Here is a 65,130-nt window from a genome sequence, read left to right as displayed (position 1 = left end):
GTATACTTAATCACCAAATGGATTAAACTAATCACTGAATGAAATCAAATTAGTTGTTATAGGGCTAAATATGTTTTTAATATAGGAATTGTCATTGCCTAATTTTAATTTAAAAGTAGACGGTCTTTTACAAGACTAACTCTACTTAAAATATACTCCCTCCGTTTCCTAAAGATCTTCCCTCTTTCCGTTTAAGGGTGTTTCCAAAAGATCTTCCCTCTTTTGCTTTAGTCCTTATTTGGCAAAACAAATTTCCATATTTACCCTCTCATGTCACTATCATATGGTCCACCATTACATTATTAATTCAATTTTACTCCATTTCTCTCTCCTACTTTAACCCCTTTTTATTTGTTTATTTATCTTAACCCCTTTCTCTCTCCTACCTTACTCACACCATGCCCCACACAACTTGATTTTTCTTGATATCTGTAGGAACAGTAAGTGGGAAGATCTTTAGGAAACGGAGGGAGTAACAACTAGATTAAAGAGTAATTTTTTATTTGTTGAAAAGTCTTGTTTCATGATTCATGTTATGATTAAATAATGTTTAAGGAATTTTCAAAAAAAAAAAATGTTTAAGGAAAAGGACAAAGTATCAATTTTGTCATTGTCGTAAATTTGTACTAATGTATAAGATGACATAATACTCCATAATAGTAATGACAAATTGATAGTATAATGGTTCCTAGTATTTCTTCCATGACTTTAATGTGGTTGATTGACAACGCTTTTCCTAAATACTAGTACTAATGTAGTAGTAATGTAATACTACCTCTGTTTTTATTTAATTGCAACAATTTCTACTTGTAGGTGTTTTTTATTAGTTGCAACATTTCCCTTTTTAGGAAAGTTTTGGGATAATTTGACTATATTACCCTTACTTCACCTACTTTTCCCATTTAATTACAATACTAGTAGCAGGGGCAAGTGGGTCAATTATACTCTCTTTTCTCATTTTTTAAAGTTTGTGCAAAAAGGTGAATGTTGCAACTAAATAAAAACAGAGGTAGTATAAATGTATAATGCGTTAAAATTTGTGAGATGCAATTAACGGAATAAAAATTAATGAATAAATAGATACAATTTGTTTATTGTATCTCTATAGGTAAAAATTAATGTATTAGATATGTTTATAGATAGAGGAAAAATGGGTGAATACTCTTAGTACATCTGGGTGTACCATGCTCATGGTACACCCAAGGCTATTTTCTCCAAATGAGCAAAATGAGCAAATGAGCAAAATAAACAAAATGAGCAATTGAGCAAAATAAACAAATGAGCAAGCATTTCTACTCATCTAAGAAAATGAGCAAACTTTGAATAAGCACAAATTACTCATTTGAGAAAATGAACAAACTTGAATAAGCACAAATTAGGTAAATAAGCACTGCTCCACACTACCACCACCACCATGAACAAACTACTTTCTCTCTCCTCCTCCACATCTCAACCACTCCGGCGACCGTATAACAAAAAAAACAATCATTAGCTTGCATAAACTGTAAAAATCAGAAACAAAAGATTTGAAAGTAAGGTAAACAAACCATAATCCTGGACTAATCTCTCTCCTTAACCCAGAAAAATCAAAATGGTGTGTTGAACTCCAATGTTGAAGCAAGGAATCAGAAGAAATGAAGTTGAAATTCACAGAACAAACACTTGAATTGAGAATCTTCTTCATCGTTTTCCTTCTTTTTATCTGCGTTTCAATCATCCCAACCTTCATCAGCTTCGAATTTTTGGTCATCTTCATCAATGGCAAAATCTGAATCTTCGAGATCTGAAAATGAAGACCAAAACCTCCAAAACGTTACGCCGAAGAAGACGACGAAGACGATGAAAACGACGGTATCGTCGGAAATGAGCAACAGCAAAAGCAGCGGCAGCATCGCCGGAAAAAATGGCAGTGAAAGCACGCGGAAGAGGAGAACACGCGGAAGAGGAAGAGGAGAGAGAGTGCGCGAAATTACGAACGTGCCTCTGAAGTTCCAATTAATCACGAAAATGCCCCTGGGTGTACCGGGTGTACCATGAGTGGACTCGAAAAATGATTATGTTAGGTTTAGGAGAGATAAGGATGACAGGAGAGAGGAAGAAAATTAATTATAAGGTTTATGTATAGACCTAATACTAGATTAATTGTAGCGTCAAATAATTAATTCAACAAAATAAAACTTCAATATTGCATTAGTTGCTAAATTGTTTTCCTACATAATATAAATATATAACTAGCTTTTAGCCCCGATTTATTTTCCCGGGTAATTATAATAATCATTTATTAACATTTTTCTTTATAAATATAACATCAAACGTTACTTGGTCATGTAGTTAATACTTTATTAGCGTATAAACTTGAGATCATGGGATTAAATCTTATAAAATTTATTTTCTATTTATTTTTTTATTGTATGCGTGTTTATATAAAATAAACACTCCAAGGGATAGCGCCACGTGGCGTAGTTGCTTATTTGATGAGCGTTATGATTTTTTATTTGCATCGCTAGTGTAGAGAGTAATGTTTTACATAAAGGACTAAGTCAGGGTAGGATATATTATCGTGTATTTGAAAAAATATTCAACAACTCTCCTTTTAGGCAATAATCTATGTTTGTAAGTTTTGTGTTTAGTAATTGCTATATAGTTGATTTTGTACTCGTACATAGGAAATGACAAAAGATTTGGATTGTACTGAACTAACATTTCAAACACGGTAAACGAAATTTGTTTATATGTTTCCCTGTTTTCTTATCTTTTTCACTTGAAATTTTGACACTATTTATATTTAGAAAGAATCTTCTCAAATTTTCTCCATTTATAAGACAAAATAATCATGTAGGATTTTATTTGACTCATATTAATTAGTACTTTATTAATACTCAATAATTATAATTTTTATTAATATATAATGAAAGACGTTTAAGTTCAAAGACGTGAATTGGGAGACAATTGAGAATGATAAAAAAAACACAGAGGGAGTAAGTCTTTATATTTATGGACACTCATAGGACATTTGTAGGACACTTTTTCGACATTTGCTCACTTATTTTTATATTTTTATATCTATAATCTTTGCATGGAATTATCTTTTAACAAAAATTTAAGTAATTGAAAGAAGTAGAGAATTGAAAGCCATAAATAGTGTTCTATACTCATAAACTTATAGGAATACAATAGAAATTTAGATTCAATTTGGAATTCGAGTATAAAAAAAAGTGAAATAGAATTTGAAATCCAATTTTAAGAGTGGAAATTATTTGACTCGGTATATCATTTTTATAGTGCAAATCTACAAATTTTATTGTATATTCGGGATGTGTTGGAACATTTATAGGGTAATGGGTTTGAAACTCATATGGGTATGTACTAGAAAAGGAGGAGGTCTAGTATGCAAAAGGCTAGAGTGCATCAAGTGGCAAAACGCATTGATAAACCAAGGGAGACAGAAGACTGGCCGCGAGTCGCGACAACCGTCGCGAGTCGCGACCAGTGGCCCGTTGCGGGTCGCGACCAGCGCCTCGCGACTCGCGAGCTTCTTCGCGAGTCGCGACGTGTCTTTTGCCTTGGAATGCGAAAAGATGCCTTGATGGTTTTATATCCGTTGTGATGTTTTGTTGATCATTTTAATGACTTTTAAGGTCCTTGAATCAGTAGATTAAAGGCCTTTGATGAGTGATTAAGATGGGGGTTATGTGATTAACCACCCTAGTCAATGAAAGGTTGATGATGCCTATATAACCTTGGGATTCCTATGAGTGAGGGGTTAGAAGAAAATCAGAATTTTCTATACTCTCTCAAAAGTCTTCTTGCTTTGCTTAAGAGAAACCTTGCAATCTTCTCTTGAGTGTTCTTCACAAATACAAAAACACAAGTTCTTGTTGATTCACTTAGAAGATCATCTAAGTGGATTGTTTCTCTCCATTGTATCTCATTAGTTATTTCGTGATAACCCGGTGATCCTAGAGGGGCGAAATTAAACTAATAGGAAAGTGTAGTTTCCGTGCCTTGGAGTGGGATATCTGGTTCTCTCATTGATCACAAGCCTAACAATCTATTAGTTTAACTTTCTCATTTCTTTTCGGATATGGCTCAAACACTCAAGGACATGACTATGAACTTCCAAAAGTTGGATAAGTTTGAGGGGGTGGGCTATCGTAGGTGGCAAAAGAAGATGCACTTCTTGTTGACCGCTTGAATGTGGTATATGTTTTATCAACCCTATGCCACACCTCCCGGAAGATGGAGAGGAAGAGCCTCTTGAGACTACTAGGAAGAGGATAAAGTGGGAGAATGATGACTACATTTGTCGTGGTCATATTCTCAACTCTCTCACCGACCCGTTGTTTGATCTCTACCAAAATGTGGAGAGTGCAAAGGAACTTTGGGATGCTCTTGAGGCCAAGTACATTTCGGAAGATGCTTCAAGTAAGAAATTCCTTGTTAGTAATTTTAATTCTTTTAAAATGACTAATGATCGGCCTATTATGGAGCAATTCCATGAGGTTCATCATATTTTGAACCAAATAAGATCACATGGTATGGTGATGGATGAGGCAATTGCGGTTGCCTCAATCATTGACAAATTACCAAATTCTTGGAAAGATACAAAACATCTTTTAAAACATAAAAAGGAAGACATGTCCATGGAGCAATTAGGAACTCATCTTCGTATTGAAGAGGGGATCCGGGCTCAAGATGGGGTTAAGGATACTACTCCTAGTATTCCTAAATCTACCGTTAATTTGGTAGAGGTTGGTGGGTCTAGTAAGACCAAGAAATCCACACAACAACAACAACAAAATAACAAAACAATGTTGCAAACAAGAAGAGGAAGACCCTCTCTTGTTGGATATGCAATGGTCCTCATCTTAAGAGGGATTGTCCTTCTAACAACAAGAAGAAGACAAAGAACACACAACCTAGTGTTGTTCAAAACCAAGGTAACAATGCACATGTTAATGTAATTGAAGAAATGCATTTTGTTGCTATGATTTCTGAAATTATGTGTGTGCAGGTTGATGATTCTTGGTGGATAGATTCGGGAGCCTCTAGACATGTGTGCAATAACAAGGATTTCTTCAAGTCTTTGAAAGATTTGGATGATGGTCCAATCTTGTATATGGGGAATGATTCTACGGTAAAGGCTAGAGGCATAGGCCAAGTAGAATTGTTGTTAACCTCGGGAAAGACTTTAACTCTCCGGGATGTTGTGTATGTACCGGAAGTTAGGAAGAATCTTGTGTCAGGAGGTCTCTTGAATAAGTATGGTTTTAAAGTTGTTTTTGAGTCGGATAAATTTGTACTTTCCAAGGGTGGTATTTTTGTTGGACAAGGTTTCTTTTGTAATGGAATGTTTAAATTTAGTATTGATAATAAAATTGGTACTAGTTCTATTTACATGCTTGATGTTTCTTCTCTATGGCACAATCGTTTATGTCATGTGAATTATCGTAGATTATATGACATGTCTAAAATGGGGTTGATACCTCCTTTCGATTTAAAGTTAGAGAAGTGTCACACTTGCGTGCTAAATAAAATTACAAAAAATCCTTATCCTAGTGTGACTAGACAAACGGTATTGCTTGAATTGGTGCATAGTGACTTGTGTGACTTTCATAGTTCACCTTCTTTGGGGAATAAAAAATATATTGTAACTTTTATTGATGATTTTTCAAGGTTTTGTTACATATATTTATTATTTACTAAAGATGAAGCACTAGAAAAGTTTAAGACCTTTAAAATCGAAGTGGAACTCCAACTTAATCAAAAGATTAAAAGACTTCGAACGGATAGGGGTGGTGAATATTATAATCCAAGTTATTTTAGTTCCATTGGTGTAATTCATGAAACAACCGCCCCATCTCACCTCAAAGTAATGGTATAGCGGAAAGGAAAAATAGGGTCCTAAAAGAAATGGTTAACACTATGCTTTCTAATTCGGGTCTTAATGACGGTTTTTGGGGTGATGCAATTTTAACTGCATGTTACATTTTAAATCGAGTTCCTAATAAAAGGAATAAGACTACCCCTTATGAACTTTGGTGTAATAAAAAGCCTAATCTCAATTACCTTAAGGTATGGGGTTGTAGGGCAATTGTCAAATTGACGGAACCTAAAAGGAAAACTTTAGGTGAAAAAGGAATTGATTGCATTTTTATAGGCTATGCGGTACATAGCAAAGCCTATAGGTTTTATGTCATTGAGCCCAATGACTTTGTCTCTATTCACTCCGTGATAGAGTCAAGGGATGCAATATTTGATGAGACTAGATTCTCATCGATTCCAAGACCAAAGGACATGATACCTAGTACTAGTTCCAATGTTGTAGATGACATTTCAATTGATCATGATACTACAACACCGGAAATTAGGAAAAGTAAAGAATTAGAAAAGAGAAATATTTTGGACCGGATTTTCAACTATATTTAGTTGAAGGGTCAAGGGAGTCAATTTTGACTCAAGTTTCATATTGTTACAATATGGAGGAGGATCCTAGGCCTTTGATGAGGCTATGAAGTCTCATGATTCTGCTTTCTGGAAAGAGGCAGTGAATGATGAAATGGATTCTATAATGGGTAATCACACTTGGATTTTAGCTAATTTACCTCCCGGTTGCAAACCCCTAGGTTGTAAATGGATTTTGTTAAGGAAAAAGAAAATCGATGGAACCATACTAAAACATAAGGCCCGGTTAGTGGTCCAAGGTTTTAGGCAAAGATATGGTATCGATTACTTTGATACTTATGCTCCAGTAGCTAGAATAGCTACTATTAGACTATTGATAGCATTAGCTGCGATTCATGGTCTAGTAATTCACCAAATGGATGTAAAAACTGCTTTTCTTAATGGTGAATTGGAGGAGGAAGTGTACATGAATCAACCTGAAGGGTTTGTGGTTAAAGGTCAAGAAACTAAAGTTTGCAAATTAGTTAGATCTTTGTATGGTCTTAAACAAGCACCTAAGCAATGGCATCAAAAATTTGATGAAGTTGTGTTGTCTAGTGGGTTCAAAATAAATCAGTCCGATAAGTGTGTATATAGCAAATTTGATAATAACGGTAAAGGAGTTATAATTTGCTTATATGTTGATGATATGCTTATTTTTGGGACTGATTTGGAACAAGTGGAAAAGACCAAAGTCTTCCTTTCCTCTAGCTTCTCCATGAAAGATTTGGGTGAAGCGGATGTTATTCTAGGTATTAGAATAATAAGAGGGAAAGGGTCGTTTTCTTTATCACAATCTCATTATATTGAGAAAGTGGTCAAGAGGTATAATGAGTCAAATTCGACTCATTTTGCTACTCCTATGGATCCTAGTATTCACTTGGTTCCGAGTAGTGGTACTCCAATTTCACAATTGGAGTATGCAAGCTTAATTGGAAGCTTGATGTATGCTATGACTAGCACTCGGCCGGATATAGCCTTTGCTATTGGCAAGCTCAGTAGGTATACTAGTAATCCTAGTATGTTGCATTGGCAAGCATTGAGAAGAGTGTTAAGGTACTTGAATAAGACCTTGGATTATGTCATAACATACAAAAGAGAACCTTCTATCTTAGAAGGTTACTCGGATGCTAGTTGGATTTCGAATAAGGAAGATTATTCATCCACTAGTGGTTGGGTGTTTCTTCTTGGAGGAGGTGCCATTTCATGGGCATCCAAGAAGCAAACATGTATAACGGATTCCACTATGGCATCGGAATTCATTGCTTTGGCTTCTTGTTGCCAAGAAGCGGAATGGCTAAGGAATGTGTTGAGTGAGGTGGACTTATGGGTGAAAACTGTCACCTCTTGCTATCCATTGTGATAGTGCATCAACCATAGCTAAAGCATATAGTGAAGTCTACAATGGCAAGTCAAGGCACATTGGAGTTAGACATAGCTATGTGCGGGAAATGATAAGGAATAGTTGTATAACTATTAATTTTGTTCGGTCTAGTTTGAACTTGGCGGATACGTTTACAAAACCGTTGTCAAGGGAACTAGTGAACAAAATGAACAAAGGGATGGGTCTTAAGCCTATTGATCAACCTATGGTGAAGGAAAACTCTATTTGATGTCTAATACAACGTTAGATCTCAAATTCAAGAAGGATAGTACTTCTCTAGAGGTTGGGAGCACTTGTTTAATACATCCCAGGTTAGTGCTTGTTGCTACAATGATAAAGAGGTTGAATTTTATTCTTAATAAATCTTTGATAAATGCTCAATTGTAGGAGCATGTTTGGAAAGATTTACCTATGTAAGCTAGAAGTTTGGCCGCTTCATCAAGTCTTAGGCTTGACTTGGAATGCTTATGAATGGATATGGACACCAAGGCTTCATAGGTGTCGGAGGTTTAAGAACCTAGTTTATGTTTGTGTGTATTAGTAACTTCAATAATTTGTAATGGTTATATGATTCAAAGCTTTGTCTATCATTATGATCTAAATTATTGTAAAGATTACTTTTACTAAATGGAAATTCAATCGCTAGATATTTCCATGATGCATGAACATGAGTGTTTGCGATTTATAACAAGTTGGAAAACTTTTCAACATTACCCTATAAATGGGAGGAGGATTTTGTTAGGCTTGTGATCAATGAGAGAACCGGATATCCCACTCCAAGGCACGGAAACTACACTTTCCTATTAGTTTAATTTCGCCCCTCTAGGATCACCGGATTATCACGAAATAACTAATGAGATACAATGGAGAGAAACAATCCACTTAGATGATCTTCTAAGTGAATCAACAAGAACTTGTGTTTTTGTGTTTGTGAAGAACACTCAAGAGAAGATTGCAAGGTTTCTCTTAAGCAAAGCAAGAAGACTTTTGAGAGAGTATAGAAAATTCTGATTTTCTTCTAACCCCTCACTCATAGGAATCCCAAGGTTATATAGGCATCATCAACCTTTCATGGACTAGGGTGGTTAATCACATAACCCCCATCTTAATCACTCATCAAAGGCCTTTAATCTACTGATTTAAGGACCTTAAAAGTCATTAAAATGATCAACAAAACATCACAACGGATATAAAACCGGCAAGGCATCTTTTCGCATTCCAAGGCAGAAGACACGTCGCGACTCGCGAAGAAGCTCACGAGTCGCGAGGCGCTGGTCGCGACCCGCGACGCCTGTCGCGACTCGCGACGGGCCACTGGTCGCGACTCGCGACGGTTGTCGCAACTCGCGGCCAGTCTTCTGTCTCCCTTGGTTTATCAATGCGTTTTGCCACTTGATGCACTCTAGTCTTTTGCATACTAGACCTCCTCCTCTTCTAATACATACACATATGAGTTTCAAAACCCATTACCCTATAAATGTTCCAACAAGATGTACACTATATTGTGAGCAAATTACATCCCAAGTTTTTTTTTTCTTACTCATTTGACCTCCTCCAGATTAGTAAATTATATACTCAAAGTTCCAAATAAGCAAAAAAATAATATTAAGTGTATCATGCATATAATATACTCGTATGTATGATAAATATACTTTTGGTTATCTCAATTCAAGTAATATGGGAATGGGGTAGATATTGGTTTGGGATCTAAAATAGTACAGTTTTGTTTAAAGGATTAGAGAGTACCTAGTAGTACTAAATTACGTGGTGTAGAAAAAACTAGATGTTACTCAATCCTCCTGTTCGAAGATAAAAAGAGAGAGATCAGAGCAGCACTCGAATAGGAATATTCACTGCTAGAAAGAATAACAAAGACTCTTCTTAGAAGTTACAAAAGTTATAAAAGTTGACCGGAATAAGGAAAAAAGAAAACGGATCAAAGTTGTTAACTGAAAATTATAAGAACCTAGACTTTCATGGTTCATGATTAAAAAAAAGTGAGGGAGAAAGAGATAAGATAAGACAGCTACCAACTTGGATGACAATTGACAAGGCTTAAGCTATGTTTAGTTCATCTTATTTTTGCTTATTTCAGATCAGATCAGATAAAAAAAAAATGAGTTCAGATCAGATCAGATCAGATCAGATCAGTTCAGATCATACTTATATTTAAAAATCATTATTACTATTATCTTTCATTACATATTAGTAAAAATTATAATAATTGAATATTAATAAAGTACTCATTAAGATGAATCAAACAAGACCTCACATGACTATATTATTTCTTATATATTGAGAAAAATCTAAAAGATAAGATCTTGTAAATCAGATTAGTTCAGATAAGATCTTGTAAATCAGATTAGTTCAGATAAGATCTTGTAAATCAAATTAGTTCAGATCAGATCAGTTCAGATCATATCAGATCAGTTCAGATCAGATCAGATCAGATCCGAAAAAATAAGTTCAGATCAAATAAGTTCAGATTAGAAAATTTCAGGTGAACTAAACATAGCCTTAGTATGGCCTATGGGTTCCTATATATGTTTACTGGAAGGTAGCAAAATTAAGGCAAACGCTTCATCTAAGTAGGTAGTTTATCGGTTTATCCACTTTAAATATGTTTTAACTAGATTTTTTTTGCATGCGATGCGTGCTTGAATTTTTTTTCGAAACAGAAACTCGATTTTCTTCGGCATAAGAGTCAAAATTTGAACATTAGACATACGAAATATAATTGTTTTTAGTTGCAAAATTTGATTGGTTTAGATTTAGTCACTTAAATCTCTCACCATTCTTTTTGTTTTTTTTTTAAACTTTTCAAAGTTAAATTCTATGAACAAAATATAAATTTTATTGAATTTATTTACGATTTCTAATATTCTAATTTTTTAGTTGATTTTTGAATTAAGTACAGTACTTCATAAATTGTAAAGAAAGTGGACACTTTGATTTCAAGTCAATTTTTTCATAGGTTGTAGTTTGTAAGTGTTTTTTTTAAGTTTTTGCAAAGTTTTCTCATTTTAGTGATTTGCATAACGTAAATTATACAATTTTATGATTTTAATTGACTTGTGAGTGATTGTTATAATTATAGTTTTGGTATTTTTGTTTGAAGCCCCCTTTGATTTATAAGTGAATGTATGGGAAATGGGTAACATAGTCTCTTCATTCGGGGCCACCATAACTTCCCCCTTTCCCTTATATAATAGAGATATATTGTACTTTAATTCTTGAATGATATTTTACATAAACCTTTTTACCTTGATAATTAATCGCTATTATATAATAGAAAAAGATAGGTCCAAATAATGTAAAAGTTTCATTATATATAGGAAACACTATAAAAAAAGTAAATAATTTTTATCCTTGTCTAACTTCTGAATTCTGATTTCACTACAAATACACCTCTATTTTTTGTCATGACCCACCATTAATTGTGAATGGTTCTTGAGAATAGTGATGTGTAAGTAAATTTTTGTAAATGTTTTTGTATGTATTGACGTTATAGGTTATTAGTTTTAGTTTGTATGTTAATTTTAAGTTTTAATAAAGTTTCCTGATTATTTGAGTGATTTGCATGATTTTTATAAAGTGATTTTCTCGATTGTACGTATGAGTGATTTCTAAAGTTTGTTCTTTTAAGTGATTTGTGAGTGAGTGTTGTAAATTAATTTTGGGTAGTTTTCTTTGAGTGTCGATTTTGACTTTGACATTCCTTTTGTAATTTAGAAAGGGAAGGGGTCAAAATAGGCATTTCAAAAGAGGACACAGTTGCTCCCCCTTCCCTTATATAATAGAGATATGTTGTACTTTAATTCTTGAATGATATTTTACGTAAACCTTTTTACCTTGATAATTAATCGCTATTATATAATAGAAAAAGATAGGTCCAAATAATGTAAAAATTTCATTATATGTAGGAAACACTATAAAAAAGTAAATAATTTTTTTCCTTGTCTAAATTCTGAATTCTACATTCACTACAAATACACCTCTATTTTTTATCATGACCCACCATTAATTGTGAATGGTTCTTGAGAATAGTGATGTGTAAATAAATTTTTGTAAATGTTTTTGTATGTATTGACGTTCTAGGTTATTAGTTTTAGTTTGTATGTTAATTTTAAGTTTTAATAAAGTTTCCTGATTATTTGAGTGATTTGCGTGATTTTTATAACGTGATTTTCTCAATTGTATGTATGAGTGATTTCTAAAGTTTCTTCTTTTAAGTGATTTGTGAGTGAGTGTTGTAAATTAATTTTGGGTAGTTTTCTTTGAGTGTCGATTTTGATTTTGACATTCCTTTTGTAATTTAGAAAGGGAAGGGGGGTAAAATAGGTATTTCAAAAGAGAACACCATTGTTCCCCCTTTCTTTTATATAATAGAGATAGATAAGAATTCATTCTTGTTAAAATCCCGATCGATCCGAATCTTACGATCCTATGATTCTATAATCTGGAAGGATCTTACAGATCCCAATCCTACGTAGGATATTAATTTTGTAGTATGATCCTACGACTTTACGGTCCGCTCCTATCGTCAAAAAATCACAAAGTAATTTTACATATTATATTTCTCGTATTAATTAGATTTTGGTTGCATGTTACTTCAATCTTATAGTATTGAAAAACTATCACATTGTTAATGAAAAAAGTCGTTGTTAATATGTGTAAATTTTAAATATGAGGTTCTCACCATATTCTAGCATAATTATCTCTATTTTACCGAATTGTAGGGTTTTACGATCCGACAATCAGATCCGATCAATTCGATCCTACCAGCACCTACGATCCAAAGTAGGATCTCGATCCTGATAACATTATCATAAGATATCGAATTTAATAATACTAGAAAAACATATCTCTATTATATAAGCCAAGGGGAGCTATGGTGTCCCCTTTGAAAATACTTTTTAACCCTTCATTTCAATAAAAATATTGTCTATTAATATTTCGAGATTTTCCTCAATCATAACCCTTCCTAATTTAAAATATGTATACCAAAGGAAGTTCAAATAAACTTTCATAAAAATATGTGTAGTGAAAGAAAAAGTTTATGATTGAAGAACAAATTAACATAACTAAAGCAGTTTTCAAATCAATTACAAAATCAAAGACATAAAATTTTAATTTACGTAGCTTTCAAAAGCAATAACAATACCAATATCCATTAACAAGTAATAAAAATACCCAGAAAACAACTCCTTCATCAAGTAATTTTTACATTTTGTATTTACACCACATGATATTTAATTAGAACTAATGATGATTGTAAATTACATCCTTCAAAATTACATTTAGAAATTTAATAATAATTACCAAAATAATTCACGCACGCATCGCGTGCAAAAAAGACTAGTTTCAAATAAAGTAGGATAATTCATATTGTATGTGTGTTTTGGGGGTAAATTATGTACTATAGGTATGTATGAGGTTGTTTTAATAGATAACAATATCAAATTTAATAATACTAGAAAAACATATTTCAAATAGTTGGGAAATTCATACTGTATGTGTGTAGAGCCAAAACACACATAATGTATATATCCTAGCAATTGATATTGTTATCTATTAAAACACACTTACTTTGATATATTTGGGAAAACATATATCTCCATTATATCCTAGCAATTGATAAATTATTTCAGCTATATGTAGAGCCAAAGAAAGGTGGTAGTGGAGGAATGGACCAGGAGCTTGTTGAAAAGGATTGATATTAGCGATTTGGAAAGACTAGAGAGGTGCACAATAAATGAAGCCCAAAGTTTTTATCAGTTACTGTCACTATAGAGCTTGTCTAACGTTTAATTGGTGACATCGGGAAATCGTACATTAATTAAAAGAGGAAGTACGTTCTGATGTTAATACAATTACATCTAAGACAACCAAACGAACTTAAAAAAGCTTTAAGAGCTCTTACAATTGGTAAAGTCTCAAGGACAAGTGGATAATTTTAAGGACTAGACAAAAAAAAATTGATATAAAACAGAGTCAAGTTTGTATCAAGTTGAAACTCGAAATCAAAATTTTAAATTAATATCAAGTTATATTTTGGTACACAAATAGAGTCATGTTTGCTATATTGGTAATAAATTATAACTACCAACTTAGCTATATTTAAGTATCGATCAACAATTTTGTACCAAATAAAGTTAAAACTGGTATCATAATTATAACTTGGTATCGATTTAAAATGTATTTGATAACATCTTATTTGTATTTTGATACCAATTTAATTTCCCAGTTCGTGACATTACCAAGTACTCTTAGAGTCTTGAGCAGTAGGTAATAGCCTAGTAGTGTTGGCATCACTTTCAATTCCAGAAATTCTGGGATTGAGTCTCACCTCATGCAGTGCCTCGGCATAGGGCTTCGAGAGAATGAGTGAAAGAAAACCTATGTGCCACGTCTCACTCTCCTTAAATATCTAATGCAAATGTTTATATCTATGTGTACTCCTCATTTAAAAAATGATGTGTAAGTGCAAGGTATCGAACACGTGACTTTTGAAAGGAAAAGTAAGAGCTTAACCATCAATACACTTTTAGTTTGTTGTCTAATATTTCAATTAAATATAATGAAGTCTTGTAATAATTATATATAATTAAAAAGACTTAAACAAGTATATACGTCTCTAACACTCTTATTATGTAACTTACAAGAGAATAGTGATGTCATATTCTCTTACCATAATTTCTTTTTTAATGTATTGTTTTCAAACTCAAAGCTTTCAAATTTTTTATTTATCATGTCGTGACATGAATTTTTCAATTTCATAACGGACAAAAAATATGAAAAGCAGCAACATAAATTATGAAATTTAAAAATAATAACATATTTGTTCATTGTAACTGATCCGAGGCATCGCCCGGGCAAAAAAACTAGTTAATATATTAAAAGATGTTCCTAAGCAAGGAACTTATGTGACGTGGTGCTAACATGCATATAATAAAAAAAAAAGAAAATGCATCTTATAAAACTTGATCCATGACCTCAAGCTTATACATTAAAGCTTTAACAAGCAAGCCAAATAATATTTGATGTTACATTTATGAAGTAAAATGTTAATAAATGAAAATTATAATTACTTGGGGCATAGTCCAGACCTAAAAACTAGTTATTATTAAATAGTAGTTGATGTCCCCATTTAATGATAGTTATATAGGCTCCGTAACGATTGGGACGACCCTGGTTGTTAGCAACACTTCCCCATCATTGTAGACCTTCATCTATACCAAAGATACCTCAAATCTTTGTACATTGCTAAACTACACACAAGCTACAACATAATAGTGCTATTCATATATTGAAGACCTCGACTACCCACTTTGAAATGTCAAAACTTTGGACCATTAACTTTAGTACTGGCAGATAATGACATCATTCATGCGACCAATCATAGGTTTGCAATAGATCTGTACACTCTGCCCACAATCACAAGTATAACAAAACAAGAGTTGGGTGGTCCAAACACTTATAGTCTAGCTCATGTTATAAAGAAAAACACTCATTCTTTTTTGTAGGAATTTAAAATTAGTTGTAATAGTATTCTACTTCTGATTGTTTTGCGCTTCTCTTATCATATTCATGACATACATCACCTAGTTCATTTATCTCTAGGATAAGAAGTCTTTTCATAATGAAAACATTTAGAGCAAGACATAAATTTTCTTCACTACTTTCTCTCATTCATTCATTTAAATGTGATGCTGTAAACAACTTACAACTTAGTCTTTCATAGACTAGAGAAAACTACAAGAAGTTTCCTAGGAAAGTGCTGAAATAACGGCACAATTGCCAGCAACACAAAAGGACAAAAAACTAATGATTGGCACTGACGCCAGAGAGAAAAATCCTCCTTGGGATTACAGCATACTAGGTAGTGCTCACACACTGCTGCTGTAGTATCAGTACTGATGTACTATGAAGTAGTATTGCCTACTTTAACACTCCCCCTCAAGCTGAGAGTGGAGATGATTGTAAAACTCCCAGCTTGAATAGGAGAGATTGATGTTGTTCAGTTGTCAAGATTTTAGTGAGTACATCAGCTAATTGTTGTGCACTAGGTATATATGTAGGAAGAACATATCCTGAACCAACTTGATCCCTGATGAAATGACAATCAATCCTTACATGCTTGGTCTTCTCATGGTGCACTGGGTTAGAAGCTATAGCCAATGCTGCCTGATTGTCACAGAAAATAGGTGTAGTGTCCAAATTTTTCAAGCCAAGATCTTTAAGTAGCTGTTTGATCCAAATGACTTCACACACCGTCATGGCAAAAGCCCTACACTCTGCTTCTGCTGTAGATCTAGCCACCACAGATTGTTTCTTAGATTTCCATGTGAGAGGAGAGTTTCCAAGCATGATACAAAACCCAGTGGTAGATCTTCTTGTATTAGGACAACCTCCCCATTCACTATCACAGTATGCTTGAAGCTTTGCTGTAGATTGACTGGCTAGAAGAATTCCTTGTTCCCTTGAACCAGCTAGGTACCTGAGTACCCTTTTTGCAGCTTGATAGTGCACTGTAGTGGGAGCATGCATGAATTGACTTAAGACATGCACAGTGTATGCAATGTCTGGTCTTGTGATGGTTAGATAGATGAGCTTCCCTATCAGCCTTTGATACAGCTCGGGTTTAGGCAGTAAGTCTCCTGAACTTGTAAGCAGCTTCACATGAGTGTCCATGGGCAATTTTAGGGGTCTGCATTCCATTAGCCCATAATCTTCAAGTAGGTCTGTAATATATTTTCTTTGAGACAAGAAAATACCTTGATCATTTCTATCAACTTCAATACCTAGGAAATATTTCAACTCACCTAGGTCTTTCATTTTGAATTCAGTGCTCAGAAACTGTTTTGCTTGAATGATACTTCTCATGTTGTTTCCAGTGAGTATAAGATCATCTACATAAGCTAGGATAGCTGTAAATGTAGATCCTTCTTGCTTCACAAACAGAGAGTAATCAACATTAGATTGAGTGAATCCATTACTTCTCAATATTGAGCTTAGCTTAGTAAACCACTGTCTGGGTGCTTGTTTAAGCCCATACAGTGATTTTAATAGCTTACATACCTTGAGCTTATTTTCAGTTTTAGTCACAGCTTCCCTTGGCTTATCAACATTAAATCTGAAGCCTTGCTTTGTGTATCCTGGTGGCAACTTCATATACACAGTTTCTTCAAGTTCTCCATGCAAAAAAGCATTTTTCACATCCATTTGATGTGTATGCCAGCCTTGAATAGCTGCAACAGCTAGGATTGACCTTACAGTAGTCAATTTTGCAACAGGTGCAAATGTTTCACCATAGTCCAGGCCATATTGTTGTCTATTCCCCAGAGCAACAAGTCTAGACTTGTATCTCAGGTCTTGCCTTTGTGGATCAATTTTAGTTGTGTAGATCCATTTGCAACCAATATCATGCTTCCCTGTGGGTAACTCTGTAATTTACCATGTGTTGTTGCTTTCTAGAGCCTCCAATTCTTCATTCATAGCTTCCAGCCACTGCTTGTGTTTCACTACTTCTTTAAAGAACTTAGGATCAGGTGCTCTCTCTATTGTACTCAGGAGGGATGTGTACTGCTTAGTGACTTGAATGTCAGTCACTTTTTGAACAAGCTTTGCTCTTACTTCATAGTCACTATGCCAAGTTGGAGCTTTGTGTTCTCTTCTAGATCTCCTTGGAGACACTGGAACATCAGCTGCCACATCCACCATACCATCTATTTCTGCATCACCATCACCCCTCTCAGTATTCTCTTGGTGTGTTTCTTCATTATTCACTTCACTCCATACAATGTTTTATTTAGGAGGCTCACAAATGTCTACCTTCTTATGAGATGTAGTATGAAAGATGTGATAAGGATATATATTTTCATGAAATTTTACATCCCTACTCACAAATGATATTCCACTAACAAGATTATGAAGCTTGTACCCCTTCTGAGTATTAGAGTATCCAATGAAGATACAAGGTATACCTCTTGCACCAAACTTATCTTTTCTTCTATCAGGATTATATGCCATAGCTAAGCAACCAAAACATTTCATCATGCTGTAATTTGGTTTCTTTCCATAGCTCATTTCATAAGGGCTCTTTCCCTGATGAACTGAACTGGGCAACCTGTTAGTAATGTAGGTTGCTGTCATCACACAGTCACCCCAGAAATGAAGTGGAAGACCACTCTGAAATCTTATGGCCCTTGCCATTTCAAGAACATTTCTGTGTCTCCTCTCTACTCTGCCATTTTGATGTGGCCTATCAGGACATGATGTTTGGTGAATTATCCCAAGCTTCTCAAAGTATGGCCTACACTTACTATCATCAAATTCTAAAGCATTATCTGATCTTATGACCTTTATGCTCTTTCCAAACTGTGTCCTTGCCATATTGACAAAGTTTTCCAAGGCACCAAAGGCATCAGACTTTAATTTTAGTAGATGCACCCATGTTAGTCTTGAATAGTCATCTACCAAAGTGAGAAAATACCTATATTTTCCCTTATAGTTCACCTTGTAAGACCCCCAAGTAGAGGTGTCAAAAACTGGGCCGACCCACGGGTGAACCCGCATGCGACCCAGACCCAACCTGTTCCGAGCCGAGAGTGGTCGGTTGGAAAGCCGACCCATTCCGACCCAGCGTTCACCCGTGCCCAGTTTAACCCGTGGAATTAGTAACCCAACCTGAGTTGGGCCGACCCAGTTTTACCCGTACCCAGTTGCACCCGTGAATAACGACCCAGACCCAACCAGTTTCCGACCCAAAATAACCCGCACCCAACTTCACCTGCCAATGACCCAGTTAAACCCACCCAGTTATCACCCAACCCAGTTACCACCCAACCCAGCTGTGACCCAACCCAGCTATCCCCAACCCAGTCGTGACCCAATCCAGTTATCACCGACCCAGTTGTGACCCAACCCAGCTATCACCGACCCAGTTGTGACCCAATCCAGCTATCACCGACCTAGTTCTGACCCAACCCAGTTATGACCCAACCCAATTTCGACCCAACCTTGTTAGCACCCGACCCAACTAAACCCGACCCAACACCATTCCGACTCAAGTAAACCCGATCCAACACCATTTATTTGTTTTTGGGGTGCAAGACCGAAGACGTATAAGTTCAACTGCTAGTCGAACGCTTATTCCTTACGACAAAAAAAAAAAAAAAAAATCAGTGACATCCCCTTTAATTTAAGAGATGCTACTAAAAATTCCATATAAATTTGAACCACACATTCAACAAATTTAAGGGACAAAATAAGATGAACTGAAGCATAGATTAACAGATCTCAAATCAAACAAACAACCTAATATTCGAACTTTGCAAAAGAGCATGGGTAGATCTTGGTAATTAAAATTCCTTACTAATTATTACATTCGCTCGTTATAAAAAAAAATACACTAGATCTAAAAGTAAAAAATAAAATCAGTAAAAAAATTCTTAGAATAGATCTCAAACTAACACAAAATAAATTAATTGGTCTTTTTTTCATCACCATCTTCAAAGTTGCCAAACTTCATCTACTACACTTTGTTTATGAGGCCCTTGCTTGAATTTATATAATCGGATATCTACCTGAACATTGAGTGATGATCACATGAGATCATACTAAAAGAAGAAAGAGAAGAGCAAAAAAGAAGAAATAAAGAAAATTAACTGAAGAAGGAAAGATCTAAAATTAAAAAAAGAAGAAATTAAATTTTGGACTTTCAAACCAAAAAACTAATTTCATCACTTTCCAATTCACTCCTGTCTTAAAACCCCTATATATTTTTTTTATATAAAAAAAAAGCGAGCTTGAAACAGATCCAACCAAAAAAGCATGAAAACCCATGAGAAGTTACGATTGGAGAGAAAACCCATGAGAAGTTACGACGGAACAAAACATAAATAATTAAATTATTATTATAACATTAGAGAATAATTTCAGAGAACAAAAAAAAAATTATGCATATAGATTATACTTGGTAACTGACTTTGGATTCATCTTTGCATATAAACCGTTCTCTAGATTCATCTATCATAATGAGGAAAAGATTAAGACCATCTGAGAGATTTCATTTTGGGAAGAATGATAAAGAGATCGGATGAACACTTCTAATCCTTGTTTGGATGCTTTGTATTTAGATTGTCCAATGCTTCCCTTTCACGGAATATAATTCTTGTTTGGATGCCATGCATTTTCTTTGCTGGTTTTTTTTGGATGCTTTGTATTTATTGAAACTTGTTTTGGCATAGGAGGGCAACTGAAGAAGGGAATTCATGAAAGAGAAACTGATATTTGATCAGGGTTTAACTTTTGTGGCGGCTCCAAACTGAGATTGTCCAATGTTAGGGATTTTTAGGGTGTTTTTATCCGTTGGATGAAAAGATTGAAGGGTTGAGATTTTCTCTTATGAATTTAGGGTGAATTTCTTTTTTATTTTCAGAAAATTAAATCATAAATGAAGGGCTTAGATTTGGTCTTTCTCTAATAAAGGGCTGAGATTTGCTCATTCAAGAGGGATCCATGACTAACTCTATTGACCAATGAGCATTGAGTTACACCAAGCACATGGATTGTTGTATTTTGATCAATGGTTGGGTTTTGTTCATGTTGATCTTCTCACAAATCAATGACCTTAATTTTGTCATTTTGATTAATTTGATACTATTTTGATTTGAGAATTTTAAATTAATCATTCTATTATTAATGGTTTAGTTAACTTTAAAAATTAGTATTATTGACTTATTGTTAAAAATTAATATACAATAAAAAGTTTAAAAATTCAATTAGTTATTAATGACACACAATCAATCTAATCTAATCTAATCTCTTGCACTAATAAGATATTAATTACATTATAATACAACCTATCTTCTTGAAGACAAGCATGAAGGATGATTCTAAAGATGATCATGAATAGTGTGAAACTGTTAAGGCAAAGTTGTAAAAATGTTAAGACAAACTACCAATTAACAACTAACAAAGTAACAAGTAAGTGAATAGTGATTAACAAAGTAACAAATTAGAAGTTCAATGAATAATGATGTATTGATGTGAATTTGTGAAACAATGAAAGTATAAATTGTTAATTGTTAAGTATGAAATACATGAATGTTTGATTATTTAAGTAATGAAATAGACGAATTTCTAGTATGCTTTGAATTTTGATTATTGTTAAAACCGTGTAATAACATCGATGATTAACGTTGATCATTGCTACTTTATTACTTGTTGAGTTGTTCAACGAACGATGAAAGTCTAACTCTTTTTGTTGCTGTATAGTGACTGATTCAGAGACTTGAGAGTGAGTAAGTCACTAACTAACAAAATGTTTAAGTTTAATAGTCTATTGACTCTAATACTATAAGTTTATAATCAATAATTCTTATGGTTGTTAGTTGTTAGTTGTTAATTGTTAACAAGTAATAAGAATAACTAAATAAGTGAATAACTAATAGACGATACTTAGGCAATAGGCCAATTTTATGATAATTTGATTTATGTCAACCTTAACTTAACGAAAATCGATCAATGTTTCATCCTCTACTGATACGATGACATGATTATTTCATACTGATTATTGACTATGATCTACTTTCGTAGCTTCAATATTTCATCTTCATCCTTAGTGATATAGTGTATGATTATGTATCATCTTCATATGACATATTCGATTAAGTGATTAACATTGATCATTGTTACTTGTTGAGTTGTTCCATGAACGATGAAAAGTCGAACAATTTTATAATTACGAATTAAGATGCTTTCATTAATGATTTAATGTCAACCTAATTCTTTAATTCTAACTCTTTTTGTTGCTATATAATAACTGATTCAGACTTAAGAGTGAGTAAGTCACTAACTAACAAAATGTTTAAGTTTAATAGTCTATTAACCCTAACACTATAAGTCTATAATCAATAATCCTTATGGTTGTTAGTTGTTAGTTGTTACTTGTTACTTGTTAGATGTTAGTTTGTTACTTGAATACATATGCAATCATGAATAAGAATAACTAAATAAGTGAATAACTAATGTGCGATACTTAGTAACTTAGGCAATAGGCCAATTACCACTATAAGTATAAAGTATAATGACTATAATAGTATAATCTATACCACAATATCACAATATCACATGTTATAAGTTTATAACAATCTCGACCCAAATCAATACGCCACGGAGCCGTCGGTTCGATATTTAGTCGTTCCAAGAACCAAGTCCTACCGAGATCCGATTTATGCCGACCCAAGTCGAAATCCGATTTATTCTGACCCAAGTCCAAAGTCATTCCGATAGTCGATTTCTTGAACACTCAATTAATTCTGAAGGTCGATTTATTCTGACCCAATTCATTCCGATATCGATTTCTTCCGACCCAAGTAATTTTGAAAGCCGCATTATTCCGACCCAAGTTATTCCGATATCGATTTCTTTCGACCCAAGTAACCCGAATGCCTATTTCTTCCGACCCAAGTAATTCCGAAAGCCGAATTATTCCGACCCAAGTTATTACGATATCGATTTCTTCCAACCCAAGTAACCCGAAAGCCGATTTCTTTCGACCCAAGCAATTCCGAAAGCCGAATTATTCCGACCCAAGTTATTTCGATATCGATTTCTTCCGACCCAAGTAACCCGAAAACCGATTTCTTCCGACCCAAGTAATTCCGAAAGCCGAATTGTTCCGACCCAAGTTATTCCGATATCGATTTCTTCCGACCCAAGTCATTCCGAAACCCGATTTCTTCCGACCTAAGTCATTCCGAAAGTCGATTTCTTCCGACCCAAGTTATTCCGAAAGCCGATTTCTTCCGACCCAAGTCATTCCGAAAGCCGATTTAGACCGACTTCACCTTATTCCATTCCGACCCAAATTCACCCAACCCAGATACGGCCGACCCAGTCTCACCCGACCCAATTTCGACCCAGTTCCGAGATCCCCTCACCCAGTTTCACCCGACCCAAGTTCACCCGACCCACCCAGTTCCGACCCATGACACAGTGTCACCCAGATTATTCCGACCCAAATCATTCCGACCCAGCTTGGGTCAACCCAAACCCAGCCAGTGACCCAGATTGACACCTCTACCCCCAAGTATCCATGTGCACCATTTCTAACAGTTCTCCTGCCTTTGACTCACTCCTTTTAAAAGGCAACTTTGTGAATTTTGCCAAAGGACATGTGATAAAACATTCTGACATCCACCCTTCACATCAATAGAATCTATCATAGCAAGTTTCTTCATTGGAGCATGCCCCAATCTATGATGCCACAATGTTTCTTTGTTCAACTTTGGTACATCCCTGATTACACTAGGAAATTCAGTGTAATTTTGTGCATTCATAGCCACCCTTTTCTTGTCTCTTTGAATTACACTACTGGTCTCTTCTTTAATTCTATAAAGAGTTTTCTCAACTGGTTCATTTATCAGATAGTAAAGACCATTGGCACTTTTTCCTACACCTTTTATTTCTTCATTCACACAGTCAATGATCAGACAATATTCATCAAGAAATGTTGCCTTACATTTTAGATCTTCACATAACTTCTTCACAGACCAAAGGTTATGTTTAAAGGCAGGAATATACAGAACATTTCTCAGCTTTATGTTGCTTTCTAATATCACAGTACCAGTATGAGTGACTTTAGAAGTCTGACCAGTAGGCAAATTAATCAAGGAGTTATCTTTGCATGACACAACGTGTTTTAATACAGAGAAATTCCCAGTCATATGATCTGAGGCACCAGAATCCATGTATCCATATTCACAGAATCAGCAAAGTAACATGATACCATACCTGAGTAATGTATGTCCATCTCATCTTCAGTGTCTTCACCTTTAGATGGAGTAGGTAAGAGTCTGAGAAGTTGTTCAAGTTGTTGAGCAGTAATGGTGGTGTTGTTGCTTGAAATTGACATGTTGTCATTCTGATTTTGAGCATTTGCTGCTACTTTCACACCAGATGGCTTCCCTTTACTCCATTTTTGCTGATCATAATTATTCTTTCCCTTCTCTTTGTTGTATGGAAGTCCCTAAGTTCTGGCTTTGTTCTTGGGAAACCCTACTACAAACCAGCAACTTTCCTTTGTGTGTCCAGTTTTGCTACACACAGTGCATTGAGTAGTAGGAGGTGTGCTAGTTGAGGCTCCCCCTGTCCCTTTACTGAACATAGCCAAAGTTTCTGTTTCTTCTTTCACTTGACTCAAGAGCCCTCTCTGAGCTTCTTCTTGTTCTAAGAAGCTACAGGCAGTTTCCACTGTAGGAAGTGGAGACATCATGAGAATGTTGCTTCTCTGAGTTCCATAGACTTCATCAAGTCCATTTAAAAACTGGAACAACTTATGTTCATCTTGCTGTTGAGTGAGGGCTTCAACGAAGCTTGTTATCTCTGCTGTTACAGTGGTAATAGGAGGTAGAGTATTCAGAGAGTCCAGTTCCTCCCAAAGACATTTCATCATAGTGTAATACTCACTCACTTGTTTACCTTGCTGTTTTGCTTCATATAATTCTTTATTCAGTTTATATTTTCTTGATCCATTTGTGAGAGAGAATCTTTTCTCTAATTGCATCCATATCTGGTGTACATTGCTCACAAACATTACAGACCTCTTAATGATTCATTTACAGAACCCAGAATCCAAGAGATAATCATATTGTTACATGTATCCCATGCTTCTCCTTTAACAGCATCTTTCTCATCTCTTCTTACCACTCCTGTCACAAAACCCAGTTTCCTTTTTGATGCCAGACCAATCTCCATTGATCTCTTCCAAGATTTGTAATTAGTAGACCCTTGTAGTTTTTCTATTATCAAAAAATTATTTCCATCTGATGGATGGAGATAAAGAGGACTAGTTACCTCTATAGTGGTATTAGTCATGGCAGATTTTTTCTTTTAGCTATTTTGAAAGTAGATTGAAAGGTTAGGTGTGTTTAGGGAAGATTTTAGCAGAAAAACATGAGAGATGTAGTTAATTCTCGAGCCTAAGCTCTGATACCATGAAAACATTTAGAGCAAGACATAAATTTTCTTCACTACTTTCTCTCATTCATTCATTTAAATGTGATGCTGTAAACAGCTTACAACTTAGTCTTTTATAGACTAGAGAAAACTACAAGAAGTTTCCTAGGAAAGTGCTGAGATAAAGGCACAATTGCCAGCAACACAAAAGGACAAAAAACTAATGATTGGTACTGACGCCAGAGAGAAAAATCCTCCTTGGGATTGCAGCATACTAGGTAATGCTCACACACTGCTGCTGTAGTATCAGTACTGATGTACTATGAAGTAGTAGTGCCTACTTTAACACATAAATATGAAATCCAATATGTAACTCTAGTGTACAATGACGAAGCTATAATAGGTCACATGACCCCTCAAATTTTTAAAAAAAAAATTAAATTAGGAAGCACTTTTTTAATTTATTCACTTCACTTTGGGAGAAAACTAAGGAAGAAGTAAAAAAGTATGAGACAGAAACTTAAGAGGTGGAAAGAGAAACTGAAAAGTGAGAGAGATAAACAAAAAAAATGGGTTAAAATATTAAAAAGTGAATGACATGAGTGGAAAAAGAGGGGAAAGTAGATGTGATATGTTACAAAAATACTAGCATTTTGTGCACGCGATGCATGCGACGATACATCCAAATGAATCATGATGGGTTGGTTTGGGTTAATTTTATTTTGAGTTTGAAACTTGTGCACTGCCTGTCTGATTTAATTTAGGAGGATTTTTTTTAAAAGAAAATATTACTTGTTAACCAGGAACAGTTGGTCCATATACTTATTTGCCACTTAAATCGGTGAAGAGTAATATTTATCATTTTCTAAATGTTCACACTTTGAGTTTCAATTATATTTGAAATGAAATTTTAAATTTTTCATACACAATCTGATGTTTTTCTCAGATTTGTGTTTATAGGTAATATTTTGTGAGTATGTAATTGTGAATGGTTATTGAGAACAATGATTTGTAAGTGAATTTTGTGAATATTTTTGTATGTATTGAAGTCCTAGTATATTAGTTTTGCTTGTAAGTTATTTTTTAGTTTATGTAAAGTTTCCTAATCATTAGAGTGATTTACGTGATTTTCACAACGTGATTTTCTCAATTATATGAGTGATTTGTAAAGTTTCCGCATATAATTGATTTCTGAGTGATTGTTGAAAATTAATTTCCGATGGCTTTGTTTGACCCCCATGTTGGTATTGAGATTTCTTTTGTAATTTAGAAAGGAAAGGGGGTAAAATAGTCAGTTCAAAAGAGGACACCGTTGCCCCCCCTTCCCTTATGTAATAGAGATAAAAAACAACAATGTGTAGATTAAAAAAAATGAAGTAAAAAGAAAAGAATTTTTTCCTTGAATAATGTAAAAGTGAGTTTTAATTCCACAAATGTGCCCAAAAAAAAAAAATCCCTGCGTACCGTCTACGTAGGACAGCACGCGAGAATTTTTTTTTCTGCTTAAGTAAAACCGCTACTTGAAGTACCGGTTTACTGAATTATTTTTTTTCTACTTAAGTAAAACCTTGGCGCTGAGTGATATAAACCGCTAATTCAAGTAGCGGTTCATTAATGAAAAACCGCTACTCCAAGTAGCGGTTTACTGAAATCCCCAATTCCAGAGTTTGATATGTGCTTACAACATTTTGCCCAAGTAAACCGCTACCATGAATAGCGGTTTATATATATAAATCGCAATACAACGGTTTATGTGTATAAACCGCTACTTGAAGTAGGGGTTTATTATAAAATAAACCGCTACTGTGAGTAGCCGTTTACGTGGGCAAAAACAAAAAAAAAACAGTTTCTCGCGTGCCGTCCTACGTGGACGGTACGCAGGGAATTTTTTTCGGGCACATTTGTGGAATTAAAACCCACTTTTGCATTATTCAAGGAAAAAATTCAAAAAGAAAAGGTGTGTAAATTAAAAAGAAACAGAAAGAGTATATGTCAAGAGAGGGTTGAACACCAAAAAATAGAAAAAAAGAGTAACTACTTTAATTAAAAAAAAAAAAAGAAAGCTACCTAATTAATTAAAAATAAATAAATAAATATTATAAAAAAAAAACCCTCAACAATTCAAATATTCCTTTTTTTTTAAAGAAAAGGGATTTCATTAATATTTCGCCAAACGGCACTTACAAGTCATTTCTGAAAAACATAAAATTCTAATAGAAATACATGTCACCCTAGAAATGTAAACATCGCAGATTTGACTTAATTTTGCCTTAATAAAAATCTTCATGTGAAGCAATGCAATCTGTGAGTTCGCTCTGGTTCGGCATACGATCTGCAGATGCGGAAATTTTGGGATGAACGTACTCCAATAGTCTTCCATAATTTTACAGAAGTTGTGAAACCCTAATTCTTCATGTTGAGTCTCCAACTTCAACAAATGAGAATAATTTCTCATACCTAAAAACAAAAGAACCATACTCACAACTCCCATAGGGGAGAAGGAGATTTCCAAAACAGAAACTAAAAACCCCATAAAAGGGTTTGAGAAAATCTCATAAAGAGATACTAATGTATTGAACAAAACAAGAAAATGAACTACAAACTGAAAATAAAAGGGAAAAAGGGGCTTACCATGGATGAAAACATCCATGGCAGCCCCCTAATTGATGAAGAAGGGGTAAGGGAGACTAGGGTTTTAGAGAGAGAAAAGGAGAAGGGAGGCTAGATTATGCAGTCTCTTCATACAATTCAAATATTCCTAATTTACAGTATTATATATAAGCTAGTGACCAAAGTTATAGTGAACAGATTGAAACATATTTTGCCACAGTTGATTTCACCCACTCAATGCTCATTTGTCCCAGGAAGACAAATCACTGACAACGTGATAATTGTTCAGGAAATGCTCCATACTATGCGAAGTAAACAAGGTCGAAAAGGTTTCATGGCTATCAAGATTGATTTCGAGAAGGCCTATGATAGATTGAGATGGGCGTTCATACGAGATTCATTGCTTGAATTATGTCTACCTCAATTAATGGTGGATTTAATAATGAACTGTATCACCTCTGCTAAACTTCAGGTTCTGTGGAATGGGGAACCAACACCTCAATTTAGTCCTAGTCGCGGGATTCGTCAAGGAGACCCATTATCGCCGTATCTTTATGTAATATGTATGGAGCGTTTGGCTCACTTGATTGATAAGGAAGTTCGCAGTGGAGGGTGGAAACCGGTACGTGCAAGTCGACATGGACCACCAATTTCGAACCTCGCATTTGCAGATGATTTAATTCTATTTAGTGAGGCCTCGGTTGCACAGGCGGAAGTCATTATGAATTGCCTCGACAAATTCTGCCAGGCGTCTGGAAGCAAGGTGAGTAGGAGTAAATCACAAATTTTCTTCTCCAACAATACTAGCTATGATATTAGGGATGCTGTATCTGGGACTCTGAATATGGAGATCACGGATGACTTGGGGAGATATTTAGGGGTGCCTACTATTAATGGTCGTTCGTCGAAACAAGAATACCAGTATTTGGTGGATCGCATCAATGACAAACTCGCGGGATGGAAAACAAAAACGTTATCTATGGCAGGTAGAGCAACGCTAATTCAATCGTCATTGAGCACGATTCCGTGCTATACTATGCAGACAACTAAGCTTCCTAGGTCTACGTGTGATGAAATTGATAGGAAGTCTCGAAAATTTCTTTGGGGCGAAATTGACTCGCGAAGAAGAATGCATATGGTGGCTTGGGAAAATGTCACGAAACCTAAAAAAGCAGGAGGCTTAGGGATACGCTCCATGAGACAAACCAATTCCGCTTTCCTAGCTAAACTGGGATGGAGGTTATTGACGGAGCCAAATGCACTATGGGCTCGCATCTTGAGGAGTAAATATTGTGAGGATCGATGTGATATTGATATGTTCAAAGAAAAGGCAAATTGTTCAAATGCATGGCATGGGATTATGAGTAGTATCGATATTGTTCGTAAAGGCTTAAGCATGACTGTAGGAAATGGTGAACGCACCTTCTTTTGGCATCATAGATGGGCCACATCGACCCCACTGATTGATATGGCTAACCCGAAACCACCATTGAGTGCCCAGGATAAAACGGTGAAGGAGTTATGGGACCCGAATGTGGGTTGGAAACTAGAAGAGTTTGCTGAATTTATTCCCCCTAAGGTAGTTCAAGAAGTATTGGCGCATGAACTAGTGGAGGATGAAGACACGGTTGATGAAGTGTATTGGAATGGCTCCCCCTCAGGAGGTTTCTCAATTACCTCAGCAATGGAGATAGTGCGAAATGATGTTCACTGTGAAGTTACAGATAAGTCGTGGCAAATGTTGTGGAAAATTCCGGCCCCGCAACGAGTGCGAATGTTCCTATGGTTAGCATTCCAGGATCGCTTGATGACGAATGCGAATAGATTCTTAAGAAATCTCACTGAAGATCCTAGATGCTACGTATGTGGTGAAGTAGAAGAGAACTCGGAGCATATTATTCGAGATTGCCCTGCTGCGCGAGTTGTATGGTCGAAGATTACATCGAATGATCAGGGAGGTTCACGGGTAAGCTTTCGGGATTGGATTATTGACAATATTGGAAAACAAGCTGCGGTTAAGGGAGACGAGTGGCCCACGGTTTTTGCCATGACTTGTTGGTGGTTGTGGCGATGGAGAAATGAACGGAGCTTTGAACGGACCCCGAGTATTCCGGTGGATCAAGTGAGCTTCATTAGCGCAAGAGTTGGCACTGTTAAGCGAGCGCTAGACCGCTGGAGAGAAGTTGATGGGCAGTCCATAAAACCTCGGCAGGAAATTAAGATTAGTTGGTCTCATCCGCGTGAAGGCTGGGTGATGCTCAATACTGATGGGGCCTCTAAAGGCAATTCGGGTGTAGCTGGCGCAGGTGGACTCATTCGAAGTCATCGCGGTGAGGTGTTTGAAATCTTTGCCATGAATTGCGGTATTTGTAGCTGCATGAGAGCGGAGTTATTGGCTGTTCAGCGTGGATTAAGCATAGCTTGGAATGGTGGATATCGTAAAGTCCAAGTGAGAATTGACTCCGAGAGTGTGATGCGGTTGCTTCAAGGTGAGGCTATCCGTAATTCTCCATACATTCACATCATTAAGAAATGTAAAGCGCTCATTGCTCGAGTTGAATGGGAAGTTGAAGTGGCACATTGTTATCGAGAAGCCAATAGAGCGGCTGACTGGCTAGCTAATTTTGGCGTAACATCAAAGGAGAAACTAGTGATTTTTACGGCGGTCCCGAAGGATCTTAGTGCTGTTTTATTGGAGGACCTGAGTGGTGTTGCTTGGAGGCGTATGGTTCCCTCTGCGGCAGAAGACTCTGCTTGGAACCAGTGATTGCTTGTAGTTTGTAGTTAGTAGTAGTTTTTGTTTGTTTCAGTTTTCTTTGTTTTTATTTTTCTTTGTTTCGGAGCTTTTCGTTCCTCTCTTTTCACCAAAAAAAAAAAAAACAATTCCTGTCAAAAAAAAAAAAAAAATTAACAATTAATTTAATTTTTGACCTTTCCTAAAAGTCCGTCCACCACCGGGCCTCACGCCTGCACGACGACGCACGCCGACCAGGCGACCACGGACCACCGTCGCACCACCACTGACTGCAGTGAACTCTGAATTCGCGCGAATTTCCGAACTTTCTCTCTCCTCCAATGAACCAGAAACAACAGCAGCTTCTCAAGTAAGATTGTTAACATTGTCGTAAAATTCAATCACTCAACAGTACACTACATTACGTAATCGTAATTGTTGGATTTTGATTTGATGCATGATATTTTGTAATTTTACTGTTTAATCAAATTAGGTCTGTAATTCCCAATCGCTATGCAATGGGCGGCGAAATTGCCGAAAAATCTCGAGTATGCGTGAAGAATTTGCCGAAACACCTTACTTTGGATCGTTTCAAAGCGCACTTCTCCCAAATTGGCGACCTCACTGATGCTCTTCTTCTCCGTACCAAGTAATTCTCTCTCTTTTCTTCTTCAATCTTCTATTTATTATTCATTTATTCAATTTTTTTTACATATTAATGGAGGTTAGAGAGGGGAGGAGTAGGCGGATGGGGTTCATTGGGTACAGAACAGAGCAACAAGCGCAAGATGCCATCAAATACTTCAACAATTCTTTTGTGGATTGCTCCAAAATTACTTGCGAGGTTTGTTAGTTTACTTCGTTTACAATTCATGTTCAATTTAGGCCTGTTCTCTTTGGCATAAAACAGTTGAACGGAATTGAACTGAACTGAATTAAACTGAACTGAAATGAATAGTGATATGTGAGAGTAAAAGTATTGTGAAAATAAGTTGGGGAAAACAGACCCTTACTTGGTCTACCACAATTCTTATATTGCCATTATATTTAATTTTTTATCGGGAGCATAATTTGGCTGCTGTACTTGTTTCTGCACTGATTTGAAAGCACACGCATCGGTGTTGCGCGTGTGATATGAGTAAGGCCCTGGTCTTTTGAGTATATTTTCGAGTGTAGTTTAGTAATTATGGAGTATGTAGCGTGGAAGTAAGTAGTTGTTTTTATGGGAGGAGTGTGTACTGTGTAAGAGCACCACCATTGGAGCTCTCTAATGAGCTCTTTAAGAGAGAAAATGAACCGTCATATCCACCCCAATATCTATCTTGGGCAACTCTTTGTTGACTCTCGAGGAAGATACTTAGGAGCATTTTTCCTCTAAGAGCCTTGGTAGAGCCATTGAAAGCTCTAATATTGTGGACAACTGATGTACAGAGTATATTATTTCAAAATAATAAATTTCTAAATAAGTTGGAGAGCCATGTTAAAGAGTTTTATTATTGCTAGCATATTTTGGAGGGGGTCTTGGGAGTGTCCTCTGGAGAGACTCGAGATAGAAGGTTTAAAATAGGTTGTAGAGCTCTACTATGTTGATGCTATAAGACGTGAAATTGTGAAAGAATATCTTTCTTTTCTTTTTATGTTTATTTATCTTTAGAACAAGTAAAAAAGTTGTTGTTTTGCAAAACAAGAGGTGTAATTTGGTAACTGAAAATTGGCAACCAAATTCAGCCATCGGATTTAGATGTTAACATAGATAACTTGCTATGATATTAATATGGATTTGGTTTGGTAGGCGATAATGTAGATGGTTTTGGTGAATTTTAAAATTAACAGCTTTAAACTATAAGTAATAATATTAGGTTTCTAAGTATGCAATCAAAGACATTGATATTGAGATTTGAGAAGAATTAGGTATAATAGAAGTAATAAAATTGCTTATATGTTTATGGCATTTGAACAACATGAAATACAATGGTTATTTAAGCTGAAGAGGAAAGTGCAGAGCATAGCGTGACACAATCAAAACATTAGATGGAGTTTAGACACCGCAATCTTCTAGTATACTATCATGAGTTTGGTTTTGAGGAAAATTGACCTGTTATTTCTGCATTCGGGAATTTTGATAATCACATATATTTTTTTTTCTAAATCCAATGCTTTGATTGGAAAAGGCGGTGCTGCCACTGCAAATACTCTTCACCTGTAAATACTTCTTTCAGCTTTTCCTTATTTATTGCAAGGCTTTTCAAGATGTTCAATATGTTGTGAAGAATCTTTCATGGTTTTATGTTTTCAGGTTGGTAGGAAATCTGCGGACCCAAACATTCCTCGCCCTTGGAGCACGTACTCTAAGGAGAAAGTGAAATCTGCTGAAAAGAATATTCAGGTCAGAGGCACTGATGCTAAAAAAGAAAGGAAGACAGACAACAAAATTAATGAAATTGATGATCTCAAGTTTCAGGAGTTTCTTCAAGTTATGCAGCCATATTCAAAGAGAAAACTCTGGGCCAATGATCTAGAAGCATTTATCTATAATCAAGCCTGCACTGCAAGAGAGAAGCTTGCTCAGTCAAATCAACAAGTTTGGAAGAAGTCCATAGAAATGCCCAATACAGACAAAAGTGCTCACAAGGAGGGTGACATGCATCATGAAAACCCTTCAAAATCTCACAAGATGGCCTGTGATCCTACTGTGACAGATATGGATTACTTTAAAAGCAAAATCAGAAAGGACTGGTCTGATTCAGAAAGTGACACTGACAAAAAATTTAGTCAGGATGATGATTCCCCTGCTCGAGAAAATCAGGTGCAGCAGATTATTCATGGAAACTCCGATTCAGAGAAGCAAGAGTGTCTGCCAAAACCTGGTCTTTGTGATGAATTGATAAACCTTGGGAATCAAAGTTGTCATTTAGAAGATGCAGACAGATTGCCTCAAACCTGTCGTATTTATGTTTGGAATCTTCCCTATGCTGCAACGTCAGTCTTCTTGACTTATTTTGGGTTTTGATTGTTTTGTAATTATTGTCATCCTAATTTTCTTGGTATGATGTGTATACATATATGAATATGATAGGGAAGATGAAGTGGCAGAGTTCTTCAATAAATTTGGAAAGGTCAAAGATGTCCATCTAGTCATTGATAAAGAGACAAGACAACCTAGGGGTTTCAGTTATGTTCGTTATAACTCACCAGAAGAAGCTGCAAGGTACGATTCTAAAGATAATCTGATTGTGTATTATTGCCTGTTTATTTATAGGTAGATGTTTGGTTTTGCAAACCTTAGTTAAGCTTAATACTTTGTAACTCTAAAGGGGTGTATGTTTAGAGGGATGGGGATTATAGGGATTAACATTTAGGAATGGATGGGGATTTAATTGTTGGGAAAATCTAGATGTATAACCATCCATGGTTTTGTTCCCTTTGATTCAGGGCGCTGGGTGATCAATTTTTCAAGGGAGGATTCTACATGTAGTTCCGGCAGAAAATGCACGTGGTTTGCATAATCTAGAGTAAGCTTCATTAAGGTCCGCCTTTATTCAATTGTATCCTAAGTTCATGGATGTCAGTTTAATACTCGATTAAACTTCTTACCAGAAATCATGTACCTGAAAGCAAAGGCAAAACATATAAGCAGCAGAGAGAAGAAAAAAGGAAGGCCTTAGAATCAAATGGTGATACTCGAGCTTGGAACAGTTTGTTTATGCATACTGACACTGTATGCTCTAATTCCTAACCATATTATATATTGTCATCATTATGGTTAATTTAAAACTTTTGTGTTTGTTTCCAGTAGTCCTCTTTAGGAAGGCTAAAGAAATTTAGTCATTGCTTGTTGTCTAAGGGGTGTTGATATGTTGTTCCTTGTTACGTATTTATAGAAATTTTAAGAATCTCAAAACATTGGATTAATTATTACAGTCACATCGCTTGAGTTAGTTTAGCTTTTGTTGAATGGGTCATCAATGTGAAACACTACATCAGTTTCAAAATGGTGTGGAGATAGTTGCATCCTGTTTCGGAATTGTCATAACAGTTGCACCCTTTCGCTATATAGTAAACATGTTGACATAAAAACCATAATGCAGCTCTTGATTTCTTTCACTATCTCTTGCATCTTAACTTCCCCTTGTTCTCTCTCATCACACTTCCCCGCCTCCAACAGTCATGACTGCTACCCTACCACTAACACCACCACCACTACCTCCAATTGTCTTAGGTCATCTTCTTTAAAGTAGTCGACACCATGCTCAACAGACCAACACCGCTGACACCATTTTTGGACTAGCACTACTGCACCATCTTCTCCTTTTTCTCCCTCCTCACCTTTGTCTGACTTTTGTGGTTGAATTTGACTGGAATAACTATTAGAGTTTTCATGACTGAAATTTGAACATTTAAAACCCTAACTTATGTAATTATGTTTTGAATGGGCATGTTAATTGTTGTGCATTGTTTTAAAATACAGTTTCGATTGCGATTGTGGAATACTCCATGCAACAATTGCTTTTTATTGTGAGTTTTGCTGGATTCTTTTATTTACTGAGTGTGCATCTCCTTCTTACAGTTAGTTAGTAACTATTTGTAGGTCTCCCTGTGCTTCATTGTCTGTTATGTCTATGCCTCCAATAATTTAGCTTTCATAGTTGCTTTTATTTTCTACAGATTGTTCAAAATATCGCTAGGAGATATGGGGTCAGTAAGAGTGTCTTACTAGATCGTGAAGCTGATGATGTTGCTGTACGTATTGCTCTTGGAGAAATTAATATTATTGCAGAAACTAAGAAGGCTCTAACAAAGGCTGGAGTAAATGTGGCTTCCTTGGAGGAATTTGCTGCTAGAAAAAGCGAAGGTGCCAAGAGAAGCAACCATGTCCTACTAGTCAAGAATTTACCTTTCAGTTCAAGCAAAGGTGAACTCTCTGAAATGTTTGGCAGATTTGGGAGTCTTGATAATGTTATTCTTCCTCCAACAAGAACATGGGCATTGTTATGACATTCTTATGCAAATTTTAAAATTTAACTAAGCCTATGAATATGTTACGGAGGGAGTACATTTCTTTCTTAGCGTTTTTGTTTCTCTTCGAATGTTTTGTGATGTCTTCCTTCAACTTTCAGGTTATAGAAAGAGCAAACGAAGATGAAACATTGGGGGAACTACGAGCAAGGATAGCAGCTCAATACGTCGATGATCAGGGCACAATCCAGAATCCAACGCAGATTACTAAGAAAAGAAAGATTATTTAGTTCCTTTAGTTATAGTCCTCTAACGATATTCGAACGCCATCCCCATGTTTATCTTGCAGGATCCGAGTAATTTATGAGAAGAGAAAGATTATATGACATAAGTAATCTATTCTCTCTCAAAGAAAAAACCATTCTTCTTTCTGCCATTGTTTTGGGGCTGCCATCAATCTTCTAAGGTTGATGGTAAGCCCCTTTCTCTCTTCTTATTCTATTGTCACTACTTCTGTTTTATTGTTTACAATAAGGCCCTTCTTTATTCTCTTCGTGAGACCTATCATTCCGTTTTATCGGATTTATCATTCTCCTTTTGTGAGATCTCTTTGGCCCACATATGTTTGTTTTTCTGTTGTTAATGAAGATTAGCGCGGGATCACAACGGATTTTTCTACTTTCACTACATTCAAATGAATCGAATCAAGATCTATTTCAGAACTATTGTAGATCAATAGAACCCCTCGCGAAAAGTGTGAAGAAGCAGCGATGTGAAAGAGGAGTGACTATACTATCAGATATCTCTTAAAGCGATTTAAGTTTTATCAAAGTAGAATTTAATTCGATCTATTTTGATATGTATTTGGTTGTTACTGATTTCTATGATAAATGTCGTATGACTTTCAAATAATGAATTAACTTTTCCCCTTTTTCAAAAAAAAAAAAAAAGATGACAGGTAATAATATTTTGTGGACTTCAATAGTTGCTAAAATGGAAAAAAAAATCTCAATTTGCTTCAGGATCAAACTAATTATATAGATGTTGTCCACGTAGGATTGGCGAGGACTTTTTTCAAATTGTTGGAGCAATAAATCATTAAGAGGCTCAAATTGTTGGAGCAATAAATCATTAAGAGGTTAGGAGTTCGACTCTTCACTTTGATGTTATACTTAACACTTTTGATTATTACCATCAATGAAGCCTTTTGTTTTTCTAGAGCCTTTAATATAAAATTTTGATCATCCTCCTTAAAACTAAAGATGGAAAAACCTTCGCGATATTAAACTAGTTCAATATGATGTCCTTATTAGAATAAGTTGAAATAGTGTAATCGTTTCGAAAATTCACAAAATCTCAATGATCATACAAATGATATACCAAATAATTGAGTTGTTTGCTTGCTCATATGACTTTCATTAATTCTAAATACAATCAAAAGTCCTCCCAAGGAATGGCAAAAAACACTTCTCATTCATGGTCGACGAGGAAACTTGGAGAAATCAGGGGGTCTTCTTTCATTGTATGCTGTCTTTCCTTCATTTCCTTCCTCAGTTCCATAGAATAAGAGTGTTGCATCTCCTCCAATTTGCTAATTTCCATCCAAATAACATAAATATATCAAATATTAAAGCATATGATTAATTTAGCACCTTAGGTTGTTAGCATTGTCAGATTTAACATGATCTCTGTTGGACTTACTAGTTAGTTTTTTTGATCCATATGAGCCATGAAGGCAGTACAAAGTACAAAGAAGGGGAAGGGGGATTTGAACCTGTGACCTATCGTTCACAACACCTCAATCTTAACCACTAGGCCAAGACATCCTTGATTGGACTTACCAGTTAGTAGTTACCATCATTTGCATGGTTAATGCTAGCTATAATGGTTATATGTATTTTATGGCTTTGCTTATTATGATTAGCTATTTGCTACATAGATTTTTTGTAGACGTGATTGTATACATTGGTATGATTCAGAAATTGTGTTAGAGGTCTACCTGAAGTCCTGCATGACCATCATCAACTGCATTAAGAGCTGCTTTAAGTACTCGAATAGCTGTAGGACTGTTTCTTAAGATCTCGCGACACCATTTTACTGTCTCTTGCTCCAAATTCTCCAACTAAATAGCAGATGATAACAATGTAGAACATCAAACTTTAATGATTTGTTATCTTCAATGTTTAAGCATCTTAATCACTCCTTTCTTTTCATGAGATCTTACTGAAGAATTACTTACTGGTACAATTGTGTTGACAAGTCCCATCTTTTCTGCCTCACTTGCTGTGTAAAACCTGGTAAGGAACCACATTTCGCGTGCCCTTTTGGGTCCGATCTGCTTGGTTGAATTCCATGTAAAAGTCATTGCATATATATATGATTAGAGGTTAAATTTTTACACATACTTTGAGCCAAGTAAGAGCTATCAATCATTGAGCTTCGATACTAACCAAACGAGACATGATGGAACTTCCATAACCAGCGTCAAAACTGCCCACCTGCCATAATCCACCAGTAGATAATGCATATGTTATAGCTAGCTCCTATCAAACTACTCCAAGCCGCCTTGCTCTCTTCCCCTGATCTTTACTGAACTGAACTGAACAACTTCTTGCTGTTTAAAACCGGTTTTTACAAATCCACTAATTTTTGCTAATTTACTATCGTTTTTTTTTTCATATATAGACCAATTACTTATATTTACTGATAGATATTGATTTTGCTTGTCAATTTTTTTGTATTGAAAATTATTAGCATGACACATTTATACTAAGATTAAGAGGAAACTAGTCATATAACAACATCCATGAAATGAAAAATTAATGAATCACCTTTGGACCTGTCTGTCCGAAAATGGCATTATCAGCAGCAATAGTTAAATCGCAGACCATGTGTAGAATATGTCCTCCTCCAACAGCATACCCAGCAACCTAAAAATTTATACATCACAGTATTAGTATTAATCTATGATATGATGTATTAAGCAAGACAAATTCCGTAGTTTAGCAAGATGATCAATGAATATACCATTGCTATAACAGGTTTTGGAAGCCGCCTTATTTGGACCTATTCAAAGATGAGTATGAAAGTGAGATTACATGCATTTTTGTTTCTGTACTTAACTGAAAGTCTGAAAGAATTGAAGTTAAGATAGATCACGCGAAAATGAAGTACCTGCAAGTCTAAAACATTAAGACGACCAATTTTTTTGGAGTCGACATAGCCATCCTTGCCTCTTATTGCCTGATCTCCACCACTGCAGAATGCTTTCGTCCCCTACATCAACATAATTTTAAACTTCAAAATGTACCACCACCAAGTAAACCAGAGTCTAGACTAGGCTCTGACTAATCTGGATTAGCAAAGCTCCCCTAACAAATGCTGCTGTATATCCAAAGCTCAAACCAAGACCTATGATTATGCTGGAACAACCTCGATCTTTACTAGTTGATCTAGACAGTTGTTAATTCGCCAAAATTATGCACCTTTATTCGCTTCTTTTAGAACAAAATTACTCTAAGGGGATTGTTCCTTATCATTGTGAGTTTTATGAACTTAAAAAGAAAGTGCAAGGAAGTCTCTCAGATCCACATAATCATAATACGGTGTTAAGTTTATAACAGATACAACCTAAAACGCGCATCTGAGCTGCATCTTCTATTACCGCCCCGTGGGTCGTATGATTTACAAAAAAAAAAAGAACAGATTTTCTAAAAACTAAAGATGTTTGAAAGATTAGAAAGAGCATTTCCAAATTTCTATATCAATATGATTATATTTAAATCCACTATATATGCAGTTTATATGATACAACTTTTGAAATATGAATGAGATTGACTACTGAGACTAAACAGACCATAACTTCAAAGTGCATGAAGATGAGAGACAGAAAGACCCCAAGTCTTCACAACTTGTTGTATCAGAATATACTAGAGCTTAATCAAAGAAGAAGTAATCAAGAAAATCAGCTTGCATTTACAAGGTACATGAAGAAAAGTGCATGATTAAGACTCCTTAATTAAATCAATAAGATGATAAATTCAACAAAAAGCAGAAGAGTTGATGAAAATTGAAGATTACCTTCCCTGTTAGAATGATAACACCAATTGAACTATCATCCCTTGCATCATCAAACGCTCGAATCAGCTCCTTGATTGTTTCTGGCCTAAAAGCATTCCTTCTCTCTGGCCTGTTTATTGTAATCTACCCAATAAAAATTAAAAGAAAACAGATCATTCAAATAGAATCAGGCCCATAATTCTTGCAAATTAGTAGGTGCACACGTCCGTATGTGAGGAAGATGCGCATGATAAACATTAAGCACTAGGTTATGAACATAGAGACCAATACTAATGAACATATACTAACAGAGAGGTAAATATGTTCATTTGGCTTGTTAGCCATGTACTTATGTTCATTTGACTTGTTAGCCATGTACATTTGACTTGTTAGCCATGTACATGTGCACACCTTCCTCATCATACAAACATATGCACTATCTACAGATTGCATAATTCTAGGAAGAAAGGATCATTCTACGGTTTATTTTGCATCTTTCCAGTTCAGCACCGAAATATCTCAAGGCCTTCATAACAGGCATGAATATGCTTTCAAATGACCTCCCATGACCCAAATTGAAAGCTTGAAATATTTTGCCTTCAAATTTGGATATTTTGGCACTATCTTACATACTAAGGGCCTTGGAATGTCTTGGGATGGCTCCCGGATGGTTGGGACTCTCTACATTGCCTTAAAAGGCCTTGGAGTGGTAACTCGTAACACGACTACTTCACAAAGGAAGAATCCAACATTTTCATTGACATCAATATGAACACAATAGACACTTTGATAATAGAGTAGTAAGAGTATTGTTTCGATAAATGAGTCTCTATAGTGTTCATTAATATCCGAACTCATCAATTTACCTCATTTATTTAAATGATCGGTCTCAACTCGAAATGAAAAACTGATAATATATTGTTAGTGGACCCACATTATATGGTAGTAATGAGTGCAGTGATGAACCCACTAATTATAAGCAATTTTACTATCTAGTATGTTAAGAGTCTAAGAGGGCATTGCACAAGATATTGAATATCACGTATGGACCTGCTAATTAATACATGGACAGTGACACAGTGTACATGTTATTATTATAGGACGGAGGAAGTATAATTATTAAGAGATGATCACCTTAGCGATAGCTTCTCCGACGGCTTTTTCGTAGATGATATCAACAAAATCTTTACCAGAATCATCAGAAGCAAGTCTCCAAACTACGGGGTCCAAGGAAACTTGGCCATGAACCTTGTGATAATTGTCATTCATGGAAGTAGTTGATAAGGAAATGGAGGGATAACTTTGGTGGGATTTTAAAAGTGGATTAAGATGGTTGGCTACATTTGAGATTCTTCTGTTTACAACTTCCATTTCTCTCTCCTCAATTCTAGACATGTTCATGGAAAATTTTCTCTGAGTTTGTTTTTATGAAAATAAAGATAGTATGTAAAGGAAATATGATAGATAGGATAGGATAAGGTATTCACAAGATTGCCTCTTTTTTTGCTTTTAGCCAAACACTAGTACTAAAAGACATAAAAGAAAATTAAAAAAATTAATTAAAGGGTGGACTAATTAGCATGTTCATTTAATTGTTATTGATCATAAATTTAGTGACTTTTTAGACAAATTGGGTACTGTTTTCAACAAGATTTAGTTATATGAAACCCAGGCAGTAAGAAAATTAGAGACAAAGTCACAAAGCCTATTAAAAGTACTGAAGGTGGGGATGGTCCAAAACTTATCTAATCTCATAAAAGCCTACAATACATTAAGTTTTTTTTTCTATTCAGTAATTAATTGGCCCAAGCAACACTTTCTTCACCATACGAATGTGTTCACTTATTAATTTGCACCCAAACAGGGTCAGTTCTCATGAGGTAAGGGGTAAGAAGGGGAATCCCAACCTATAAGAAAACTTGTAAAGACTGAAACAATCGATTTATACCCAAAAGTAAATATTTACACAAACTCTCCAGATTGAGACTGATGAGAGTCAAACACCCGACCATGAGCTTGGGAGGTGAAAGCTCCAACCACCGGACTCCCACAATGACCTCGAGCCTAAATCTAAGTTAATTACATACTATGATTTTTTGCATAATACCAATCATTTCAAAAGCAATAGAATTGAAAGTGACTAAGTGATATGACCGGCAAAATAGACTCGTACTTGTTGACCCGAAATAACCGACACGAGACCCATTTCCTACCTCGAAAATAATGACCTGAAATAGAATCGAAACTTGAAATAACCCGACCCGAAAGTGAAATAGACATGAATATAATCGACCCAGAAGTTACCGAACCCGCAATTGATCCGACGATGATGACCCCAACTCGATCCGGACCTGAAAAATTGTCATATTAGTTGCTTTTTGAACAAATTTAAGGAAAAAAAGTATCATCAAATATTATATATGGTTTAGCCACTGTCCATTAATCTTTTATGTATATGATTTTCAATCTCGCAAATAAATAAAACACATATAAGACTAATGAGAATAAAATTAAATAATTAATGGACAATGACTAAACCATATATAGTATCTGATAACAATGTTTTCCTTAAATTTGTTTAAAAGTAACTAATATGATAACTTTTCGGATTGGATTCATCATTATCGTGTCAATTATGGGTCAATCACTTCCGACTCGGGTAGATTCAGGCTTTGGCCATATTCGCGTCTATTTTATTTTCGGATCGGTTATTTCAGGTTTTGGTTCTATTCGGGTCATTATTTTCGGGTGAAAAAACGAGTCCCGTGTCAAATATTTTGGATCGGGTCAACAAATACGAGCCTATTTTGCCAGCTATAAGCTTCTCTAATCTTCAAGTAAGTTGTTTAGACATAAAATAATCAACATAAAGATTTGGGCTTGTAATCAATAGACTTAATATTTCCCTCATAAAAAAGATATACATCAAACATATTTCAAGAAGATATATGATCAAACATACTCTCAAGTCCTAATCCCCTCTTCACAAAAAAGTTGTACATTCACAACAAATGTGATAATTAAACTAAGCTTCCAAACATACAACAAGAGGTTAGTGTATGTATGACTTCTTATATGCTTTTTTTTTTTTTTGAATAAAGGAGCAATACTATTCAATACTACTAAAGTTTACTACATCCCTTTGATGGTTATTGTAGCCAGCCATGCCCCTACTATGGCGAATGGTTATGCGCCATCGGGTCCGATAAGGTAGCTAGCTAAAACATTTAGTCTATCAAGTTCATATAATTTAATACAAACCGGGGGAGGGGTGCTCAAAATACACAAGATGTTAAACCTTCCGTTTTCCCCTTTGCATTCTTAGCAATACTATCTGCAAGCTTGTTTGCTTATTTAAAGAGGTTATTCCCTCTTTCTCCCCTCAACCATCCACCATACAATAACAAATTTTGCCAAAAAAAAGGGTAAACAAAGAACCACCCTACTAGTCTCATTTGCATTTTGGTTAAATCATTAGCTAAAACAGCTTGATATCAAACTTTTCGCTATTGATTTTACTAAAATATCCATGAGAGTAGGTCGTTTAATCAGTCCCGGGACAGATTTTTATTGTTCCTCCTCAACCCGACCCCTTTATTTGTGTGGAAGCACAAAGAACTTCTCCATTTCTCTAAAGCTCTGTGTTTTGCATAATGACTTTGATATGTTTACGAGTTCTCAACCTAAAAGAAAGAAGAAAAAATAATTTGCTGTAAGTTAATTATCGTGTTTATGAATTATAACATATATTCTTTCTTGTTTCGAGAGAGAAATGAATTATGATATGTCCAGCACATACCACATAAGTAAACTAAAAGTGGATAGACTTACCGGTCATAGCCTAAAACAAGAAGTAATTTCGGGACAATGGAATAGCTGAAGCTGGAGAACAAGTAAGAACCTCGCCATCAGCAGTAACTGTATACGTATCAGGGTCGACTGTGATCTTTGGCAGCGAATTATTAAGTTTCATGTCTTCTTTGGTAACACTTCTTACGCCACCCACAGCTTCCACCCTCTTATTAAGCCCGTATTGTTCTTTCACGCCCTTTTCTAGAGCAGCCTGTTGATGGTAAAATGGGCAAGTATGAGCGTCTTCTTACTAATTAGAAAGATATATACAAACAAGTGGTGTATGCATTTGGAATCATCAAAAGTTAGCTGTTACACTAGTAAAGACAGCTATGCCTCAATAATGGGACAATGTATATGATATTAGCAATATATAGATGAGAGTACTTGGGTAATCTTAAGTACGAAATGATGGAGAAAGTAAGTTTTTGTTATACGTCTTTGTAGGAATAAAATGAGTGGGTCATAAATGTCAAAAACCTCGCTACTTGCCATGGTCTTAAGGGGGGAAAAATACCTAACAGAACTATCACAGCTCTTCAATTTATGATATTATAGAGCAAGTTCGAAAGATATCAGAACTAGAAAGACTAAACTAGTATCTGATGTTCAATACATTGACCAAAAGAGGGTTTCCGCTTGAAGCTTGTTGGATAATATTGAGTGGAAGAATTTCAACATTAAAGTCAATCATAGAGGATGCTTATCCTGAAGTACACCCCACATACAACATTCATCCCAAGTAGAGCCCTATTTTTATATTAATTTTCGTTGTGCGTGCTATTTATTCACATATACTGCAATTTGAATGTCTAAACTAACTTCTGCTACTGCCTACTCAAAAAGTTTGGAAAATCATGTATACCTTGCTGACAAAAGCGATCGAGTTAGCACTTCCAGCTTTTCCAAAAGCTCCAAACATCGGCCTCATTATCACCTGCAACAAAGCCTAGATACATGAGAACTGTATGCCCTTCTATAGCATGTGTATGTTTCTGCTTAAAGATAATTTCTGTTCCTATCAAATTGTATGGTCACTAAACAAAATAAAACAAGCCAACCATCATTATTTCCTCAGTCCATATTAGTCACAAGTTTGTAACACTATGACTTTTGAGGTCAAACTGAGAAAACTTCGACCATCTGCACTCACCAACATATGAAAAAACAGTCACCCAGGAATTTGTCAGATTCATTTCAATGTCTTCTATATATAGTTGTAAGCTTTTCATAATTTATACTAATATGTAACTAAAGATATCAATGGTCAAGATAGAACGTTAAAAACCACAAAAGTTTTTCCAACTAATATAGAATGAAGGAAGTATATTATACGACACGGATGCTAAATGTATAGTTCACTCCATGAAATTGCAGAGGACAGCTCCAACATGAAATGGAAGTAAAAAGCAATAATCTGCTAAGCAACATAAAAATTATTGTTACCGGCTCTGGTGTTGGTATGCTAGCATTAGCATCACCCATATTAGCCCATGCAATGTCACCTCCCTTGATTATAATTTCTGGTTTTGCGCCGAAGAAAGCAGGATTCCACAGAACAAGATCAGCCAACTTCCCAACCTGCAGGGAAAAAGAATTCAATGATCTATGACGGCTCATATATCCTTTGTGCAAATTATGCTTTTAAAGTTTAAAGAACCTAAGAATTGTTTCTAAAATATAGGGAAAATTCGATCATGCATACAAAGTGAAGAGCCAGAAAGATTCTGTCTTACAGAGATAAGCTGGAACTTCTCACATTCCAATTTTTAAGATACAAAATCTGAAAGCCAGAGAATAATGTGCAGCATACCTCGACTGATCCAACATACTTAGAAAATCCATTAGCTATGGCCGGATTAATTGTGTATTTTGCTATGTAACGTTTGATTCTGAAGTTGTCATTATCAGCATCACTTGACCCCAATGGCCCTCTCTGTACCTTCATCTTGTGTGCAGTTTGCCAAGTCCTACATATAACCTGCACAAGTGAACACAAGTGAAACAAGAAATATCAACTGCTTCACCGAACAGCTTCTTACCAGTTGTGAAAGAAAAAAAATAAACAAGCTTCTTGCTAGCGTTGACTTTCCTTGGACTAGTGAGGATGGCTCCTCATTAAAAGAGTATTACTTGTATAGATCTTTTTTTAAAAGGTATCGACAAAAATTGTCAACATCTCTATAAACAACACAACTTGATTTGTACTAATACGCTTGTCTTTTCTGTGTAAACTGTAAAATATTGTAGATATATCCATCCCTAACTCAACCAAGTTGCTTAATATAGTGGTAGGCTTCCTAAATTGTGGCTGAGAGGTGGATTTCGCTTCACCCCCCCCCCCCAAAAAAAAACACTCCAGTGGGCCTTGTCTGCAAAGCTGGATTGGGTTTAAACTGCGCGAGATTTCCGTCCTATTATGTCATTCTCCTTAACATATTATTTGAAAGATGTCCCCAACACAACAGACAAAGCATAACTCACCTTCAAACCCACAAGGCAGGGGCCCAACTCTCATCGCCCTCCTTTGGGGTCCCCTTCCTTTAACCCCCAAGTCACAGAATCGACTCTCATCGACCTCCCTTGTGAAACAAACGTGGCAAAACTTGGATCATGACAGAAGGGAGAGGAGGAGCGAATACAGAGAGGTATATTTACATTATACTACATACGATGATATCATTTTAACAAACCTCTCCAATGCGACCCATAGCTTGGGAGTCAGAAGATATGATACTAATGGCACCAATATCATGCAGAATGTCTTCTGCAGCTATAGTTTCAGCACGAATTCGTGATTCAGCAAAAGCCACATCTTCTGGTATGTTTTTGTCGAGGTGATGGCAGACCATCTGCATGAATACAAAAGAAAGTGAACATTTATAAATGAAAGAGCAAGACTATTTTTTGAATTATTGTAAGTTGTCACTAACACCATTTGAAAAGACTGTGATGTCCTTTCAAAAGGCAACTAACACCATGTGAAAAATTCTGCAATTCCCTTATAAAGTTGACTAGAGTTTGACATAGTAAGGATACATACAAATTTTACACCTTGTTGGATATCTAACTTGTTGTTTTCACTTTTTCAAATAGAAAGGAGGCACACATAGACAAGTGGTGGGAAGGAGAAAGCTATACCAGCATGTCAAGGTGCTCATCTACTGTATTTGAAGTGAAAGGTTTTGTAGGATTAGTTGAAGATGGAAGAACGTTTCTAACACCACAGACTCTGATTATATCAGGCGCATGACCACCACCTGCACCTTCACTTCTCAGACATTACCATAAACCGACACATGAGTGAAATGGGTAGAGTCAAGCCAATAGTTTTGTGAAAGGGATGAAACAAGATGGAATTGATACCTGTGGTAAGTATGAATTGTTCTTCCTTTAAATGCATCAATTGTATGTTCTACAAATCCAGATTCGTTCAATGTGTCAGTGTGAATATTGACCTGGAAATGAGACAAAAAAGGAAATATAGTCCATGAAGTTAAGTAGCATGCTTGTCATGCAGGTCCATATCATGTGGGCAAGGGAAGGAGAGCGGATAATAAAATATGTGTTGTGACAGATGCAATAAACAAAGCAAAAAAAATCAATGAACAATTGACACAAGGAATTAACGTGGTTAACTAACAATGTATTAGCTATGTGCACAGGCATAGTAGAAACGATTTATTAGGTTTAGGAGAGAGTACAGATTACACAATAGAGACATAAAGTTAATTATAGGGTTTATATAGTACCCTACTCATTAACCTAAACAGATGAGCCTAAATCCGAAAGTAAAACAGACTCGATATATTAGATAGCATATAAACCGAAAAGTGTGCTTGGTTAATCCTAGCGTCAGATAATTACTTCAAGGCATAGTTCAACAATATGAGATGCAGCAAGTATCAGATACAGGCATGCAGCAAATTCCAAATGCACGTACCGTGCTATGACTTTGGAGCAATCAAACTCTCAAAGTAAAATTATCCATGGGTTAATAATGAGCTGTGCAAATGAATAGCCAGCAAGCATGTGCTTGGTTTACTCCAAGCATGCTTAGCTATACTTCTAGAGTTCTTTGTCCTTGGATCATATGGTGTATATGCCAGCAACTTCACATGACTTTCTTTGGTTAAGTACATGCCCACTTTACACATTCAGAGCATGCCAGGTTCACGAATAGCTAATGAAATCTAGGAGTAGATCATTTGAATATTTTATCCTCTAACACATACTTGACATGTATGTAAATACCTGAACATCATATTCTTCTGCAACATTAAGGCAATTATCTATTGCAGCAGGAGTAGTTCCCCAGTCCTCGTGGAGTTTCAGTCCCATTGCTCCAGCAGCTATTATTTCAGGAAGTCCTTCTGGCTTAGAACTATTTCCCTTGTTAAGGACATTAAAGAAAAGGACTTGTAAAATTTAATGGTCCAGTGAGAGTTTGAATATCAAATGTTAGTTTATGGGCAAACAAACAACAAATACAAAGAATAGAAGTATGTATATTTATCCACTTCCCAGCAGCCATGTGAAAGAGTAATCTTTCCAAAAAAAAATATATATAAAAGCTTATGAACCTAAAAAGGAGTAAAGATACAAGCATACCTTTCCAGTGAAACCGAAGTTCAATGGTAGGTTATCCGTCGCTTGCAACATTAATTTCATTTGTGAAGGTGCGGGTGTGCAGGTAGTTGCACGTGTTCCATCAGCTGGTCCAGTTCCACCGCCCACCAAAGTAGTAATGCCTACAAATGTAACACAAGCTTATCATGAAATTAGACAGCAAGATATAGATGGAAAGTTGAAAACAGTCGAGAATACTAAGTATTATATTGATACATTGTAACCACGAGTCATGACCTAAGAGATAAACTGGCTAGTGCTTTGGCTACTACAAAGTACAATGGCAGTACTTCCTTTTACTATCCCAAATCTGATGAATAAGAAGTTAAAGCTAGATAGTATCAGTAATTCGCATATTTAGAAGCTAGCCACTGAGCCAAAAAGGGCAAACAAATAACATAAAAGGAGTAAGAATAAGGAGAATTTAGATCCTCACCACTGGATATTGCTTCGTAAGCCAATTGAGGACATATAAAGTGCACGTGGCAGTCTATAGCCCCAGCAGTAACAATCATTCCTTCTCCAGCAATCACCTCAGTATTGACCTGATATATTTAAGAATCGATCTCAAATGCATTATGTGATATGTACTATGTACTTGGATAGCTGGAGCAAAACAGGAAAAAAAGAAACAATAATTCAAGTAATAAACACATGGTGGACATCATTACCCCGATGATCATGTTTGCTGACACACCATCCATTATATCTGGATTTCCTGATTTTCCAAGGCCAGCGATGAGGCCTCCCTTAATACCGATATCTGCCTTAAAGATTCCAGTGTAATCAATGATCATGGCATTAGTAATAACAGTATCCAGACAGACAGCTGCTGGGTACCCAGAAGACTGGCCCATTCCATCCCTTAAAACTTTTCCACCTCCAAAAACACATTCATCACCGTAAACTGCAAGGTCCCTTTCTATTTCTGCAAACAAGTCAGTGTCACCAAGCCGAATTTTATCACCAGTTGTAGGGCCATACATGTTTGAATAAGTCTCATGTGTCATAGTTCTAGTGAATTTTGAATCTTCTCCCGTGACTCCACTACTGTAATCCAATTAGGAGTGGTGTCTATGATAAATTGTCGCTAAAAGAAACTCAAATTCTTTAGACACAAATACAATATGCAGACGTTAATGACCTGGAATTTTCTTCTTCTAAGTGCGCAAATCCTCTAGCATGTATGGTCTCCATTATTGTTTTAATATTGGCATCCTCAACAGGACCATCAGCAATGTTGTTCCCTCCTCTGATGCATCTCCTGCCTCCAATACTTACAAGTGTGACGCTTTTCGGATCCCCTGGCTGCAAAATAAATGGAATCATTTCAAACAGAAGTGAACCAAGTAGATTTCAGGTTCAAGATAAAATACTATGAGTAAACAGTAAAGCACCCTATGGAAATCGGCTTACGGTTTTGTTGAGAAGTTCAAGAAAATGCATGAAATTCCTAAATAACCCTTAAACCTAAAGATGGCCTGATGAGTTACAAATAATGATAGAGGAGAGCTGCCTAAGTTGACAGTTGGTACTTGGTAGATAGGATTTATGGAATGCCACAATGTTATTATACTAGGATAAATAATACTACTATCTATGAAGCGGAATGACTATAAACCTTACTCATCAGAATTAGAAGTATGATAGTATCACCACAGTAAGAACTAGAAAAAACGGAGTCAAACCTCAAACCGAGTTGCTGTTCCGGCAGGTATATTCAATCGCATGCCATAAGCTTTGGTTCTATCAAATATTAATGCAGGATTCACCTCAATGAAATGATAGTGACTGCCAACCTGGACATACAGGAAATCAAGGATGAGAATATGCTGATATTGGACCTTTAAGAACAGGAAAGGGCTTAGCAGTGCCAGAACCGACAGCACTCATATAATGATCCATTTAAATCATCAAATAAGTGCCTATGACCAAAATAAGCTCATATTGGACCAAACTAAATAAGCAAAATGCAGCAAAAAAGCCGAGTGCACCTGAACTGGTCTATCTCCGTTGTTGACAACTTTGAGAATTACAGCTCTCCTTCCATTATTCAGGGAAATTTCTCCAGCTCTGGGCCTCAACTCACCAGGGATGATATCATCTTCCATCTCTAGGAATTTTTCCAATGATGGAACTGCAAAGATCAAGTTCTAATCAATGCTAAAGAATAGATGAAAGCTTTCATCAAGGTGCTACTATGCTGCTGAAAATCCACCAGATAATTGATGTAAACAACCTGAAGTGCAGCGTGTTACCTGGAAGAAAGGAACCATCAAGAGCTAACTCTAAATTTCCATTTTCACTAGCAATAGGATCATGAACTGTGATCAACTTTGTGCCGTCTGGGAAGGTCCCTTCAACCTGAACATGTGAAAAACACATTAAAATATAACGGAATATTCTGAAATGAGCAGAGCAGTTACACAATCTTTCAGTCCTCAACAATGTGTGTTTTGTCTAACTGCTTCATCATTTTCTTATAACCATTTTTTATAAACCGAAGCATTCCCATGAAAATATGAAAGGACTGTCAGATGTCAGAACCCATAGAAGGAATATCACGGGTGATCAAAAGAACACCTCTGAGTACCCTGAAACTAATTTCTATGGAAAAATCAATAAGACGTCTGTAAATCATTTTAGAGCCAGAAATCACAAAGTTTAATAAGCATTACAGCCAATTACCTGGACAGTATGTAAAAGGTGGGCAACAGCTGGAAGGACCTGTCGCCTGTCATAGTTCAACTACCTATTAGCTTCTTAGTACATTGATTAGAAGATATGCATGCCTTTCTACAGGAAAGTTCAAGAAAGGGGTAGAATAAATGCTGCAATAGCTGAACACCACTTAAAAAGTCCAGATAATTTGCTAGATTCAAGAATGACATAACATGGCTAAACAGTGATTTCCAAATAAAACCAAGCAAATCAAACCACCTTGTAGGTGCTAGGTTAGCAGCTCAGAATGACTGAACGAGCAATATAATATATAACACAGATACCTTCTAACATGAACCACCTTAGTCACTAAATCACTAAGCATCACACTAGAGCTAATGACAATGTAAAAAAAACATCCTCAATGTAAACCTCCAATGCTGGCAAAGAAACTTGTCACCTTCCCTAGTTCCCTTAATGACATAGTAGAGAAAACAAAAGATACAAAACTTCAATTACTCAGGAAATACACCTTCTCTCCATGTTAAGCCTGCATAAAGTCTGCTGGACAAGAATACAAGGGAACGTCAATGCATTCGTTTTCAACAATGACAGACCCCAACTTTCTCATCTCAAAGTTTAAGGCCTATTAGGGATTTTGTACACCCTATGCAAGCCAATAGGCTCTGAATTCTTTAAGTCATCAGATATCCAATCAGAAGCACACCATAAATAAAGCACCCATGCTTAACCATTTTTATTGAAGGCGGTGAAGAAACTTACACTCAGCCACATCAATTTGGGAACATAAAAAATGCAACATGGAGCTTGTCCTGATCTTAAAAATCTTCTTCACCCAACTTATTATTAGCAATTTAGCATCCCGAACTTTCCCCACAAAGAAGTCTTTGCAGATCATTGACTAATGGTACATTTACAGAATTCCTGTCAAGCCACTCTTTATGACGATGCCCATCATAGGACATACTCTTCTACAGCAAACATTTAAAAATGAGGAAATGGCAATGACTAATGAGTTTGTGAGTTATTTACGTAGGATCTCTCTGGTTAATGTCCACAGTAATGCATGAGCACAACTAAGAATGTCTTTCTATATATTGATTTTGATGGCCATTCAGTGCCACTTCTCTAGGCAGTAATGAATAGTAATCAAACCAACCTCTTCCACTGCGACCAATTAATTATGTCAGCAAGGTCCAAGAACAAACACTCTCTTTGCCATCTAAGGATTAGACCATTTCTATTAGCAAGCTCTATCCTCCTTGCTGGACACCTAAAAATGTCTCCATCTTACTCTCTAACCATGTGCCTAATAAGAAAAGCCGGTTTCTTGGCCAAGAAAAAGACCATTGACAAAAATAACAATTGAATATTTTCCAGCAACACATCAAAAGTCGTAAACCCATGTGCCTCAACTCCACACATTTCATACTTGACCTGAACGGCCGCCAAACAAGACAAGAAGGTCCAAAATTAAGAACATAAGTAAATAGATTTAAATTGATTTCTAGCACCACAATACGGTTCTTTTCACATCATAAGGAGACACAGACATACGGAACAGTAGCTTATTGTTCTTCTCTGGAAGAGCTGCTAAAAATGACAAAAATCTACAATTACCTTCCAAGAAGCTGCTTCCCGATGTCCATCAGTTCTGCCACACCCTTGTTTCCAACACGAACAAAACTCAATATCTGTAGAACAAAACAGTCAAATATATCAGCCTTTTGCTTTGCATGACACGTTAACACTTTGTTGTTCCGTTTAGATGATTTCATGAAGATATATTATCACATGAGCAAAGAGCTGAAAAAAGTGGAAGTTCCAACTCCATGACTAAGGAAAGAGTATTATGTGTCCTCCTTGACTACAGAAAGAGTATTACATGTCAGCTGAGAATTTAGACTCCCATCTTGATCAAGGGATGCAAAGAAATTTAGATAACTCGGTGTACAAAAGAGCCGATATCTATTGTGCTTCCACATACATAGGAGAAGTTTACCACACTATAATAACTGTTGGCAGAAAGCAAGCACTATAATAACTGTTGGCAGAAAGCAAGCATAAACACCCAATTGCAAAGGGAACACCATTTTAAAATATGTACACAAAAAAAACAGGAGCTCGTTCCAATTGTTAAGAAATCATAATATAAGTAATTGAAATGATCCTGAAGACTTCATTTGAGTAAACAGCATCAGAAATGCTGACGTAAGGACTTAAATGATGAATATGGCATAATGGTATGGGTCTAAAGAGAGGCAAAAAGTGTTAATCACCTGAGTTGCAATGAGAGCCACAGCTTCCGTATAATTGAGCCTGAGTCCACTAGCAAGACGCTTTTGTGCAAGGAAACCAGCATTATGAAGTGCTAGTTTCTCAACTTCTCTAGGATTCAGTTTCATTTATTATATTTCTTCAGAAAAGGGACTTCTATCAACTGCAGTAATTTAAGATTGTAGAAATGAGTGTAAGAAGGTGCTCATATACAGGAGAACAGGACAAAAATAAAAGTGGAAACACTTCTCACGAGTTGTGAGTCAGACATTGCTTCTATTCTTTGAGTGCTTACCTATATTTAACTGGGTTTTTTGAACCCATGCTCTAAGGCCTAAGCAATTAAAAATCATTTCCAAAAAAAAAAAGAGTTCCTAACTTTTGTGCAGATATAGCAACTAAGAACTAGAGTGGAAGATAAAAGCCTTTCTTCCTACACTCTCTTCATTCTTCTCCAGCCAATGTAATAGAAACTTGATTGATGGAGGTAAAGATAAAAGAAAGACGCTCAGTGTGATTTCTGACACTCACTAGCAGTGTTCTACTATGACAAAAGAAAAACAGATATCAACATAGGGGAAAGCTTCCCCCCCTCCACCCCCAATTAGCAACTTGCTGCCAGGCCATTAGGTTGGTTTTGATTGAGTAGAGAACACTTCCTTTCACCTTGGCTATTCAAAAGAACATAATATGGAATTTAGGGTCGCGACAGAAGAAGATATTCATTTTCAGAACAAAGAAAGTTAACTTTCCTCTCACCTTTCCCTTCATACCACTATGTTCTTTTAGTGTATGTTATTCTTTATGAATTGCATGTTCTTTTATGAATGAAGATGATATTTTCTCTTTTATTTTGCAAAGCAAAATTTTTAACTTTAAACTATATGTGATTTCAGAAACATGATCATGCTCCAATGTGTAGATTCTAATTTGCATGTTCGTTTATACATCAACATATCTTTCTTTACCCTATAGCTCTATAATTTGTGAAAAAACTGTTTTACAGCATCACATATTACAGTGGAAAGCTTTTAAACCAAAAGTTATCATCAACCTCACTATGAAAGAAAATCAAAATGTCTCTCTTCTCTTCCCAAATCCATATTTTCCCTTATGTTCTGCAACTTTCGAGTATTCTGCCAATCAATCGAAAAATGATTTAAAATCAATCATATCAGAGTTCATGTGTACTCAAATAACCCAACATACACAGCCAAATTTAGACCAAATATTGAAATGGTCATTCAATTGAAGGTCTCCCAACTCTCCACTTCCACCCTTTCTGACATTTATGAAATTCAAATCAAAGCGTTACAACTTACAAGTCCATGCATTTACCAAGGATGTCTTAGCCTAGTAGCTAAGACTAAGGTGTTGTGAACGATAAGTCACATGTTCGAATTCATCCCCCTTCTTTCTACTTTGTACTGTCTTCTTCGTGACTCATATGAATCAAAAAACAAGTCCATGCATTTATTAAACTAAAGACCCAAATTTTAATTAATAAAAATTGGAGAAATCTATAAACATTAGTAACCAGAAATAAACAGAACAATAACTGATCATCAAAATATTAATTACATACACTTAATTAAATAAAACAAAAAACAATGAAGTTCATAAATGTCTAATAAAAGCAACAAGAAGTCCCCAAAAGTTCATACCATAAACATAATTGAAAAAAAAAAATACATAGCATAACATGTATAAACTAATACCCAGAAAAAAGAAAAGAGAATGTGATCATCAACTCATCACAAACTAACCATCAACTAATAAAACATAAAAACAAAAAAAAAAAAGACATTGAAGAGCAAAGGAAAGAAAGATAGAGTTGACCTGAAAAAGTTAAGCAAAAATTGAATCTTCAAACTCAAAAATGTTTGGAATGCAATAAAGCAAGAATCTTTTTTGCTGGTTTTTTTTTTGTTCCTCACAACTGACTGTAAACGGTGCGGTGGGAAAGAAGGGTATCTACGATACATTGATACTTGATACTCAATAAAGTCAACAGTCACATAGATGGAATCTCTGATGGGGCCCACAAAAATGTGGGTAATTCGGGCCAACTTTGAGGCCTAGTTTTGTTAAGATTCTACTAAGAATCTAATAAAAACTTCAAAGATGTGGAGTACTTTTGGGTGGTTTAACTTTTAAGGCTAAAGAAGAATAAAGATGACCTTAAGAATACTTTTTTTTGGTAAAAAAAAGAAGGTTAGGAAATGGCCCAACAATCTGTTGGTATCGTTTGTACTTTGTTGGATCTTTCTTAGGAAATTGACATGTTAGGAGAGTTTTTTAAGATCCTACGTTACATTTCTTTACTACTTCTTCCGTTTTTATTAAATTGTTATTCTCTCTGTTTTTATTAATTGCTATATTGTTGTATGTACAATAATTTAGATAATGTTACTTTCAACCTTTTAAGAAGGTACTTTTTGACCCATTTAATATAAAATAACGAAAAAAAGTGAAAAAATAGTACTTTTGGGTGTTAAAAGAGAAAAACAAATATAATAGTAATACTTTATGGTGGATCAAGTACCTCAAATAAAGAAAGGTCAAACAATGTAGCAATTAAAAAGAAACACCCATATATGAAAAATGTAGCAATTAAATAAAAACGGAGGGAGTATTAGGTAACCACGACTTATAAAAAGTACTAGGTGTTGTGCTGGCCACTATTTGGACAATGCCCCTAGTTTTTCCAAAGATGACATGACATGAATTGGCTATATCTTTCTAAAGAGATCTGATTTACCAGTAAAGAGACGTGGTTTGGTGGTAGAATGATCACACTCTGATCATGTAAATATTCAAGGGATCAAAACATGATAAATAATTTTTTGTAAATTTGAAATGATAGATGTGATGTTATGTCTTACGTGACGCTAACATGTGGAGATTTGGCGATACGTGGCGGGCTCCAATATTTCCCCGCGTGTTTTAATAATAATATATACATTATTTTTTCTTGTAATTTTTGTCATATTCCGACCTATAACATTTAATTATTTGTTTTTTTTTTATAAAGTTATGGCCCCCTTCGGTCATTCCTAAAAAAAACACATTTTTTCATCTTCTAATTAAATACTTCTGCTCTATTCAAAAAAAAAAAAAAAATTAAATACTTCTGCCTCCAAGGCACCCACAATATAGCAAAAAATGAAAGGCGGAGGAAGTATATCAATACCTTTTTTTTTTTAAGTGATAGTTACACGAGTACTTGATTCCTCAAAATAGGTGCTTATACTAGTAATAATACTTACTCATTTGTTTTTGGCACTAAAACATTAAGATGTATATGGCATAAGAGTAACGTTTGGCGTATATATGACATGAGAGTTTTCATATGACTTATTGTTTTTTTTATATTTAATGGTGTTTTCATGTCAAAAATTATTATTAACGTCAAACAGAAAGGACCGGTTACAAATCTATATGCATTAAGTCACCATAAATATTTAGAATTCAAAACTGTTCTTAATTAATTAATCACAACGTTTTTACCTCTTTGAAATATAAATATAAACCACACTATATATCTACATGATAAAACACAACATTTGACAAAACTTGTAAAGATTCATACCTCTATTACATAATAATTATGAATGATGATCTTCCATACATGGATTCCAATGTCATTGATCTCTCTCTTCTATCTTCATCATCTATGGTTGATAGTGCAGAAGAAATGAGGAAACTTAAGTCTGCACTAGTCTCTTGGGGTTGCATTCAGGTGATGTTTTGCCTCATATCATGAGTACTTATGCACTTATCAAATAGAGTACATAGTTGCTATTGATCCTTCTAATTTTTACTAAATAATTGAGAAACTTTTAACAAACTATGTTACATTATAATGTATAAAGACTCATAAAGATAATGATATATACGCGATTCGATCTCAAATACCCCATAATACATCACGAATTAAGCTAAGCAGTATGTAGTAACGCTTTTATATAAAAGTTATTGATCATCGATTGTGCATAAATATAATGCTATATTGCAATGAGTAAACAGATACGGACAGTAAATAGCGATTGGGTAATTTTTTTGTGTTTATGTTTTTGCTATTTTTGCAGCTTGTAAATCATGGAATGTCAATTGAATTTTTGGACGAAATTCGTAAAATTAGCAAGGAATTCTTTGAACTTCCTTTGGAGGAGAAAGAGAAATATTCAAAGACATCTACAAACCCTGATGGTTATGGTACTGATTATCCAAACAATACTTATCCCATAAGTTACCGATTGTTTCTCAAAATTTATCCAGAAAATCAACGAAGTCTTGAACGTTGGCCAGAAAATCCTCAAAGATTTAGGTAAGGAGCATCTCAATCACATTCGTTATTATTTAGAAGTTTTTAAGTTTTCCTATGAGTATATATATCAGAAATTTTGTTTGGTTGATGCAATAGTTGGCAGCTTATTAAAAAGTTTTGAGAACAAGGATCTCTATCATAGATGAAAAAGTAATATATATCAACTATATTTGAAAATAAAAGATAAGCAGTTTTACAATTGTGAAAGATTTACACAATATGTACATATATATTACCCACGGCCCGTTTGGTTATTGGTATTAAATTTGGTAATGGTAATAGTTTCTAGTGCAAATATGTGAAAGCATTCCCATGTCAACATCTACGGTAATGCTAGTTTATCCCAAAACACCTATTTTCTTCCTAAAATTTCATTACTATTTATTACAACTTAGGAAGGTGGTATTGGGTGGTAATAGAAATTTATAAAGGAAAACTCATGTTTTGGTTTGTTTTTTTTTTGTTGGCATATATTTCAGTCTAATTTTATCAAAATTTTCCCCCTTTTATTAGTTGTAGAACTTATGATAAGTGATAACACCACATTATAAATGTTACTACTGTTGGAAAAAAATGTGGTGTGTTGGAGCTAAAGAAAATAAATGTAGTTCATCTCATTGATGGAAAAAACCAATATAAATTATAATGTCACCATAGTTTAGCCTTTAAATTATGAACGAAGTATCATTGTCCTTAAGAGGTTGCCTCCTATGTAATTTTAGACATTTTATTATTATATTAATGAACTATTTCGCTTTTCCTAACAGAAAAAATGAGCTAAGTACTATTTATTTATATGTATAGAAAATTCCTTTCAATCACAAATAAAGTACATTGCTTCATATTTGATTTTAAGTCTCATAATTAATCACACATATATATTCTAATTTGTAGGGAAGTTTTGAATGAATACACCATGAAAGTACAAAAAATACATGACTTATTTGCACAAGCCATGGCAAAATCTTTGGACTTGGAGGAAAACACATTTCTAAATGGATATGGCGTGCATTCAGAGATGATATTACGAATTAATTACTATCCACCATTTCCACTTGTGGATCGTGCTCGTGTAATGTCTAGACACTCTGATGCATCAGCTCTAACATTTTTACTCAAAGATAGGAAAGTTGAAGCCCTTGAAGTACTTCAAGATGATAAATGGTTTAAAGTTCCAATTATTCCCCATGCTATCATGGTTATTATTGGTGATCAAATAGAGGTATATATGCATTATGGTCTATCAATGGTTCATTGTTATTCACAATTGCACATATATATGGTTTCTAAATGAAAATATATTCATTTTATCAATATATTTCTGAATAATAATCCCCATATTATTTGTGAATTAAAGAGAATATATAATGTATTTTTTTCATTCACCTCCACCTTTCATGAACTAAATAGAATTAAAGGCAAAAACTTTTCTTAATTACATTATATATTCTCCTTTTAAAAAAAATATTCATTATATTCTCTTTATTCGCAAATAATATAGGGATTATTATTGAGAAATATATTGCTAAAATGAATATATATATATATATATATATATATATATATATATATTATATATATATATATATATATATATATATATATATTATATATATATATATATATATATAAAATTAATGTTGTTGGGTTTGTTTCAATTAATTATTTTATAATATCAACTTTTATAATGCTTTGACAAACAAATCGTTACACTTATTTACAAAATTTAGCTCTTGCTAGTTGTTTACGATGCTTAAATACTCTATATATGACGTTTGTGATATGATAATATTCAGGAAATGTAAATGGTCGTATATTAAGGACAATACTTTGCTACTTCTATCTTTAACCATTGTGAATTTTCTTTTTGTAGATGATGAGTAACGGTATATACAAAAGTGTTGAGCATAGAATAAGATCAAATCCAGAGAAGGCTAGAATATCTCTAGCCTTATTTTGTTCACCTGATCTCGAAAAAGAGGTTGGACCGATAAAAGAGTTGGTGACTAATGATAGGCCTCCTTTATACAGAAATGTAACAAGATATAAAGATAGTTTTGAGAAATACTATATACAAGGCCTTCGCCCGATATCAGTTGTGAAGATTTGATTGTTAGATGCGACACATTTTCTAAAAGGTGATTTGACATGCTATTATATTTATTGGAGTATGTATAAGTTATATTATGCTTACAAAGGTATAGAAAACCTATCAGGGTCTTCTATATATATTATTATCAAATTATTTTTGTGTTTTAGTTTGGTGCGAATATTGTTATTGGACTATAATATTGGGATAATAAAATCTAGTTTAATTATGATGTTTTCTTTTATGTGTGAGAAGATCGGCTATAACTAAATAATCTTTTACCAATCGCGAAAATAGGAAAATTATGCATTTATGCTTAAAATTCATCATACCCTTAGTTGTAATATCCCGAAACTTAAGCTATCAGTTGATATTAAATATAATCATAATGAGTACTTCAAATTTTCTTTACTACACAGAGTGACTTAATATTTCTTATAATTTGACTAATATGACGTGAATTTTATACTAACTAAACTATCATTGGATTATTACCGTCACATCAGCATCAACTACCCTCTCATTCTTGTAGTTAGTCCGAAAGGTTGTTATAGTTGTTGTAATAGAGCCTTGTAATATTCTGATGATAGTTAGTTGTAAGTATTCTTTCAATACATATAAACACATCTTCTTTCTCTCTCTATTTTTTCTCTGTGAGATGGTTAGAACCTCATAAAATAACATGGTATCAGAGCTAAATCATTTCAAAATTTTGGAATTTAGTAATTTTACATAAGAAACATCAAATATGACGAAGTTTCAGATGCAATCAGGTGTTATTTTTCTATTTCATCTTGAACTTCTCTAATTTTGCCAAAATCTTTCGTTGAAAATTCTTGTTTGCATCATCATTCTCTCTGAATTGTTATTCTGAAATTGCTGATTGTTTACGATATATCTGAAATTATGAAATGCTTCTTCACAATTTGCTACTGAAATTTGTGAAATCATTTCAATTGCTAATTGCTAGCTGAAATTCTAGTAATCTGTTGAAATCTTAGATTGATCTCTAGTTCTTGTTACTATTATTTGAGCTGAATCTTTCTTTTTCTCATTTGATTTTCTCTATAAAACTTCATCAAACTGCATGTAACTGAACACCTTTATCTGAAACAACTACACTTCAACCTAATCATGATCCTATGAGCATTTATCACATTCATCCATCATATGCTAATTCTACACAGATTGTATCTGTTAAGTTTAATGGAATTGGATTCAGTGACTAGAAGTGTTGAATGATGACTTCATCATCAACTAAGAATAAGTTGCGTTTTGTTGATGGAAGCATAGAAATTCTTGATAAGAGTAGTAATATCAAGTCTGGGAACGCTGTAATAATTTGGTCCTTTCTTGGTTGCTTTCTAATATTGATCATTCAATCAAGAAAAGTGTTTTATTCTTTAATACTGCTAGAGAAATTTGGAAGGATTATAAGGATAGATTTGGTTATTCATCAATGCCGCAAGTTTAGTTCATTGAACAGAAGTTATTTGAGATCAGTCAAGGATCCTCAAGTGTTTCAGGATTCTATACTTGAGATTAAGCCACTTTGGGATGAGGTGCATGATGCAAATCCCTTACCTTGCTGCACTCGTAACAAGTGTACTTGTAATCTGACTCATTTTACTTTTTAACTTACTTCACCATATATAGAATTGGATTAGATTGTGAAGTATTATCCACGTTTTCGAATAAGGGCTAAAATGACATTTAGTAAGTGAAGAATATTTAAACTATAATAATGTAAGTGAAGTTAAGTGAATCTATTCCGACCTTAATGCATAGAATAGATCTTCTTCCACTCACCACTAGACACCGGTGCCGCCGCACCACCACCACCGGAACACCACTGCACCACCACCGCCGCACTGTTACCCCGACACACCACCACTGCATACCCCCACCATCACCCCCTCTCTCTGTTTTTTTTTTTCAATTTACAGTGAATTTTTTTAAAAAAAATTAATGGAGCGTCCACCATGGCACCCATGGCAGGCGCTCCACCACATGATGAGGCGCCTGCCATGGGCGCCTCCATCGGTGGTGGGGCGTCCATGGTGGACGCCTCCCTTAAATTTTTAAAAAAGGAGGCATCCACCATGGAGGCGCCTCACCATGTGGTGGAGCGCCTGCCATGGGAGCCTCCACCTGTAGTGGGGCGTCCATGGTGGACGCCTTCCTTCTTAAAAAAAATTTAGAAAAAACAGGAGAGAAGAAAGGGGTGGCGGTGCCGTGGTGGTTTGCCGCCTAAGTCACTGCGCCGTAAAGCCGGAGTTCTCCTCGCCGGAATCCTTGTCGCCGGAGTTTTCGTCGTCGGAAATCTTGATTAAAAATCCTTAAGGGAGGGTGGGAGAGTGGTGATGAGAGTGAAGGAGAGTGAGAGTGGGAGAGTGAAAGTATTATAATACACAAATACATATATATGTATTTATACAAGGCATTAGTAGGATATTTCAGAGCGGCGTTTAGCAGACGAGTAAACTAACGACAGTTGTCGTCCTTGCTGGCTTGTCCTTTTTTTTTTTTTTGAGGGGAAGCTGGCTTGTCGTTTTCATATCGGTTTTACATAAACCTTACTACAATTTTGTTTTGTTCAAATTATTTTCAATTCGTATAAGAAAAATTATGTTGAAATAGATTCAAATACGTTCAGCAAAAACTAGGTTTAACATACTTAGAAAAAATGTTAAAGATACAAGCTAATAAGATTGAATAAAGTTAAATATAACCTAATAATTTTTGATAAAGTACAATTAAATTCAGATAAGCAAAAATAAAATAAGTATAATAACATGCCTTACATTGAATCCTACTCTACCAATATATCAAAAATTACCACCACCCCACCCTGGGCTTTGCTAAACGACACCCTATAATTTCCTACTTACGCCCTAAATACAGTATATTTATATACTGTATTTATATACTTTACATTTCTTTTCTCTCTCCTCTCCCTAACTCACTTCCCTAACCCCTCCTCCAATTTCAAAAGTTTACTTCCCACCCTACCACCAGCATCACCATCAGCACCACCTCCACCACCTTACCCCGACACTTTAGAGGATGAAACTATTACGACCTTTGGTTCATTAGTGGATAATTGGACCGCGATTTTTTGGCCGCCTTCGAGTTGGTTTGTACATGATGAAGAGTACCCTGAATATGAAATGCAAGATTAGTGCTTAATCTTGAAACTATTAAGCTTCTGACATTCTGCCAATGTTTCAAGAGTACTCAAATGCCTTATAATATCGAGAAGCTTGTGCAGTATGATTGTATTGTAAATTCTCTGCAAACACATCGCCACATCTTTTGATTTCAGTCAATTAGTACTGAAATTAAAGATGGTTTATTTCTGAATTTTTTTTTTTTAAGAAGGGAGGCATCCACCAAGGACGCCCCACCACCGGTGGAGGCGTCCTTGGTGGACGCCTTCCTTTTTAAAAAATTCAAAAAATAAGGAGGTGCCCACCAAGGACGCCCCATCACCGGTGGAGGCGTCTTTGGCAGGCGCCTCACCATGTGGTGGAGCGCCTGCCAAGGACGCCGCCACCGGTGGTGGGGCGTCCTTGGTGGGCGCCCCTTATTTTCTGATTTTTTTTAAAAAAATAAAGAAAAAATTTTAGAGTGATGTTTTCAATCATTATGCATTGTAGCAGGTATTTGATAGCTTACTGCTATATCCATATCCAACATAACGTTGTGATTGAGTAAACAAAATGTTTTGAAATCATACCTTTGTTTGTGGTTATTATTATCTTTATCTAGATTAGGTCATCTTATCAATCTCTACTCCTTTCCTTCCCGCTGTGGTGGTGCCATGGAGAAGGTGGTGGTGGTGTTGTGGAGAAGGTGGTGGTGGTGGTGGTGCTGTGTAGAAGAAGGTGTGGTGGTGGTGCCGTGGAGAAGAAGGTGGAGGTGGAGGTGGTGGTGGTGGTGTAGTACTAGGGAGTGAACATTCGAAATTGGAGAGGGTTTAGGGAAGTATATAAATACAGTATAAAAATACTATATGTAGGGCGTTAGTAGGAAATTATAGGGCGTGGTTTAGCAAATGAGATTTCGTATTTCAATTAACCTCGCCTACCCCCTTAATTACTACTATTTATTTTGGATGTTGTGTTTCGGTATTGCCCAACATCCCATTCCAACCCCAATTTCTCTTCCTTGAAGACAACCCTCACTACCCCTACCACCACCACCGGACACCACCTGTGCCACTAACAATCTCCTTTTCTTCTTTGGTTTTTTTTTTTTTTTGAATTGAGGTGAGTTTTATTTTTGCATGCGAAAATTCCTCCTTTTTTATAACTGCAAATTTTTTCGGGCTGATTAAATTCAAGCTGAGTTCAAATTTATGATTTTTAACATATAAACTTTTTATAGTAGGTTAATAATAGGTTTTTAAATTTCTTCTTTCTACCTTCTTTTAACTTTTTTTTAACATATAATTTTTTTTCCTAAATTGCTAACATATTAGAATTCGGACTTGTACTCCTCACACTTGTGTATATAATATAGATGATTTGATTAGATTGATTATTTCTTCATCTTTCGTCTTCTCAAACTTTTCTCTCTGGAAAAAAAATCCCTCTTTTTTTAGCCGTTTAGGGTTTTCAAATTTGGCGATTGTTAAGGTACGCAATTCTGCAAAATTTAGTCAATTTTGGGTTTTGTTATTTGATATTGCGTCTGACGTTTGACGTATTAGTATATTTTGATTTTTGGATATTGAATCATGAGAATAGTACCAAAAGCAAAAGGTTTAGCGGAGTTGAAATTTTATTGTGAATATTGTAAGAAACAGTGCAAGGATAACAATGGATTTAAGATTCATTGTATGAACAAATTTCACCAGCTTCAAGTGCAAATATTCAGTGATTATCGAGACGAATTTACCGAAGCGTTTTCTAAAGATTTAGAGGACGGTTTTTTAGAGCATTTGATGCGGTTCCATGAATTCCACCGTCGTGTTTCGGCAAAGTTAGTTTTTAAGGGTTATATGAAACAGAAAGAGGGTAACGTCGATTGTTATTTTTATAAGACCAATACTAAATGGGAAAGTTTTTCTGAATTTATGATGCATTTGTTTCAAAGTCGGAATAAAAAGTGTTTGGTGGAGAGGATACATGGGGAGTGGTTTGTTAGTTACAATGTTGAAGATTCTGAGCCTTTGTTGAAGCGGAAGCGAGTAAACTTGTCCCACTTGGAGGATAAGATTGCCAATCAATATGAACATGACGTTAGCGTTGGTGGTGGTGGTGGTGCTGCTGGTGGTGGTTACGCAGGGACAAATTCTTACGACGAGGTGAACCTGAAGGAGCGTGGAAGTTAAGAAAGGATGCCTACCATACTTCCATTTAGTTGAGCATATTATGTAGTTTTGATCATGTGTTATACACTTCTACATGTGTACTTATTCTGGTTATTTAAATATGTTTCTGGATTTGATTATTTTGACAAAGCAAGTACCCATGGTTTATGTGTTGAAGGCGATTGGTGAGATTGTTTGTGTGATGCACAATAATGGCTTTCAGATTCATGATTTTTGTGATCTTATAATATGATGAATTTTACATGATAGATGCATTTGTGCATATGTTTTTGTTGGTATATAAGTGTTTTAGTCCAGTCGAGGGATCGCATGATGTCATAACATATGTTGCTAGCAAAGATAAAATAAGTAGTTGGAAATTGGAGTCACAAAATAATTAATTAGATTCAAGCCAAGAGCGTATGTGCTGTCAATGTCATTATTCGTTGCATGATTTTGTTACAATACAAGTTGATATGTTGAAAATAACCATCTCACTTGTTTCATAAGACAAAATAATGCTTTAGAATATATTGCTTCCAGCTTCACTTGGATTAGATTGATATGTGAAAGCATGAATATTTGGATGTCAGTCTGACTATCTTTCAATGAATTTAACTACAAATAGACTACCTTGGATTTAATTGGTGGATTACTTGTATGCATTAGATTCCATTGATAAGTGTATTCGTGGTCTTCTATTTATGGCCTTTTTAAGATAATGAATGTTAATTTTGTACCATACGACATTATAAACGATTTGAATCAGCATAGATAATGCGACTACTTGGACATGTCTGAT

The 65,130-nt window shown here is 35.3% G+C and overlaps 6 protein-coding genes and 1 long non-coding RNA gene across 16 annotated transcripts; 3 read left to right on the top strand and 4 right to left on the bottom strand.

Annotated features, from left to right (window-relative positions):
- Positions 1-19,098: 19,098 nt before the first annotated feature.
- On the bottom strand, positions 19,099-21,041 carry LOC125498327 (uncharacterized). The gene is made up of 2 exons (XR_008969945.1): positions 19,818-21,041; positions 19,099-19,416 (listed from the first exon to the last, which is right to left on the bottom strand). It is a non-coding gene; the product is annotated as an uncharacterized LOC125498327 (long non-coding RNA).
- Positions 21,042-22,944: 1,903 nt separating this feature from the next.
- Positions 22,945-24,592, bottom strand: LOC125498304 (uncharacterized). The gene is made up of 4 exons (XM_048646386.2): positions 24,458-24,592; positions 23,943-24,407; positions 23,630-23,840; positions 22,945-23,567 (listed from the first exon to the last, which is right to left on the bottom strand). The coding sequence occupies exons 1-4, from the start codon at positions 24,590-24,592 to the stop codon at positions 22,945-22,947; spliced, it is 1,434 nt and encodes a 477-aa protein (XP_048502343.1).
- A 5,495-nt stretch (positions 24,593-30,087) lies between these two features.
- LOC104897617 (uncharacterized) lies at positions 30,088-35,700 on the top strand. Of its 7 annotated transcripts, none has more exons than XM_048647392.2 (10): positions 30,090-30,507; positions 30,631-30,786; positions 30,867-30,981; positions 32,434-32,523; positions 32,593-33,116; positions 33,214-33,345; positions 33,570-33,649; positions 33,735-33,855; positions 34,803-35,049; positions 35,255-35,700. In XM_048647392.2, the coding sequence occupies exons 1-7, from the start codon at positions 30,479-30,481 to the stop codon at positions 33,610-33,612; spliced, it is 1,089 nt and encodes a 362-aa protein (XP_048503349.1). In that variant the 5' UTR covers positions 30,090-30,478; the 3' UTR covers positions 33,613-33,649; positions 33,735-33,855; positions 34,803-35,049; positions 35,255-35,700. The 7 variants fall into 7 exon arrangements, with proteins under 7 accessions (XP_048503348.1, XP_048503349.1, XP_057251449.1 ...); XM_048647393.2 differs by having other exon boundaries at positions 30,093-30,507; positions 32,599-33,116; XM_048647391.2 differs by having other exon boundaries at positions 30,088-30,507; positions 30,882-30,981; positions 32,434-33,116.
- Positions 35,701-36,438: 738 nt separating this feature from the next.
- Positions 36,439-40,643, bottom strand: LOC104897616 (1,4-dihydroxy-2-naphthoyl-CoA synthase, peroxisomal). Its single transcript, XM_010684542.4, has 9 exons — positions 40,287-40,643; positions 39,174-39,296; positions 38,268-38,369; positions 38,121-38,159; positions 37,925-38,023; positions 37,544-37,591; positions 37,333-37,428; positions 37,093-37,215; positions 36,439-36,684 (listed from the first exon to the last, which is right to left on the bottom strand). Exons 1-9 carry the CDS (start codon positions 40,551-40,553, stop codon positions 36,568-36,570), a joined length of 1,014 nt encoding a protein of 337 aa, XP_010682844.2. The 5' UTR covers positions 40,554-40,643; the 3' UTR covers positions 36,439-36,567.
- A 1,382-nt stretch (positions 40,644-42,025) lies between these two features.
- Positions 42,026-54,669, bottom strand: LOC104897615 (urease). 4 transcript variants are annotated; one of them, XM_010684539.3, is made up of 20 exons: positions 54,432-54,664; positions 52,595-52,755; positions 51,936-52,009; positions 50,322-50,367; positions 49,892-49,997; positions 49,628-49,770; positions 49,322-49,432; positions 48,778-48,941; positions 48,305-48,683; positions 48,070-48,178; positions 47,616-47,755; positions 47,259-47,396; positions 46,371-46,462; positions 46,146-46,275; positions 45,698-45,856; positions 44,818-44,985; positions 44,451-44,585; positions 43,870-43,941; positions 42,984-43,215; positions 42,026-42,835 (listed from the first exon to the last, which is right to left on the bottom strand). In XM_010684539.3, the coding sequence occupies exons 2-19, from the start codon at positions 52,718-52,720 to the stop codon at positions 42,994-42,996; spliced, it is 2,514 nt and encodes an 837-aa protein (XP_010682841.2). In that variant the 5' UTR covers positions 52,721-52,755; positions 54,432-54,664; the 3' UTR covers positions 42,026-42,835; positions 42,984-42,993. The 4 variants fall into 4 exon arrangements, 3 of the variants coding, with proteins under 3 accessions (XP_010682841.2, XP_057251448.1, XP_048503345.1); XM_057395465.1 differs by lacking the exon at positions 54,432-54,664 and adding an exon at positions 53,915-54,391; XM_048647388.2 differs by lacking the exon at positions 54,432-54,664 and adding an exon at positions 53,647-53,728.
- Positions 54,670-56,202: 1,533 nt separating this feature from the next.
- On the top strand, positions 56,203-59,032 carry LOC104897715 (jasmonate-induced oxygenase 4-like). Its single transcript, XM_010684652.2, has 4 exons — positions 56,203-56,334; positions 56,684-56,922; positions 57,817-58,144; positions 58,796-59,032. Exons 1-4 carry the CDS (start codon positions 56,203-56,205, stop codon positions 59,030-59,032), a joined length of 936 nt encoding a protein of 311 aa, XP_010682954.2.
- A 4,720-nt stretch (positions 59,033-63,752) lies between these two features.
- LOC104897714 (KIN17-like protein) lies at positions 63,753-64,349 on the top strand. Its single transcript, XM_010684651.2, has one exon. It carries the CDS (start codon positions 63,753-63,755, stop codon positions 64,347-64,349), a length of 597 nt encoding a protein of 198 aa, XP_010682953.2.
- The last annotated feature ends 781 nt before the right edge of the window (positions 64,350-65,130 follow it).

The sequence above is a fragment of the Beta vulgaris genome, chromosome 6, assembly GCF_026745355.1.
Source record: "Beta vulgaris subsp. vulgaris cultivar EL10 chromosome 6, EL10.2, whole genome shotgun sequence".
Taxonomy (NCBI): domain Eukaryota; kingdom Viridiplantae; phylum Streptophyta; class Magnoliopsida; order Caryophyllales; family Amaranthaceae; genus Beta; species Beta vulgaris.
This window is presented reverse-complemented; position numbering and strand designations above follow the sequence as displayed.

Bases quoted from the DNA above. Each gene is read 5' to 3' on its own strand.
- LOC125498304 (XM_048646386.2), bottom strand. From the start codon at position 24,592: ATGGAGATTGGTCTGGCATCAAAAAGGAAACTGGGTTTTGTGACAGGA. The intron at 23,841-23,942 runs GTGTGTAGCAAA...AACAAAGAGAAG, and splicing joins CTCCTACTACTCAATGCACT to GGAAAGAATAATTATGATCA. The intron at 23,568-23,629 runs GTATGGTATCAT...CTGGTGCCTCAG, and splicing joins GATGGACATACATTACTCAG to ATCATATGACTGGGAATTTC.
- LOC104897617 (XM_057395466.1), top strand. From the start codon at position 30,479: ATGAACCAGAAACAACAGCAGCTTCTCAA. The intron at 30,508-30,630 runs GTAAGATTGTTA...TAATCAAATTAG, and splicing joins AAACAACAGCAGCTTCTCAA to GTCTGTAATTCCCAATCGCT. The intron at 33,117-33,213 runs GTCAGTCTTCTT...TGAATATGATAG, and splicing joins AATCTTCCCTATGCTGCAAC to GGAAGATGAAGTGGCAGAGT.
- LOC104897616 (XM_010684542.4), bottom strand. From the start codon at position 40,553: ATGAACATGTCTAGAATTGAGGAGAGAGAAATGGAAGTTGTAAACAGA. The intron at 38,370-39,173 runs GTAATCTTCAAT...ATGTTGATGTAG, and splicing joins TTATCATTCTAACAGGGAAG to GGGACGAAAGCATTCTGCAG. The intron at 37,216-37,332 runs GTAAGTAATTCT...TCTGCTATTTAG, and splicing joins TTGTCAACACAATTGTACCA to TTGGAGAATTTGGAGCAAGA.
- LOC104897615 (XM_010684539.3), bottom strand. From the start codon at position 52,720: ATGAAACTGAATCCTAGAGAAGTTGAGAAACTAGCACTTCATAATGCT. The intron at 44,986-45,697 runs GTTTGTTAAAAT...TCACTTGTGCAG, and splicing joins CTATGGGTCGCATTGGAGAG to GTTATATGTAGGACTTGGCA. The intron at 43,216-43,869 runs GTATACATGATT...TACCATCAACAG, and splicing joins CGATCGCTTTTGTCAGCAAG to GCTGCTCTAGAAAAGGGCGT.
- LOC104897715 (XM_010684652.2), top strand. From the start codon at position 56,203: ATGAATGATGATCTTCCATACATGGATTCCAATGTCATTGATCTCTCT. The intron at 56,335-56,683 runs GTGATGTTTTGC...CTATTTTTGCAG, and splicing joins TCTCTTGGGGTTGCATTCAG to CTTGTAAATCATGGAATGTC. The intron at 58,145-58,795 runs GTATATATGCAT...TTCTTTTTGTAG, and splicing joins TTATTGGTGATCAAATAGAG to ATGATGAGTAACGGTATATA.
- LOC104897714 (XM_010684651.2), top strand. From the start codon at position 63,753: ATGAGAATAGTACCAAAAGCAAAAGGTTTAGCGGAGTTGAAATTTTAT.